Source organism: Myxine glutinosa, chromosome 1 (genome assembly GCF_964187855.1).
Source record: "Myxine glutinosa chromosome 1, kmMyxGlut1.1, whole genome shotgun sequence".
NCBI lineage: Eukaryota > Metazoa > Chordata > Myxini > Myxiniformes > Myxinidae > Myxine > Myxine glutinosa.
The window spans coordinates 49916731-49986941 of NC_136261.1; the positions used below are offsets into that span (position 1 = coordinate 49916731).

General features: G+C 43.3%; 1 protein-coding gene and 1 long non-coding RNA gene across 3 annotated transcripts; both read right to left on the reverse strand.

Annotated features, from left to right (window-relative positions):
- Nucleotides 1–10381: 10381 nt before the first annotated feature.
- Nucleotides 10382–60427, reverse strand: LOC137423625 (uncharacterized). The gene is made up of 5 exons (XM_078771465.1): nt 60304–60427; nt 56284–56716; nt 55577–55714; nt 12961–13098; nt 10382–12832 (listed from the first exon to the last, which is right to left on the reverse strand). The coding sequence occupies exons 2-5, from the start codon at nt 56702–56704 to the stop codon at nt 11448–11450; spliced, it is 2082 nt and encodes a 693-aa protein (XP_078627591.1). The 5' UTR covers nt 56705–56716; nt 60304–60427; the 3' UTR covers nt 10382–11447.
- Nucleotides 30021–31257, reverse strand: LOC144889719 (uncharacterized). Of its 2 annotated transcripts, XR_013622020.1 has the most exons (4): nt 31147–31257; nt 30904–31056; nt 30452–30575; nt 30021–30231 (listed from the first exon to the last, which is right to left on the reverse strand). It is a non-coding gene; the product is annotated as an uncharacterized LOC144889719 (long non-coding RNA). The 2 variants fall into 2 exon arrangements; XR_013622019.1 differs by having other exon boundaries at nt 30904–31251.
- Nucleotides 60428–70211: the final 9784 nt, after the last annotated feature.

Below are 70211 nucleotides of genomic sequence, written 5' to 3' on the forward strand. Positions count from 1 at the left end.
GTCGCCTGGTGGAAAGGGAAGGTGTGCTCTATCGGTGGATCTACCCTCCAGGGGGCGGTAGAGAAGTGTTCCAAATTATATTACCGAAATGCCTCACAGAAGAAGTGCTCAAGTGTGTGCATGATAGACATGCACACCAGGGTATAGACCGTACTTTACAGCTCGCCCAGGACCGGGGTTATTGGCCAGATATGCCAAAGAATGTGGAAACATGCTGTCGCAATTGTGAAAGGTGCATCCTGGCAAAGGAAGGCCCTAAAGTTCGAGGTTATCGGGGAAGTCTGCAGGCATCGCGACCTAACGAACTCCTGGCAATGGATTTCACTGTGTTAGAACCAGCCAGTGATGGAAGAGAGAATGTTCTAGTGCTTACCGATGTATTTTCCAAGTTTACGCAGGTGATACTGACAAGAGATCAGCGAGCCAGTACAGTGGCAGATGTGTTGGTGAAACGGTGGTTCCACCTGTTTGGCACTCCAAGCCATATCCACTCTGATGAAGGCAGAAATTTTGAAAGCAAGGTGATACAGCAGCTGTGTAAAATGTATGGGGTCAAGAAAAGCCGGACGACTCCGTATCATCTGGAACATAATGGGCAGTGTGAGTGGTTTAACCGCACCCTCCACGACCTCCTTCGTACTCTACCACCAGATAACAAGAGACGCTGGCCCCATTTTTTATCACAGGTAACATGTTCTTATAACACTACTGCTCATCCGTCTACCGGAATGACTCCACACTACATCATGTTTGGCCGTGAACCCCAACTCCCTGTGGATTTCCTCCTGGGTATCAATGGAGCCGATCCCAGTGAGGACACTACAGAAGAATGGGTGCAGAAACATCAGGAATGCCTGAGGGTGGTGTATGATCATGTAAGGCAGCAATTGGAGGCCAAAGCTGAAAAGCGAAATCAAAAGTATAACCAGCAGGTAACTGATTCGGGCCGAGAAGAAGGTCAGTTGGTTTATTTGAAAAATCACCAGGTGCGAGGAAGAAACAAGATCCAAGACGTCTGGGATTCTCATCTTTACAGAGTTGTATGTCGACCTCAAGACCCAGGTGTCGTATACTCTATTGTTCCTGTCAATCAAGATGGCCCAGTTTGCCAAGTACACCGAACGGAGTTGAGGAGTGTGCCTGGGAGAGAGGACTGTAATGCCCATCCAGTTGGTCCATTGTGTGCTGTTGACGACGACGACGTTGTTGTTACTGCTGATACTACAGATGACTCAGAAGAAGAGTCGATGCTTATGGTCCTTGACGAGGACTGGAGAGGAGAGCAAGTGGCGTTGGTACCAGACCTGGAGAACAGTACGGAAGCAAGCGGCAGTCCACTTGATCCTGGGAGCCTTGTGCAGGACCAGGAGAGTAGCTCTAGTGAATCTAGTGAAGGTCCATCTGACCAGCGATCACCAGCTGTCCCCAGCCTACGTCGTAGCACTCGAACTACTGCAGGTTACCATTCGAACCCGCATCGGTTGCCATGCCCTGTGAGAACCCACCAGTCATGAGCAAAAGGGGCTGAGTCAGGTAGTTGCCAATCCTAGAACATGTAGTTTTGACTGTTGAGGGTTCGCTACGTACTTTGCCGTTTTCGGTTGGTTCATCGGCGGGGCGCTGATGCATTTGGGGGGGGGGGGGGGGGGGCGAATGTAGCCTGTGGGACCAATCATGTCACCGTCAGAGATAATTATATTGGTTCCGCCATTTTTGGCTTTATAAGCTACCTGTGCAGGCATATCGGGAGACTACTATTGCTTGAGTCCTCTGCGATAGTACTTCCTGGTTGCCACAGCTAGGGTGCTGTGCTTGGTTGCATCGGTTCAAGAAGTGTATTTCCGAGTTTTGGTACTCTCCAGTGAATTCCTGGCTGTCCGGTGGGTGTGCATGTAACCGGCAGATGAAGAGGTACAGTGGAGTGTTTCCACCGTGTTCTGGGTAACCCCTGATCGCTTGTGAAAAGGATATTTGTTAAGTGCTGTCAGCTGCTGTTCTTTTGATAGTGTTAGGGATATTTTCCTACAGTAGTTTGTAATAGATGAACCAAAAATTCAATGTCCATCAACTTGTCAGAAGAGAGTCACAAATTTTTAATTCCCGAGGAGGATAACACTTTCTGTCTCCAAGAAATACACAGTAAGAAACAATAACCCTTATCAAACCAAGGAGAGCCTGGTACAATTCACAAAACACACAAGGAAGATTTACAACAAATCCTAGATCGAAGTCCAGAGTGAAAATCCTGGTACAGTAGGGATGCACAAGGAAATATCATACCAAACACCAGCATGCACAGTATACAGTAACATACAGAATCAACCAGCCAAGTGAAGTATCCTAAGTACAGCAAACCAACATCTTACAGACCCAGTGCTAATCCGACTAACTGGACATCAGTTTCCGATTCTTATGCAATTTCAAGTGGGAGGAGCAAGTGGAGGGGGGAGGAGAGAAGAGAGGGGAGGAGAGCAATAGGATTGGTTGGGCAAAGTTTTGGGTGGGAGGGGACAAGTGGAGGGGGGAGGAGCGAAGAGAGGGGAGGAGAGCAATAGGATTGGTTGGGCAAAGTTTGGGTGGGAGGGAGTAGGTGTCGAGGATGAGGTTGCCTCCCACTGAGAGCAGGTTTGCATCCCAAATTCTTTCTGCTTTTCCATTGTCTCCTGCAAAACACCTGGAGCCCTGTCTCTCTAATCCCTTCAAGAACATCTGAAGGTCATTCTCAGTGAAGTGGATATATCTTGTACTCATTTTTTTACACGACAAGAACAAAGACCACTTACTTTATTTCAAAGCACATTTTTAAACAATATTATCCTTAGCCACAACCAAATAATTACAGCGCCTCCATTATTATACCATATTACGAATTAACACACTAGCAACATGGGTTTTTTGACAAGTCATGTTAAAACTTCAAAATAAAACAGTCACTTCAATAGCTATGGCAATCCCCATCCTTTTTCAATCTGCAAAGTCATCTTTTCCTTTACAAGTCAAATCCTACTGCAATCCCACAAAATATTTTACTGAGAGGCCGAGAGCCAGAGCTAGCCTCCATGGATTTTTCATATTTCAGACTAACCCTTATCAAATACGAATAAGCTATTTTGATTCAGTGTTTAATTATCGTTCTTGTTGAGAGATTTTCCTGAGAACACTGGCAATTTCATTAAAACTATTTATTAAATAAACTCCTAAGTAAGAAAGAAAAAAGTGTCCGCTGACTGTCGTCAGCGCAGAGCGACTTATCTGCCTTCATTGTTCAACTCTGAAACTAGATAAATGAAATGTAAAGTACTTGGTAATTATTTCAGACTTCGTGCCGAGTCGATTACTCACGGTCACAATGAAAGCTTGCTCACCGAGCACATTGGTAAACAACCTAGATGATCCAGCGATTACCTAGTTAGACATTATGGTATCAGTTGTATTATTTAATTATTTACAAAGAAAACAATATCTTTTCTCCAACTGGCTTATATAATTCAATGACACTCGATCCAACCTTACATTATTTGGAAAAAACACATCCCATCTGTATTACATATTCCCCTATTTGTAATAATGTTTCATCAGTCATTGATGGCAATATGTGCTCCGCCATTGCCTCCACTAAGAATTTTTTCTCTCCTCGAGCCACGATCTTGGGCAGTGCCGGAGATAACTTGCCAATTGCAGGGGGATCCTAAATTTGCATGGAAACCACAAAAAGACACCTGCAGACTAGGAATGGAGGGTTGAGGCTCATAGAAATTGCTTGCTTCATAAATTTACACTTCCACAATAGGTTTTATTACTTGGCTGCCATTTGTCTTTTGGGATATTCTCAAGTTTAATAAAGTGTTGTATTGTGCTCTCCTACCAAACTTTCAAATAAATTCTATTAATTTGAAATCTCTGTTTGTTCAGTTAATTGAACACTTACCTTTGGGGAATTGCCGTCAAATTACTTATTTAGGGTCTCCCACCCCATATTGGGGAAGTGGTGTAGTCTGTAAACAAACTACCAGGAGCCCTGGACTCCCCTGGGTGTCACACTTGACACACCTGGGCTCCTCACCACATACAAGGCTTTCCTCCACAGCTCAAAAGAACACTGCTCTCCCCTCTGGGCTGGTGCTCCTGCCTCGCACCGAGCTCAGCTTCACGCTGTTCAAACAAAAGCTTTCAGAATCATTGGAATCTCACGTGATGAAGCTAACTCCGAGGGCCTTTCACTCACTCACCGCAGGCATGTTGGTGGTCTTTCTGTCTTATACCGACTCCTCTCCAGCCTTGCTCCCGCAGCTCTGTTTGTGCTCTGTCCCCCAAATATTCCTGCAGGTCGCCCACAATCTGCCTGCAACCCTCTTATGGTTAAACTGACAAAATCAAGACTCTCTATTCACCTACTCTTTCGTTCCTCTTTTCTCCTGCCTCTGGATCATTCTCTTCAATCCCACTCCTTCCTGCAGGTCTTTAAAACAGTTGTTCACCACCATCTCTTATCATCCCCCATCCAAAATCTTGATCTTTTGTACCCCCGTTAATTCACACCAGATCACTTTTTTGAAATACCGAATTCTTTCCTGGAAGTCCGAGCAGTGTCCATGTGTTTTATACCTCTCCCATCCCCCACCCTCTTCCCATTCCTCCTCCCCCCAAGCCCTCTCCCTCCCACAGATCTCCCGATGTCCCTGATCTCACATGTTGTACTTCTTTGCTTCCCTCTCTCTCCCTATCTTGTCTCCTGCTCCCTTTATCTTATGTTTTATGTGTCCGTTTGTCTTGTTGTGATTAGTGTGCTCTTTCACGAGCCTCGATCTTATATACAAAAAAGAATAAATCTTTAAGGAGACTTACCTTGGGAGCTCCTGTATACTTCTGACGACGTGCTGATAGCCGATAATGTGGAAGAGGTAATGTGTAAATATACAGTATGGAAGCCAGATGATTGAAAGTGAATAAAGCAAAAAATAAAAGCACTGATTAGTGGGGTGGGAGAAGGAACTGTGAAAAAAGGGGGAGGTGGGCCCTGTGCTGTGTGTTAGAATCGGTGCAGGTTGCAAATCGATATTGTGTAAATACTGCAGCTACTGGGTGCACAACAGGTGTAGTGGCATCAGGGGTGGACTGCAGGTGCTTCCTGACTTTAAATGTGCTTTGTGTGCAGGTAAAGAAGTAGCACCAGTCAGAGTGGAAAGATTAGTTTAAGGGGACATATCCCTGGAATGTGGAGATAAATATTGATTTGAGATGAAAAGATGAACATGAGGTGAGTACAGAAGGTCAGCTTTTATTTCTCGGTTTTCTTCACAGCTCTGATCTTCACAGCTTCACAGCTCAACACGAACGCCCCTCAGCACGACCGGATTGTACTTTGTTTTCCCCCCGTGTTGATTCATTATGCAGGATCAACAGTTTCCTTGTGAGACGAGAACATCATTATTCACGAGCAGGTACCCGTGTAATTCCGTCTGATGTAAGATGCGACTTCAACAACATTGTATACAACAGTTAAATATATCATGTGAATTTAATACTGTCCAGCTGTGGCTCCCAACGATGTTGCGAGATTAAATCAACACCTCCCACCCAACGCCCAACCCGCCCCCTCCCCTCTCAACACCAAGGCCGCAACTCCCACTCCCAACCACAAATTCTCACCCCCTCCTTCTCAAGTCCTCAACTGTCCACCCCAACCACCAACCACAAGTAATGAACTTCCCACCACCAAGCCCAACGTCCTCCCCAACATACAACCCCACAATACCCAACCCCAAGTCTCCAACAAGCCCTCAACTAGAAACTCTATCTGAAAACCACAACTTCTCTGCCCCCCCCCCCCATTCTCAAACCACAAGTCCTCAACTCTCCCCCTCCCTCCCCTGACCTCGACCCCACAACTGGCCATCATCAGCTCTCCTCCACCACAAGTCCTCAACCCACCACTGACCCCCAACCCCAGGTCCTCAACCCACCACCACCGCTCGCCCCAACCACAAGTCCTCCACCCACCACCACAGGTCCTCAACCCACCAGCACCCCCTCCCCACCCCCACGTGGTTCACATCACCAAGGTTTCCTTTCGACCAAGACCCGCTAAACTTCACAGATAGAGGCTACCCAGACAGAGGTTGTAAAACTAGCACTTTGTCCAGAGGCCTAAAATTACCAGCTGTTGCATTTTGGTCAAAACGTTCCATCATTACTTGCTGAGATACTTCCAGATGTTCTTTGGTGACAATTCAGACTCTGGCAAGTCTTTCCCTGGGAGTACATACGAAGTCCAGAATGTTACGGTTCTGTTTCTTTGAGGAATCTCTCTTGTACTACTTTAAGAGGACCCGGAAGATCAAGGCCATACACCTACTCAGATGGGCGGTGGGAGGCCGAGGATTTTACCTGCCCGATTCCGAGCTGGTGCGTGACTTCTCAAAATAGACCAGACATAAAATTCGAACCTTGGTCAGAGGACTGCACCTTCTTTGGCACAGGATGGGAGGTCTACAGGATGGGAGGGTGGGGCAGGAGTTGCTCCCCAAAATAGGTATTTTTTTGTTTGTTTAAAGTTTTATGATTATGTTAGTATAATTCTACATGCTGCCCTGTCTTCGAGAAACCATTCAAATTCGTTTAAAATACCTTCAGTCATTGTAGTATACTGTTGAATCTACCAGGTGAGCTCCAGGGGTATTGCCCCGATGTTCATGAAAGCAACAGCTTCAGGGAATCCAATTAACATGTCCATAATGGTTCATAAATACCGATGACTGGTTTAGATCTTGGTCATGGACCAACACAATCGATCAGTACTCTCCTGAAAGGCTCATCAAACACAGGCGTGGGTATGAGGGGAGCCGGTTTAATCGATGGCTGTGGCTTCCCTATCATTTGACAGGTATGACAGGTCTTCCAGTGCGCCACTATATGTTGTGCAACTTCGGCCAATAAAGATGCACCATTAACCCAGAACGAGTTTTCCCGATTCCACCATGTACTGCCATTGGACTTTCATGGGCGAGCCATAAAATTTCAGGATTATAACTGGTTGGTACCACAACCTGGTGCAAAACAGAGCAATCGTCACTGGCTGAAGCACAGGTGGGTCTCCACTTTCTCATTCAGACATCAGATTTCACATTCGGGGAGCTCATTACCTTCCAACTCAGACACACCTGTTTGGCTTTGGTCTCTTTCGTGCAGGGTCTGCCTGCTGGTCCTTAACTCGTGAAGAACGATTCAACACAAGCAAACGAGAGACCCCATTCCCCATCTCAACATGACACACCAGAATATGATACATTTTCCATCTCTGTGTCAATCTGATTCATTGTCTGTGTCTGTAATCTCGTCACTGCACAAGTCGGGAAAATACTGGGGAACTCCTCTTGCAAATCCTCAGGTTCTTGCTGAAATAAGGGATGCATTGAAACCACAGGGGAAACACAAACCCTATCCCCAGCCAAATCATTCCCCAATAGGAAACTAACACCCTCTATGGGGACGATCATCATCACTGGACCTGTGACCAAATCAGACTTCAAGTTCACCCTTTGTAAGGGGACAGGGGACAGAAGTACCTGCAATGCCCTGGATTAATGGACTCTCCTTCACCAAACTACTCAAAGTCAATGGTAGGATATCAGACAACATCACCGACTGTGCTGCCACATGATCTCTCAGAATAACAACTGACTTGAAGTCACCGTCACAGGACACCTAGCCCTTTGGTACAAAGGTTTTATAACTGTCCAGTACAGGGTTCGTGAGGTCAGAATTAACTCCAGCCTTAACTGACATGGCACGTTCATTGAGGCTGACCACTTTGTTTCAACCAATGCGTGAGGTATATTGGAGTCTCCCTGCTTATCCTCTCTTTGCAATTTCCAACAATTCCACTTCAGATGTCCCCTCTGGTTACAGTAATAACATGTTAGCGCTTTATGTCTGCAAGATGCATTTTTCGACCAATCAAACTGTCTACCCGAAGATGTCTGCACCAACGGACCCTTATGGTCGTCCCACTCCTCCTCCAACCGGTCGTCACAAAGCCTATTTTTGTTATACCACGTCGTACCATAACCAGGAAGACCAACACTTTTCTTGTAGGTAAGCTCATAATGATCTGCACGAACTGCAGCGCTTTTCAAATCACCAACTTTATGAACATGAAGGTGTGTCCCAATGTCGAAGGGGAAACTGTTCTGAAATTCTTCCATCAAGATAACCTCCCTTAGATTACCATAGTCCCCATCCACTTTCAGAGAATGATAACACCGATCAAAAATAATTTACTTCTCCTGAGCAAATTCAACAAACGTCTGCACACCTGTATTTTTAAGGTTCGGAACTTCTGTCTGTCGGCTTCCGGCACTTGCTCATCGGCCGACAACACAGCCCTTTTCACTGTCTCAGACTCTTCAGACTGTTCCTCTGATAGAGATGAATAAACTTCCTGTGCTCTTCCTGCAAACACACTTTGAAATAGCAGGGTCCAGTATTGTTCTGGCCATTGAAGACATCCTGCTGTTTTCTCAAAACACAGGAAAAAAATCTCCATTTCCTCCTCACTAGGGCATGCCCGTACTATATATACTAGGGCATGCCCGTACTATATCTATATCTAAAATTATATCCCCCCCCTCTATTTACATGAAATGGTTTGGTCCAAAGCGAACGGCTTGCGAGTGGTGACAATCCCCCCCCCTCTATTTACATGCAATGGTTTGGTCCAAAGCGAACGGCTTCCGGAGTTTGGTAAAGAAATCGCCATCGCGTGCACAAACGCGCAGGAAAGCGAATGAATCGCAAATTCGTTTTTATTAGTTGTAAAACATAGTTTAACGCCAACATAGTTTGCAAACGTGAAATAAATGAATACGCTCTCAAATGTGCCATCCGAGGCAGAGTGTGCCCGCCATGTTCGGCACACGCGATAGTTCGCTGCTCTCTGATTGGTTGAATCGTTTTTTGGACATAGCTCGGTAAGTAATTGTCCGATTAATATGAAAACTTGAAAAGGCACATCCTCGGGTCCCCAGCAATATACCTGGCAAGTTAAAAGTATATCGGACCCGTGGTTGTCGAGAAACAGCGGTCACAGACAAACGTACAAACGTACAGACAGAGATTACTGGAATTATAGATAGATATCTAAAATTATATCCCCCCCCTCTATTTACATGAAATGGTTTGGTTCATGAAATGTTTTGGTCCATTCGCAACGCCAAAGCGAACGGCGAATGCTTTACATGAAATGGTTTGGTCCATGAAATGTTTTGGTTCATTCGCAACGCCAAAGCGAACGGCGAACGGCTTGCGAGTACAGAACTGCTACCATCATCAAGTTGAAAGAGAAGAGAAAAAAAATGAAAAGGAAAAACATTCCAAACCGCGAGGGAAAACAACACGGCACGTCGACACAACAACGTGTCCTGTGATTGGCCGTACGTGGCTGCCAGTAGCTGCCCCCAAAAAAAAGCTTTCACCGTCCGGCGACTGAATTTAAGGGGAAAAATAAAACGCTCTTCGCTTAAAACAACGCCCTTCGCTCTGACTGAATTGGGACAATGTTTTTATGTTTTTAATTGAATTACTATCCGTAATGGCGCACGCTCTCACGGGAGCTCCGGAAGGTCGTATATCGCAGTTACGATGAATCGCAAATTAGTTTTTATTAGTTTTATTAGTTTTAAAACATAGTTTAATGCCAACATAGCGCCAACATAGTTTGCAAACGTGAAATAAATGAATACGCTCTCAAATGTGCCGTCCGAGGCAGAGTGTGTTCGCCACGTTCGGCACACGCGATAGCTCGCTGCTCTCTGATTGGTTGAATCGTTTTTTGGACATAGCTCGGTAAGTAATTGTCCGATTAATATGAAACCTTGAAAAGGCACATCCTCGGGTCCCCAGCAATATACCTGGCAAGTTTAAAGTATATCGGACCCGTGGTTGTCGAGAAACAGCGGTCACAGACAAACAAACACACAGAGATTACTGGAATTATAGATAGATTAAACTTGTAAACAAGCCCAATATTCTGGGCCACGTCAAAAACGGGACCCCCAACCCGAAGTCAAGAACAGGTCTGGTCTGTCATTCTCAGTGAATTTACAGTTCTAATTTTTTTTTAAACTCAAATTCTTTGCTTTTTTTTTGTCTCTCTTTCAAACTCATTCATTTTCGTTGTATTTTAACTTTAACCTGAGCTGTCTTTTTCCGATTCTATCCTGCTTCGTTCCACTCCATCATTCCTCAACTTTCCCCACAGTTCTCAACCCATGTGACTCACAATAACCAAGACAATCTCCGACTTTCTCATACTGGGTTTCACACGAACCCCAATATGATCAGTTACAGCTCGGAAATCCACCTCACATAACAGTTCAACATCTTGCATTGAAAGCTCTTTTTTTTTTATACAGAAGTAAATACAGCAGCAACAGCAACACACAAAACATGATAAAAATTTTTTTCTCATTGATAAAAATTTTTAAAATCAAAAACAGGTAGCAGCATAACTGACACCAGAAGAGAGCTCCCGATTTGTTACGGCATGCAAAACACAAAGCAAAGCATGGGGGTCAAACACTGCTTTAATTATCGGTTAAAACGAGAACTAAAGAAACCCAATCCAAGAAACCCAAGAAGAAAAAACCCAATCAGGCCAACGGGCCTACTCTATCCATGAACGAGAAACCTGTGTTGTCATTGATCCTCACTCAACGTCACCACCTTCATTCCAGGGGTGACGCATCAAGACACCCAGTCCAAGGGGCTGGTTTGAGGGTGATGGAGGACGGGACAATCCACCATGAGATGGCCAGATGTGAACTCGTCACCTGGGTCACGTCACTACGGTAAATGAGGCCTTCAATGTCTGCCCGTCCGTTGCTGCTCCGTTCTCCAGAGCAGTCAATCATTCCTTCTCTCTCGCCCAACAGCCAGTCACCGGATTTCAACGCATGGGTTGAACCACGCAAGTCAAACTCGGGGGAGGAGTGAATAGGAAGAAGAGGCATCAGAGAGGATAAAGAGGGCACAACCACAACAAGTCAAACTCGAGGGGGGATGGGGAGTGAAGGCAAAGAGGTCACAGACCGAAACAGTTTCTCTTTTGTGTTTTATTTACAAATGTGCTACTTGAGCTGAGTTAGTAACTTCGAGTTGTTCTTCCTCTGGAGGTGTTGCCACAGCATTTGCTATCGTCAATATTTGATGTCCTTGTGGAGTTTTCTGATTGACTTCGCCAATCTGATGCCCAATCTCTGTCTCTGTTATGGTAATCAAACTTTAAATCCCAATCAAACTGTTCTACTTCCTGCTTAACGCCAGGAAGTTCTGCCGGTTGCTCCTTTTCTTTGGGAGTTTGGACTCTGTGAATCTCATCCCATATGATGTACCCTCACTCCATTTTGGCGTTGGTGATGGTCAGTGGTCACCTTTAGATGGTGCATTAATTATTTACTGTGCATGTGGTCTCCTGCATGGAAAATCATGTGCTTTTTCAAACTGCCTTTTTGAGAGAAATCTTTATCACATATCGAGCATTTGTACGGACGCTCTACTGTATGGATCCTCATGTGCCTTTTCAAAATGTTGTTTTGAGGGAAATCTTTATCACATATTGAGCATTTGTAAAGACGCTCTCCTGTATGGATCATCTTCATATGTCTTTTAAAATTGCTGTTATAAGTGAAATCTTTATCACATATTGAGCATTTGTAAGGATGCTCTCCTGTATGGATCCTCATATGTAATTTCAAACTGCTGTTTTGAGTGAAATATTTATCACATATCGAGCATTTGTAAGGACGCTCTCCTGTATGGATCCTCATGTGCATTTTCAAATGGATGTTTTGAGTGAAATCTTTATCACATATTGAGCATTTGTAAAGACGCTCTCCTTTATGGATCTTCATGTGCGTTTTCAAATGGGTGTTACAAGTGAAATCTTTATCACATATTGAGCATATGTGAAGACGCTCTCCTGTATGGATCCTCATATGCCTTTTCAAAGTGGTGTTACAAGTACAATCTTTATCACAAATTGAGCATTTGTAAGGACGCTCTCCTGTATGGATCCTCATGTGCATTTTCAACTGTCTGTTATCAGTGAAATCTTTATCACATATCGAGCATTTGTAAGGACGCTCTCCTGTATGGATCCTCATGTGCCTTTTCAAAGTGTTGTTACAAATATAATCTTTATCACAAATTGAGCATTTGTAAAGACGCTCTCCTTTATGGATCCTCATGTGCATTTTCAAATGGCTGTTACAAGTGAAATGTTTATCACATATCGAGCATTTGTAAGGACGCTCTCCTGCATGGATCCTCCTCATATGCCTTTTCAAAGTGTTGTTACAAGTACAATCTTTATCACAAATTGAGCATTTGTAAAGACGCTCTCCTGTATGGATCCTCATGTGCCTTTTCAAAGTGTTGTTACAAATATAATCTTTATCACATATCGAGCATTTGTAAGGACGCTCTCCTGCATGGATCCTCATGTGCCTTTTCAATTCGCTGTTATAACGGAAATCTTTATCACATGTCGAGCACTTGTGCGGGCGCTCTCCAGTGTGGGTCCTCATGTGCATTTTGACATGACTCGGTGAAGCAAAATCTACACTGCATACATCATACTTGTGATGTATTTGACTTTCGAGAACAGTTTTGTGTTTATTTAATTCCACATTGATCTTTGAGTTGCGAGCAACAGACATGCACATGTATGTTGAAGGTCGTGAGTCTTCTTCTCGGGATAGTTTCTTCAAAAAAAACTTATTCGCAGTCAAGCTGCACCTGGATCTTGTTTGTGCAACATGACTTCTACGTTGTTCTACAAAAATGAAGAATAAAAATCATTTTTCATTTTTTTGGCCAACTCTAAATGCAAAATATTGAAAGATTTCGAAAAAAAATTCATGTTCTGAATTCAAAATATTCATTTTGTCGGTTTCTGCTCACCACTTGCAGAACAGGTAGCACTGCCATTTGTCAAATGAACATGTGGATCTCCCTTTGCAGAAGCAAATATTGAAGCTTCTGAGACAGATGAATTGTTGTTGTGTTGTCTGCACTCCACATTTACAGGAGGGACATCACCTGCACAGAATTCAATGTCAGGCTTTTGCAGGACATTAACATTAAAACTGCCAAATACAAATCAGGCCAACAGGTAGCAAAATAGATGTCACTTCTGTAATTCTGCCACCATTAAGGGTGTCGAGCCGAGGTGTTTACAACGAGAATTACATATGAGCTGGTGTGTGTAGCAACTATTTTATCAGAGGTAATTATTTCCAAATGCTAGACTCAGCATTACCATAAATTGGGGTATAAGCTGCACCCTAATTTTGCAACACTTCACATTAACTTCCTGTCCGGGGATTGTTCCACATGTTATCATGTACTGTATGTCGACGCCGGTTGCACCTCATCAAAGCCAAGTTATCCTCACCAGATTTGTCGTGTATTTTTCTGTTATACATTTGTCCCTGTGTTGCTGTTATACTCCACGAAATGTTTCATGTTATATTGGACCTTGTTACCTCCGCCACCAAATATGGTCTTATCTTTATTGGAAACCTTTATGAATTCCTTTCAAAGGGCCAAGAACTAATTTGCTCTTAAATTTCTTTAATTTTTCAATGTTAAATTTGTGAATAATTATTTAACCATGCCCTCATATTATTTCAAAGTTATTGTATGAACAAAAACAAAACAAAAAATCAGAAATGTGAAAAGAAATCATGTAGAATGATAAGAAAAACACCCAAGAAAACACATTTTCAAACTGTTCAGACTAAGCGTTGTCCCTGTTGAATTATGACGTCGTTGGAGTTGCGGACAACGAGAGGGCGAGACACTTTTTGGCTTGTTCAAAGCTCCTTTATTTCAACAGAAGTAAAACCCGACCGGAACTCATGCATCTTTATATATCAAATCACTTCCGCCCCAGCCTCTTAAGGGGGCGTGGCTCCAACAACCGAGCGCACGCCACGCCCATACCATCAATAGACCCCCTGGTCCTGTGCCTGTGGATTATGCCTCAATGGGGTAACCCCCACATGCGCCCCCACAGAATTCACTCGCACGGGCAGTGTCAGTTTTCGGGGGGCCTTAACCACGCGGCCGAAACGATCCCTGATGACCCGAGCAGGGTCTGTTAGTGGCATGGCGGTAGGCGGGCCAACCCGGGACGGCCCCGCCATGGGGGTTGAGCCAACCGAGGGGGCTGGTCTCGGTCCAAGTGAGCCGGCTTGAGGTGGTCCACCGAAAGGTGGTCCGGTTTGCTGCCGATGTCGACCACGAAGGACTTGTCCCCAGCCTCCAGAACGAGGAAAGGCCCGTCGTAAGGCGGTCGAAGCGGCCCCCGGTGTGCGTCATGGCGAATAAAGACGTACTCCGCTGTACGTAGATCCGGCGGAACGTGGGCCTGAGACAAACCATGTTGAGATGTGGGCACTGGTGCAAACATCTTGGCATTCTCCTGGAGAACCAACCGCTGACTAGCAGCGGACCAGGGGCTTGTGGCGTCAGACATGAACTCCCCGGGAACCCGCAGCGGCTGGCCATAGACGAGGTCAGCGGATGAGGACTAGAGGTCTTCCTTAGGGGCTGTCCTGAGGCCCAACATGACCCATGGGAGCCTGTCGGCCCAACTGTCATCCCGGAGGCTGGCCCTAAGAGCAGCTTTCATAGAGCGATGGAACCTCTCACACAATCCGTTAGCCTGGGGATGATATGCACTGGTGCGATGGAGCTTTACCCCCTAACCCCTGGGCAACAGCACCCCAGAGCTCTGAAGTGAACTGGGGCCCCCTGTCTGAAGAGATGTCCGAGGGGGCGTCAAAACGGGAAACCCAAGTGCCGATGAACGCCCGGGCCACATCGGCGGACGTTGTAGATGTGAACGGGATGGCCTCTGGCCACCTGGTGGTCCTATCGACCATCGTGAGGAGGTGGGTGAATCCCCGCAAGGGGAGGAGGGGCCCTACCAGGTCCATGTTAACATGGTCAAACCATCGCTCGGGCACTGTGAATGGCGCCAAATGGGGCCTGGGTATGGCGATGCACCTTCAAGCGTTGGCACTCGACACAGGTGTTGGCCCAGTCGCGCACATCTTTCCTGATCCCGTGCCAAACGAACTTCGCCACCACCAACTTTCACCTGCCAGGGTGAGAAAGACCGTGGACGGCATCGAACACCAGCCATCTCCAGCTGGTGGGTACGTCGGGGCGAGGCTGTCCCAAAGATACGTCGCACAAATTAGCGTGGTGCCCATGTCCTTGAACGGCACGTCAGACAGTCGAAGCCCCGTGACCGCCGCCTTGCAGGCCTGGACATCCGGGTCGGCGATCTGATCGGCCGCCATGCGGGCTTAGTCGATGCCAAGGTGAAGCGCGCCAGCTATGGACCGGAAGAGACAATCGGCAACCGTAGTATCCTTCCCAGCAACATCTTGGATGTCCGTCGTGAACTCAGAAACGAAGGAGAGTTGGCGTTGTTGACAGGCAGACCACGGCTCCGAGACCTTGACCATGGCAAAAACCAGGGGCTTGTGGTCAGTAGTGTAATAATGTTGCTTCTGGGACACCTCCGTTTAACATGGGAAATCCCTATCTAATGTCATTTACCCCCTTGTCTTTTTCAAAAATCATAAACACCTCTATTTCTCCCACCCTCATCTTTATGAACCTTTTGTCTGTAGTACCTATCCTTAATGTTGTTCATTAGACCACTCAAACACTACAAATATTTGTTTTCTCTTATAGACCTATCATCCTTCTTCTACATATCATCTGGCAGATTAATCTTTGACCCATTCACTTCCATATTAATTCTTTCCCTCCCTCATTGACCCTAAACACCTATATTTCTCTCACCCTTTTCTTTACGAACCTTCTAACCTTTTGACATGCTATCCTTATTCATTAGACCACTTAAACACCTGTGATCCTTCTGACCTTATGGACCTTTTAACCTTTTACTCTTAATATCATCTGGTGAATATAACCCACTCAAACATCGACCCTACAAATATTTGTTTATGTGTGGGAAATAATTTAATTCTCCTACAACTCTCCTCACCGTCTAATACATTAACAAAAAATATGTTTGAGTTTGGTTCTTTATTAAGATATTTTAACTGAGCTAAGATAAAATGGTAAACCTCCCTCAATGTTCTTATTTGAGCGCCTCCAGTGCCACATACCATTTTTAAATTAAAGTATATATTTTCCTGACAACCATCAAAGTTTTCCGTCCACTCAAAAATATTTCCATCTTTTTTACCCAATTCACCGGTATTTAAATTAATTCTCTTATTTGTTTTGTGAACTTTTTTACCAGTTGCCTTTTCAATTATACCTATTTGATATTTTTCACATTCATTATGTTTTCCATTTATATACCAAGGTTGATTACACCTCCACTCTTTAGTCTGGTTGATACTTGGTTCTATCATTTATATAATAGTAAAAAAGGCGGCGGTAGCCCGTTAAAATCCCCAACCCCCCCCCCCCCCCTTTTTAACTTATCACTTATATATATCTTATCACTTATATATATCTTATCACTTATGTATATCTTATCACTTATATATATCTTATCACTTATATATATATCTTATCACTTATATACTTATATAACCATAAGGGAGACTATCAATTCCATTTTCTAAAATAAACCTCTTATCATCAAAAGCCCCCAATGCTTTCTTATTTATCTCTTCTGAATATAATTGATGTTTATAACTTCTTATTCCATTAATCTTTCTAAACTCTTCTTTCTTTGTTGTTAAACAGTTATAATAATCCTTAAAGTTTATTGTTTCTTTAATAACATTTTTCTTTACACCTTTTAACTTCTTATCAGTCTTTTCAACGTTATTCACAATGTATTTATAAGCATAAGCCTTTGACCTCAATCCCACAAATTCACTCATAACATTTCCTCCTAATTCATCCTTGAACTTTCCAATCACCTTTTTATTTTTAGAAGAGAACAACTCACTCTCTGGACTGTAATTACTCGTGTCATAGATATTAATGTCTCTTTTCATGTCTGAATAAACATCGTTGGTATTAATTTTCAAAATAAAACTATCTGTATCCATATAAAGTAGATTAACATCATTTTGATATTTCTTCCTCAAGTTATTATAAAAGTAATCATACATTAATGACTTTGATAAATCAAGAATTGTTGTTCCAATATAAATAGGTTTGTTCATTTCAATACTCTCTTTAATCAAATGGATCGCACAAAAGTTCTCAGTAAAGACCTCAGCTCGAGTAAAACTCGGTCTATTAATTAATTTTGATGCTTGTTCCCAAGATGTTGATAGTCTGATATTTTGTCTTTTCCTCACATTCTCCATAGTCTTACCAAAGACCGCATTATTCATCAATTTATAAAAGTCTTTCTCAAAATCTGTTTTTGACTCTGTTCTTCTTTGTGTATTAAAATCAATGTACCCCTTTAACCAATGACTTTGATTGAACTTTAGAACCCTATGGATCTTCTCTACTCTTAGACCTTTTGATAAATATTGTCGCAAATTTCTTTGGTGTAGAACATAATTTTTCTTGTTATATAATGTAGTAAGTAATTTTTCTGTTGATTCACCTATATCAAACGATCGTTGATAATCACTCAACCATTCTTTCTTTGGACTTTCTTTCTCACAAGCAAATGGGAGATCTTTGTGTAGGTTATGGAGTTCCTCTGGATATTTTAAATCAATTTCAAAATAATAACCAACTTTTTCTTCATCCAATTCTTTTTGTGTAGAGATACATACATCTTGTAAAACGTTTTTGTAGTCTTTTTCCTTTACCCATCTAAGTTTTCCATAAGGAAGAGCCTGAGACATTGCCCAGCCATACAGGTTGTTCGCGTCATAGTACATCAAGTAAGAACTCTCTTTCGTTGGATCATAATTTGGAAGATATTTGTTATTTGCTTTTGCGTATCTACTCGAGCAGACTTGTGAAATTCCACCTCTTTTTGCCTTTTCAATCATCAAAAGCATATCAACATCGGTTATCAAATCCAAATCTTGTTTTGTCATTTTCAACATCGCACTCCAGGCCAATCCAGGTGCTGTGTAGTAGTGAGCAGGATCCAATCCATATCCAGTGCGACAAACAGATCTAAAGGCTTCAAATACATCGGCCAATAAAAGCACATCAGTTTTGAGATACAAATCGTGATACTCGCCAAGATTCTTGATGTTATATTTTTCCCAAACATTTTGTGCGTGTACATAATCTTTATCAGATATATGACTATTATTTAATTTGTTATAGAAATTTTCTTTTGAAGGAAGTTGTGTTTCATTGAATCTCTCAAATGAGTCCATATAGTCATAGGGGTAAATTCCCTTTTGTGTTAGAAAATCTTTATCTAAAAAATACTCTGAAAGACATGGAAACTCTTTTAGATTTTGAACCAAGTTAACCAATGGACTTGCCATGAATTTAAATGTATCAAGAAATCTGATATGAGTAATAGGAGATGTGTGAATTGTTTTTGTGAATGAAATGTATTTCTGATCCGTGTTTGGAATTGCTGAGATACTTCCAGAAGTCTTTGAGAGTTCCTTGATAAATAGATGTGTATCATAATGAGCGTTGTTATGAAGAAAGACAGGAATGAAAGAGGGGAGTTGATAATTAATATTACAACTTTGATGAGCCGGACCTCTATATTTACCAGTGAGATGACAATGGTCTCTAACCTTTAGACCTTTACCAATTTTCTCCTCACAAATATGACAGACATTGTTTTTTATAAATTCCCTTTTTTCTTTACTTGTTAAGGACATTGGTTTATTGGTTTCTCTCATTATCTTGGTTAATCGAACACAGTCTTTTTCTAGTCGTTTCACAAACTCCTCTGGGGTATTTGAGCCTCTATACATCTCTAACTTGTTATATTTATCACCAACGGATGATTTGATATAATAACAAAAACCACAAGGAGTATGTTTTTGATATTTATTTGTGTATGATTCTTTTGGATCTTGAGAAGCAGTATCAATTTTTTCTAAAATACTTTCAAAATCAGCATATATAACAAATGGATGTTTGATCTTTTTATTTTCATCTTTGAATGTGATCTTTGAGCCTTCTTTAGGCATATTGATTACCGTTGATTTATGTTCGCCACAATAATTTGAATGTTTATCTAATCTTTCTTGTGAATTGAAGAAGTTAAGACAACGCAAACAAATATATATTTTATTTGTTCTCTTACAGACTTGTGGTTTTATTAATTTAGCAATATCTTTGATGTATGTATAATGTGAATTTTCGTCTGAATTAAAATATAGAAGATTAATATGAGTTTGTTTACAATTGTCAGAAAGCTTTAAAACCTGAATGTTGTTTGTTTCTGTTAGACCATAAACATTAACTGATAAATTATTCATCTTTTCAAATTTAGGAATATCATTTAAAGTCATCGGAAACTTTAGATCTTTCGTATTTAATGTATTCTCATATTTTTTATAATGAGATACTCTTTCATCATGAAAATGTGGAGGATGTAAGTGTGCTAAAATAGACCAGAGAAAACATTTATTGTCTTTATTTTTGATATTGATAACTGCTTTTCTATTTTTGATAACACTGGGTAAATCAATGTAAGAAGAAGCTTTTAGAGGATCTGATTTAAGAATATGAATGTCTATGTAAATAATTTTTCCTATATTGAATCCACTTCCTACGATTGAATTATCCACATCTTGCTCTTGTTTAATAAGTTCATCATAGACTCCTGATGTTTTAAAATCTTGATATGAAGATATAAAGTGTGGCTCAGTTCTCATGTATGGTGCATCTATAACTCCTTCATCCTTTGTCATTTCTAATTTTACTCCCATATAAAATTTAAGTGGTTTCATTTCCTTTAGTGTTTTTTCAATCAACGTTTGAACAGCAGGTTTAACTATTTCTACAGCATCAACTATAGACTCTGGTTCAGGAGGTTTGAAGTTAAAGACTCTTATTTTAATATGTCCTTTGAATGCTCCATCAGAGTTTTTAGTTGTGATAAAATTTGATAAATGTAGATTTGTTTTAAGATGTATTTTGAAGCCTTTCTTGAGGATATTTTTATTACATGTAGAACAGTGTTTTGTTTCAGGTGGAAGAGGGGAAAGTTTGTTTAAAATGTTGTATGTATGTTTTGCGGTGAGAATATGTTGTTTATAATATTTTACTTCCTTCTCGCAAGTATCACAATAAACCATATTTATAGCGTGAGAAAACGTGGTGTTTTATATATATCACTGTGCTTAAAATAAAACACTTTTGAGCTTTACAGCTCCGTTTTATATATATCACTGTGCTTAAACTAAAACACTTTTTCACTCAGAATCATCTAAGTCATAACTATCACATGAATACTCAGAATCATACTCAGAGTCATCAATAAAGCTACTCTCATAACTATCATTTGAGCACAAACTATTAGTATCATAACTATCATCTGTGTTCAATGAAATACTATCATCACCATCATCCAAGTTCAATGAAATACTATCATCACTATCGTCCGAGTTCAATGAAATAGTAAAATCTTCACTGCTGTATTGACTCATATTTAATTAGCAAGAAAAATATTCCCATCAATATCTATATACTTTCTTTCATTAACAGATTCAATCTCTACAATTTTTATATCAAAAGTTATCTTTAAATAATCTCTAACTATCATAGAACGAAATGACATTTCACCAGAAATATTAACATCATTCATTTTACTTAGATCTACACCCTTTGGATTATTAAAGAAAATACAAATGTCTCCTCTAGAATTATTAATGGTCTTATCATTCTTTTTCAAAGTATCGTGGTCAATCACTTTTTCAAGCTTTGAATAAATTGCCAGGAGTAGAGGAGAAACTTTTGTTAGATTTACTTTAATGGATGTCTTTCCAGGTATAGTTAGAGCTCTTCCTTTAAATGAAATAGAGGGGCTCATGTTATTTTCCATAACTGGTTTTACCCAAAAATTTCCATATTTATCTTTGTTCAATTTAACATCTTTGACATATTTTTCTATATCTTCCACCGAAGTAGAGATTGATTGAAATTTGTCTTTTGTGCTTTGAAACATTGTATTTATTAATGAATAAACTTGCGTTTAGTTTAAGTAAAAATTTACCACATAAATATGATAAGTTCTGAAGGATATTTAGAATTTCCAGACTCTCCATATGATAAATTAGAGAATTGTCCGGCTTGTGATAGAGTGGGGCTTAATGATGAGGATTCATATAAACAATGTTTATTCTGTGATTATATTCTAATTAATGATAATAAGAAATATAAAAAAACATATAACTCTTTTAAATTAGAACCAAAAATGAATTACTTTACAAGATTAATAAGAGAGATGAATGTTAAGCATTATGGTGATAATACACCATTTCTTACAAGGAAAGAGACTCTTTGTATTGAGGAAATGTATAATTATTCAAATTTTTCAATTCAATTTCAATTTCAAAATTTTCAAAAATTTCAAATTCAAATATTCAAAATAATTTTAATGGAAATGTTAATACAAGATACTACATAAATAAAATAATGAATTATTTTGAAATTAAACCAGAACTCAGGATAAAATATAGAGTTTCTAAAATAGCTCAAAAAAAGTTGGATGACTTGTTTTCCAAATATATAAATGAATGATTTTTTACCCGTTTGGGAAAATAAGATAAAATTTAATAACCATAAAAACATTCCAAATTCATTGAGATGTCTAATAGTTGGTTCAAGCGGATGTGGGAAAACCTGTTTACTTTTAAAGATGCTCCTTGGTCCTAATTTTTTAGATTATGATAATTTAATAATTTTTACAAAGTCAAGTTTTCAACCCGAGTATCAACTACTCTCACAGGGTTTTAATGCAGGTCTTAAAAAGGAAGACATTATCGGTTTATTTAAACTTCAAAACAAACTGAATGATTATAATATTGAAGATATAATACAATTATTTTGTGATACACAGAAATCAAAATCGAAACCCATAACTTGTATTCTCAGTGATAATACGGATGATATACCTTCACCTCAAGATTTAGATAAATCAAAAAAGAACCTCGTCATCTTTGATGATTGTGTTAATGAGAGAAACCAAACAGTAATGGATAGCTACTATACAAGAGGGAGACATTCTTCTTGTAATTGTATATATCTTAGTCAATCATATTTTCAACTCCCTCGACGCTCAATAAGAAACAATGCCAATACTTTTATTTTATTTAAGTTAAATTCAATAGATGTAAATAATTTTTGGAGAGATAATTGCTCTACGTTATGTAGTAAAAAAGAATTTGAAAATTATATGAAACACACGATTGGAAAATATAAATATATTGTTGTGAAACAAGATGAGATACTAAATGATATTTTTCAATAAATAAATACAGAAAATGAATACTGAAGAAAGAGAAAGAAAGTTTAAGGAACATCAACAATTAGTTTCAAAAGTTGTTAAACAACAGGAAGAGATAAAGAAGAAACGGAGACAGAAACTAACTGGTGAAGAAGCCTTTGAAAGAAAACAAGAGAAATTCTTTAAACCACTTTTGAAAACTCAACACTCACCTACAGTTCCCACAGTAGAATTTACTCCGAAAAAACTTCAAATGCTCAAAGATTTTAGTCAGATAACAAAACAAGAACTTGGTGAATTAGAATATGATGACGAGGGATTATTTCGGAAACTTGAGGAGGTAAATCAACCCCCTAATTATGTTGTGGAAGCTCTTCAAAACAATGAATATTCGGTGGGTTCAAAAACCAGAGCAGGTCTCATTCCAACAGAAGAACCAGCAGTGTTTCATCTTGTGGAAGAAAAGGTATTGATATTTAATGATGAATTGATGTTCTTGAGTTCTACTCAACCAAATGTTAAATTAACTCCAAGATTAATGTTTCTTCTAACAAACCCCGGATTCAGCGGTTCAAAATATTTTGAGGAACCACTTGATATGGAAAGAGAGGAAGATAGGGTATATATTGAGTTGCTAAATGCACTTGATTATGGAGTTTCTGTTGCTGGTAAAAGTAAGAAGAATGAGAAGGAGAAACATATTATTGATGCTTTAAGTAAGCTTGGTTCGGGTGTTAGTTTTCTTCCAAATGACCCATCACAATTAGTTAATAGGCTATTATTGTTGTTAGGTAGTAAGAAGGCTGGAAACAACAATTGTTTTAATGAATCCTCAGCCATTTTAGATCAGTTGATGAACATGAAAATAATTAATAAATGTCAATACAAAGATATTTTATTAGATATTAAATAAGATGAGAAGCACAATTCTTAGTTTTAATTTCACAACGAGCGATTACACAGCTTCATTCCCTTACCCACTACAACTTGACCCCCTTACCTCATATGAGGCATCTTTATTGTCAATGGAAACTTATAATACCTTGTTTAATATCACAGAGAAAAACAACAAGTTTAGTTATAATCCAGGAAGTGGATATAAAACTATAACCGTTTCACCTGGAGCTTACGAGATTTCTCAAATATCTTCAGAAGTCTCTCGCCTTATGAAAGAAAAAGGTGATGAACCAAAAAATATTGTAATAGATATTCAAAAACACACTTCAAAATCAACTATTAAACTTAAAAATAATTATAAAGTTGATTTCACGATTGAAAATTCGTTTAGAGAGCTATTGGGTTTCTCTTCAAAAAAGATTGAAAATAACGGGACGTTTTACAGTGATAATGTTATCCAAATATCCTCCGGTATAAATTCAGTATTAATTCATTGTGATTTGATTGATGGTGCTTATAACGATGGAATAAGAACAAATACAATATTTTCATTCAGTGCATACTCAACCCCGATTGGTTATAAATTTAATATGGAACCAAAAAATCTTGTCTATTTACCTGTGTCAGGAAAAACCATATACAGAGTAAATTTTAGGATAACCGACCAAGATAATCGTATGATATCCTTTAATGATGAAATTATATCCATCAGAATTCACCTACGTGAAGTTTTTCAATAAATAAATAATGGTTATTGTGAGAAAACACGAGTTGGGAAAATATAAAATAATTACAGGGGAGGGCATGTTCCTTTCACCAGACTATACAAGGTATGTGGGTAGAGGATACTATAAACCTAAGAGACAACGAGGTGTAGGTCATCAATTTCGAAATAAAGGAGATGGGATAATTGATACTCTAATGGGTATTGGTTCAACCATCCTTAAACATAAAGACCTAATTGGTTCAACTGCTTCTGCCGTGGGCTCCGTTGCGGGTGCTATAAAGAGTATAAAAGATGCTCAAAAGGAGTCTCATAAATTACAAGCAATCAAAGAAATTAAAAAAGGTAAAACTCAACTATCTTCACAAGAACGACAAAAAATCATTAAAATACTTGGGTCAGGGTTTCAACGATTTTAATGCTATATAAATACAAGTATGGAAGCGATTGATAGTATCTATGATTTGGATGATACGATTATCATTTCAAACTCTACTAAAAAGGAAGACTATTTTAAGGTAAATGCTATAACAGGAACAGACTGGAATTCAAACGGAACAAAAAGTTTTGAAATAAATAATCAACAAACTTACTTGAATATAGCTGATAGTTTCTTGCTGTGTAAATTTAAATTCACTAAGGCTGCGAATAATACTAATGCTACACTCGTAAATGATTTCTTCTGGAAAATGTTTGATAGTGTCCGCCTGTATATTGGAACACAAGAGGTTGAAGCGGTTGATTATGTCTCTGCTACATCTGAAATGATGAAATTTACACTATATTCGTTTAGTGATAGAATGGGTAAGGGAGCTGTTGAAGGTTTTATTCCTGATATGTCAACGGGTACAAACGCAGACCCTGGTTATAGTCAAAGGAAGTCAATGTATAATGATGAAACAAAAGCAGTGAATAGTTTTACCGTAGCAGTACCTCTTAAAGGTATATTTGGATTTTGCGATTATGATAAAGTTTTGTATGGGCTTAAAATTAGATTTCAACTACAAAGGAATGATAATGTAAATAGGTTGCTTTTTGGGGATGAAAATGCTTTTGGAGAAAATAATAAATTTGTTATTAATGATTTGTGTTGGTATATCAGTGAATATACTCCTAATCTTAAAACGGAAGAGATGTTAAATAGAAGACTTAACTCAAAGAAACCGCTAAATGTATCATACCTTAAAAGAAGATGTCAACACGTTAAACTGGAACACACTACCTACACTTGGAATTTAGGTGTTCTTCAAGGAAAGCCACGATACCTCTGGCTCATTTTTAAAAAACCAGATGGAGAGGACGGTACTAATAAGAATAATGCCCTGAGTGATAATGCAAAGGTGAAACAACTTCGGGTTTCTCTTGATGGCACATTTTATCCGCGAGATAGATTGGAAATTGATTGGGAAAAAAATGATTATGCGGAAGCCTACAAGTCCTACCAAAAGGTGTGTGAAAGTAATGGTAATAATGATCCTATTTTGGATATGGTTGCGTTTCAAAAACTTTATACAATCTACGCAATTGACCTGAGTTCTCAAAAGGAAACTATAAAGTCTAATCGAGTGGATACTTCTCTATACATTGAAAGAGGGGAGAGTGAAGAGGTTAATGCATATTGTTTGCTTTTGGAGGAAACAGAATTACAGATTAATACAGATAATGGTGTTATGATTAATATCACATAGGTTTTTTCTCATAAATAAATGGTTGGGGTATATGTTAATCAAATCAATCTTAATAAATTAACATCTTGTATTCAAAATCAAAAGCCTTGTATTATTAATGTTAATACAATTCAAAGAAAAGGAGCTGTAAGAATTGATGTTTTACTCACACACACACAAGTAAAAACACTAAATGATGTTGGATCACTTAAAATTAAAATGACGAAACCTATGTTAAAGAAATATTCAATAGACGAGTCAAGAGGAGGATTTCTCCCGTTTCTAATTCCTTTATTTGCTGGTTTAAGTGCGGCGGGAGCATTGACTGGTGGTATTTCAGCAGCGGTAAAAACTGCTAACGAAAGGAAGGCACAACTAAAAGCTCAAAAAGAATTGGAAAGACATAACAAGGAGTTGGAGAAACAAATTAGTGGAAGTGGTGTAATTGTAGATTTTGCTCAAAAACTTGAAAGTCTACCTGATAAAGCTAGATTGTTGGTTGGAGATATGCTTTCCTCTATCGCTCAAGCGGGTGTTAAACTAACTAAACGGGGTAATGGATTGTATCTTTCTCATAAATAAATGGATAAATGGTTTAAACAATTTGGAAAGAATACAACGTCAAATATAGAACTAGCTAAGTATTGTAAAACACTAAAAATTGATAATGTGGTTATTTGTATGAGAGATGAATTAACACATATAAATAAGAATACAAAGAATATTATTATGAATTTAGACACACAGAATGGTTCTCATTGGGTTTGTATTCATAATAGTCAGGATAAATATTATTTTGATAGTTATGGTATGCCACCACCTGTTGAAGTAATACAATTCTTACAGAATGGTGTTTATCAAACATTCCAAGTTCAAGAAATTAATTCTAAATGTTGTGGCCAATTATGTTTATATGTATTATTTCAACTCAACAATAATGAAAAATTTTATGATATCATTTTTTATCTAATATAAATGACCTATGTTGGAAAAGATGGTTCTATCTTTGGAAAATCCTCTCAGGATATTGATTTATCAAATTATTATACAAAGGCACAGGCTGAACGACAAAAATATAGTGTAAGTAAAAATATTAATATGAAGAATACTTATAAATTAATCAATTATCCAAACCCTACAGATGCGAATGACTTGATTAGATTCAGTGATTTATCACAATATATATCTTTAAAGAAAACAGCACGTTTTGTGAAACAAGTAAAATTTACAACCACAACACCTGGTTATACTGACCATACACCTTTCCTCATTGAATTTAACTACCTGCTTACAATTAAATTTTATAAAGAAGGACATTTAGTTAATATGCGAATTAATAAATGGGGGTATGATATGCCTGATTTAGGGTATAATTGGTCTTTTTCAATAAACATAGAAGACCTACATGATTTAAATCAGTCTCGTAAAGAAGAATATTATCCACTTGGTGAAGATAAGGATTTATGTGGAAGTACAATTAGTAAACAACAAATACGTGATTTTAAGAAAATAAAAATATATGATAGTATAGCGATGGTTCGCATGACAAAGAAGGAAGGTAATGAGATAAGGATAGAAAGCCGAGGAATACAAACCGATTTGGTAGTGGGAAGATGGGGTGGTATTACCTGTCATAATATTAATCTCACATATATTTCTGATACATAAATGGCAGGAAGAAGACTACAAGAGAATTATAATTTTTGTATTCAAGGATACCTACAAGAAAAGGGTGCTCGGTATTACATACCTTATGATTTGGAGCATATACATGGGAATTTTGTCATAAAAAACTGGCCTTATACTGATATTGTTAAACCCACAAATAGAGACTTGTTTAAAATATTAAATAAAAATGAACTTCTCAAAGTTATGAAATATAAAACTCTTTTAGAAATCGTCAACAAATCTTATTGGTATCCTATTATGAGAAAAATAATTATAGATACAAGAATATCTCAAAATCCAGATGAGTATATGTATAATATTCTTTGGGGTTCAAACTCAAGGGTAGCAAGGGATGAGGAAGGAGTTGAAGAAGAGAAGGAGGAAAGAGAGAAAAAGGAGAAGGAGGAAAGGGAGAGGGAGGAGAAGGAGGAGAGGGAGAAAAAGGAGGAGAAGGAGGAGAGGGAGAAAAAGGAGAAGGAGGAGAGGGAGAAAAAGGAGAAGGAGGAAAGGGAGAAAAAGGAGAAGGAGGAAAGGGAGAAAAGGGAGAAGGAGGAAAGGGAGAAAAGGGAGAAAAAGGAGAAGGAGGAGAGGGAGAAAATGGAGGAGGAGGAGAGGGAGCAAAGAGAGAGGGAGGAAAAATATAAAAAGATGGAAATCACTGAGATTCATAAAAGATTGAGTGTATTAAAGCAAATAAATCAATCTCAACGCACCGAAGAGGAAATTAAAGAATTAACAACTCTTATGAAGATAATGGTTTCAAAAATAAGAACGTCAATGTCTTCAATTTCAGAGATTTAAACGAGAAAGTGGTGAAGAAGAAGAAGAAGAAGAAGGAAAAGATTATGTGATTGATGATGTTGGTGTCATTGACTTTAGTTAGTTTTTATTTGTAAATAAATGGAGGAGAGAGTGAAGGCATTCCTTAGGATTCTTTATGTTTTAAAAATAAAGATTGAAATGTATATGTTGAAAACCAAAAAGGTTTTGATACTCTGTCGGAATTTTTCTGATAAATAAATATGAGTTATTGTCTCAAATGTAAAAAGAAAACTAAATCTAAAAATATCTCTTATGTTAAAGCTAAAAATAATAGAGTTTATCAAAAAGGAATATGTCAAGTATGTGGCTCTAAAAAGTGCCAATTCATCTCTCCTAAAAGAGGAGGAGACATACAAAAGTTTCTGTCAGGAAGTAAATTTACAACAACTGGAATTCCAGGGGAATTACACCTTCCAGGGTATTCTTTCTGTGGTCCAGGAACAAACTTGGATAAAAGATTAGATGAGGCTGACAATCCTAAACCTTGGTCTAAACCTACAAATAGGGTTGACGAAGTGTGTATGAAGCATGATATTGCTTATGGGAAAACCACTACGTTGACTGAAAAACATAAAGCCGACAGCGAAATGTTGTATAATTTGTCTTTGATACAAAATCCAACGTTGAGAGAGAAAGTTGATAGGTTTATTGTGAGAAATTTGATAAATGCTAAATTGAAACTTGGTCTTGGTTATTCCTCAAAAAACTATTAGGCTCTAATGATGCCATCAAGACTGAGGAGCTTTTGGCTGAAGAATTACACAAACCTATAATCACAAAGTTTAAAAGAAGGAAGGTTTATTCTAAATACACTGACCACATATGGTCCGCTGATTTAATTGAATTGAATAATGACAGGGGATACAGGTATGCTTTAACCGTTATTGATTTGAGGAGTAGATTTGCCTGGGTTGTCCCTTTAAAAAATAAAAGGGGTGATACTTTAATGTTAGCCTTTAAGCTAATATTTGATCGGGATAAAAGGAAACCAAAGAAGTTATGGACTGATGAGGGAACAGAGTTCTATAACAAAATATTCATGAAATTTCTTAAGGGGAAGGGTATTAAATTATACAGCACCTTTAATGAAGGAAAGGCAGTTGTTATTGAGCGTTTTAATCGTACTTTAAAAGAGAAATTATATAAAAAATTCACACAACTCGGTTCTCAAAAATGGGTGTATTTAATTCAGGATATTGTAGATAATTACAATAATACAGTTCATTCATCAACACAATCAAAACCATCAGAAACATTTACAAAATTAGAATATGAAAAGGAGATTAATTTGAGAAAGCCCAAGTTTAAAGTTGGTGATATTGTAAGGATATACAAATGGAAAAGCCATTTTGAGAAAGGTTATACACAAAAATGGACTAATGAATTATTTATAATCGTTGATGTAATGGCTACAAACCCTTGGACTTACAAATTAAATGATATAAATCGAGAAGAAATCTTGGGTTCATTTTACTCGCAAGAATTACAAAAAACAAAGCTAATAATTCATTAAACAACATTTCTATTCACCCCACCCATATTAGCTAATTTAATTCGTGGTAATAATAAAAAAAAATTAAATAAATAAAAAATCATAAGCCACGCCCACACCGACCCCGCCCACACAGACCCCGCCCACACAGACCCCGCCCACACAGACCCCGCCCACACAGACCCCGCCCACACAGACCACACCCATCATCCCCCACCCTCCGTGCACCCCCACCCTTGACCCTTCACCCCCCTCATCCCACCCCCACCTTCCCCACACACACAAGGGGAGGGGAGGGGTGGGATGAGGGGGGTGAAGGGTCTTTGGCAGGGGTGCACCTCCCCGTTCCCTCCTTTATTCTCTTTTTGTAATTAAGAATTAAATAATTGTAAACAAAACAAATATATATAAATATTGAAAACATTAAAATCTTTATATTATTAAAACATTTTTCTTGAGGTATACATTCAACTTCTCCCCAGCATAAGTCATCAATTTCTTCCCAGCACAAGTCAAAGGTTGGTTCAGCAGATGTCTTCAGGTTTTGAATCTCTTTCTATTAAAGACAAGAGGGGAGAGATATTTATTTCATATTTATGTTCCATGTCAAAGCGTCTTGAAAAGCGCTATACAAAATAAATGTATTATTATTATTATTATTAATATAGGGTCGGATGCCCTTCCTGACACCAACCCTGAATCACCTCTTACGATGCGCAGGGATATGGTGTACCTATTATAAACGGTGAACCACACACACGTACACACATGCTTACCTCGAAAAAATCCAGCTTAGCGTCCAGATCGTCGAGATGAAAATTAAGGATATCACAGGATGACAGGAAATAACCATTCCTATGGAGTCCAAAATCGTCCCACTCCAAGCTTTGGTCTTCGAGGCTGCAAACAAAATAAGGAGAAATTACTATGCTGAAGTAAGCTTGACAAAACATCACACACACGCACACACACACACATTCACAGATACATACACACACACATACACACACACACACATGCATAGATACATACACACAAGAACACACACATACACACACACACACATACACACACACACACACACACACAATCTCATTTTTTCATTTCTGTTCCTCACAATTCGATCTCTCTATTTTAATCACAGACACACATGCACACACATACACATACACACACACACATGCACACACACATGCACACACCTCTCGTTTTTTATTTTCTATCATACCTTTCACGTGAATTTTCTAAGAACGGTGAAACATTGAATTCATTCTGAGCCCACCATCTCGGAGGTAGGTTATTCAAACCCGTATTCAGTTCGTTGTGGAACTCTTGAGAAACAACTTGAAATTCTGCCAGGATATTTACAATATTTGAATTGCTGCAATGAATAGGAAAAATAAATTATTAGTTGTATAATTAATCACATACAAAGCTCTCATTAACAGTGTTTAATACCAAATGAACTTACCAATGTCCTGGCGAGTATTCTTCATCAGAGGAAAGACTGGAATAAGACAAGCTCATCTTCGTTCACAATGTTTAAATGTCCCATTCGGAGACCTCTCTTTTTATAATGAACAAAATGTATTTCGGGGAACTGAAGTGCTTGTCAGCTTTTGGAAACTGAGGGCGTGTGTTTGTGAAAAACAGGAAACAAGACAAAGAGAATTCCTTGGAAGTTATCCAAGTGAAACAACGTCATTTCTCAACAGTGAGCTATTAATTAGAAAAGGTTCGAGTGGTATATAAATGGAAAACAAAATGAATGTAAAAAATATCAAATAAGTATAATTGAAAAGGCAACTGGTAAAAAAGTTCACAAAACAAATAAGAGAATTAATTTAAATACCGGTGAGTTGGATGAGACGGTGAGGAGAGTTGTAGGAGAATTAAATTATTTCCCACGCATAAACAAATATTTGTAGGGTCGTTGTTTGAGTGGGTTATATTCACCAGATGATATTAAGAGTAAAAGGTTAAAAGGTCCATAAGGTCAGAAGGATCACAGGTGTTTAAGTGGTCTAATGAATAAGGATAGCATGTCAAAAGGTTAGAAGGTTCGTAAAGAAAAGGGTGAGAGAAATATAGGTGTTTAGGGTCAATGAGGGAGGGAAAGAATTAATATGGAAGTGAATGGGTCAAAGATTAATCTGCCAGATGATATGTAGAAGAAGGATGATAGGTCTATAAGAGAAAACAAATATTTGTAGTGTTTGAGTGGTCTAATGAACAACATTAAGGATAGGTACTACAGACAAAAGGTTCATAAAGATGAGGGTGGGAGAAATAGAGGTGTTTATGATTTTTGAAAAAGACAAGGGGGTAAATGACATTAGATAGGGATTTCCCATGTTAAACGGAGGTGTCCCAGAAGCAACATTATTACACTACTGTGGTCCATAAACGCCGTGAACGGGTGGGCTTCCAACAGGTAACGGAAGTGTCGGGCAGCTAGGTAGAGGCCCAGGAGCTCATGATCGAAGGTACTGTACTTTGGTTCATTAGGGCGGAGCTGCCGGCTAAAAAAAAAGCAAGCCGCTGCCACGCCCCGTTGACCCACTGCTCGTGCACGGCGCCAACCGCGGTGAGAGCAATCGGTATGTCAGGCGACGGATGCACCAGCAAGGTTGCACTGGCGAGGGCCCGTTTAGCATCCGTGAAAACCTTGCCCATCTCCTCGGTTCAGTCAATGGCGCGTTTGGTAGGCTTGCCCATGAGGGCCTCATAAAGGGGCCGCATCAGCTGGGCCGCCCGGGGCACGAAACGATGGTAAAAGTTGACCATGCCCAAAAACTCCTGCAGGGCCTTGACGGTGAGGGGGCGCGGAAAACCCTTCACAGCCTCCACTTTAGACGGCAGTGGGACGGCCCCCTCCCTCGTGATGCGGTGGCCGAGAAAGTCAATTGAGGCCACCCCAAACAAACACTTGGCCGGGTTAATCATCAGGCCGTGCTGACTGAGGCGTTCAAAGAGCGCTCGGAGGTGAAGCATGTGTTCCGTCCTGGAAGCGCTGGCGATGAGGATATCGTCCAGGTAGACGAAAAGAAACGGCAAATCCCGCAACACGCTGTCCATCAGGCGCTGGAAAGCCTGGGCTGCATTTTTGAGCCCAAAAGGCATACGGAGGAATTTGAAAAGCCCGAATGGTGTAATCACCGCGGTCTTAGGAACGTCCTGCGGCCGGACGGGGAACCTGGTGGTAACCACGAATGAGGTCTACCTTTGAAAAAAAAAACTTTACCGGCCAAGCGGGCAGAAAAATCCTGGATGTGCGGGATTGGGTAGCGCTTGTTGGCAGCTTGTCGTTCCCAAAACTCCGCCAGTTTAATCGAAACTGCGCTTGTCGCCATGTTCGTTTGAAGCTCCGAAAACGTTCAAGACCAAGTCGGGGTCACCAATGTAGGAGTTGTGGACAACGAGAGGGCGAGACACTTCTTGGCTTGTACAAAGCTCCTTTACTTCAACAGAACTAAAACCCGACCGGAACTCATGCATCTTTATATATCAAATCACTTCCACCCCAGCCTCTTAAGGGGGCGTGCCTCCAACAACAGAGTGCACGCCACGCCCATACCAACCATCAATACACCCCCTGGTCCCATGCCTGTGGATTATGCCTCAATGGGATAACCCCCACAACGTCATAATTACGGCACAAATGACGTCATCATTAACAACACCTATTCCCCATGCGGAGTTCTTTACAATGAAGCATGTTTCAATTTTTTTTCCATGGAATTGGTTTGGAGATATAGAGGTGCATCGTTTTTCGTTTTTTCCAAGATGGCACCTGTACCACGTGACCTATGACGTCATAATTATTTAAAATGATGCCGGTACAGGCTTTGACGTCATGACGCCTGCACCGGCGAACAGGAGGAGACTCTCCTATGGTAAATTGGGAGTGCAGGAGCAATTTTATTTTCTAAAAGCTAGTTTAGCACTCCGATCTTCATCAAATTCACTTTCTGATGAGTCTGAAAAGAGTTGTGTGGCCATTATCCATTGTGTTGAGACAACCATGAGTAGGGGGGAAATGTTGGTCTGGGACACATTCAATTTAACATTGAAGTCAATGGGGAAAAAGGGAAAAACTTATTGACTCACACCCCTCTGTCATAAAATAACACCCCCTTTTCTCTCAAAAAATTGCATCCACTTTTTACTAAGCTAATTTACCAACTACTAAAACACAGAATTTAAGATTTAAGTCAATGGGGAAAGAGCTAAAAAAAAAGCGTTACGCCTCGGTCCCCCGTCGGTGAAGTGATGTGCGTTGACAAAGTGGAAGACACAAGGCGGCCATCTTGGATTTTGACGTGGCGACCCAATTTTCAATAGCTTTCTTCCTTATGCGTAGATACACCCATACACCAGATTAGAAGTTAGTAGTTCGTTTATTTTTCAAGATATTTCGCTCACAAGTTTCAGACATATATATGGTGGCGGCCATCTTGGATTTTGACGTGGCGACTTATTTTTCAATAGGGTTCTTCCATATGCCTAGATGCACCCACACACCAAATTAGAATTCGGTCCTTTGCTTACGCACGCACGCACTGACATATTTCGCTCACAAGGTTCAGACATATATATGGTGGTGGCCATCTTGGATTTTGATGTAGCGACCCAATTTTCAATAGCGTTCTTCCTTATGCCTAGATACACCCACACACCAGATTAGAAGTTAGTCGTTCATTTATTTTTCAAGATATTCCGCTCACATGGTTCAGACATACATGGCGGTGGCCATCTTGGATTTTGACGTGGCGACCTAATTTTCAATAGGGTTCTTCCATATGCCTAGTTGCAACCACACACCAAATTAGAATTCGGTCCTTTACTTACGCACGCACGGACATATTTCGCTCACAAGGTTCAGACATATATATGGTGGTGGCCATCTTGCATTTTGACGTGGCGACCCAATTTTCAATAGCGTTCTTCCTTATGCCTAGATACACCCACACACCAGATTCGAAGTTAGTAGTTTATTTATTTTTCAAGATATTCCGGCCACAAGGTTCAGACATACATGGCGGTGGCCATCTTGGATTTTGACGTGGCGACCTAATTTTCAATAGGGTTCTTCCATATGCCTAGTTGCAACCACACACCAAATTATAATTCGGTCCTTCGCCTATGCACGCACGCACGGATGGACGGAGGGGAAAACCATAGTCACCCTTTTGCTCTGCAGTGCGACGGGGGACAAAAACTTAATAACTCACTGGATTTTCAACCAGATTTCACCCTCTTTTGGGACAACCTATTTCCAAATATTAAATCCTCAATCGACCAAACTACTACTCATAGGTTCGAGCTCACCTCAAATTTAACATTGAAGTCAATGGGGAAAATTAAGCTATTGACTCACACCTGCATTAAACTTATTAACTCCCCCCATTTTTCATCATACTCATGCAGAGACCCAACGAATATTTGTGTTTCATTTTTAGGTAATAACTTAATTCTCTTAGAAGAACAATCACCATCTAGAATATTGACAAATGTGATGTTAGAATTTAACTCTCGGTTTAGGTATCGCCCTTGAGCTGATATGAAATGATAAACTTCTCTTAATGTTCTTGTTTGAACACCTCCAGAAACCACATACCATTTTGAGATTATAGTAAATTATTTTCCCCTCAATCTCTTGGCAATCACTTTTTTGTCTAATAAATACAATGTTTCAAAACACAAAAGACAAATTTCAATCAATCTCATTTAAAAAGGATACTGAAATATATTGCACTGATGTAAAATTGAACAAATATGATTTCAATAACTTTTGGATTAAACCAATTTCAATAACTTTTGGATTAAAACTGGCCTCCAGTCCGTTTTCTTCCAAAGTCTTGTCAGGGAAGGGAATTTAATTAATGCGTGCACTAAAGGGCCGAACTAAGTGTCTACAGGTGTGCATTGCCATAAGGGACAAAGGTTTGATGACCAGGTTTGACACACAGGGGCGTTATTCTTAATCCCGAACTATCTAACACTCGAACATCCTGGTATGTTCACAGGTATACTCTTACCCGACAAACCGCCAAAACACACAGAACTTATTACAGGTAGATTTCCTATCACGACAGTCGGATACCTACCTACACAAATCTATCTGGCTCGAGATATTGCGCTACCCTACCGACATAACAGTGTTTCTTGGTAGAGGATACTATAAACCAAAGAGACAACGGGGTGTAGGGCATCAATTTAGAAATAAAGGAGATGGGATAATTGATATGATTTGGATGATACGATTATCATTTCAAACTCTATTAAAAAGTAAGACTATTATAAGGTAAATGCTATAACAGGAACAGACTGGAATTCAAACGGAACAAAAAGTTTTGAAATAAATAATTAACAAACTTACCTGAATCTAGCTGATAGTTTCTTGTTGTGTAAATTTCAATTCACTAAGGCTGCGAATAACACTAATGCTACACTCGTAAATGATTTCTTCTGGAAAATGTTTGATAGTGTCCGTTTGTATATTGAAACACAAGAGGTTGAAGCGGTTGATTATGTCTCTGCTACATCTGAAATGATGAAATTCACACTATATTCGTTTGGTGATAGAATGGGTAAGGGAGCTGTTGAAGGTTTTATATCTGATATGTCAACGGGAACAAACACAGACCCTGGTTATAGTCAAAGAAAGTTAATGTATAACGATGATACGAAAGCAGTCAATAGTTTTACAGTAGCAGTTCCCCTCAAGGGTATATTTGGATTTTGTGATTATAATAAAGTTTTATATGGTCTTAAAATTCGATTTCAACTACAAAGGAATGATAATGTAAATAGATTGCTTTTTGGGGATGCTAATGCTTTTGGTGATAATAATAAATTTAAAATTAATGACTTGTGTTGGTATATTAGTGAATATACTCCTAATCTTAAAACAGAAGAGATGTTAAATAGAAGACTTAACTCAAAGAAACCGCTAAATGTATCATACCTTAAAATAAGACGTCAACATGTTAAACTGGAACACACTAGCTACACTTGGAATCTAGGTGTTCTGGAAGGAAAGCCACGATACGTATGGCTCATTTTTAAGAAACCAGATGGAGATGAAGGTACTGATAAAAATAATGTGCTGAGTGATAATGCCAAGGTGAAACAACTTCGGGTTTCTCTAGATGGTACATTTTCCCCGCGAGATAGATTGGAAATTGATTGGGAAAAAAATGATTATGCGGAAGCCTACAAGTCTTACAAAAAGGCGTGTGAAAGCAATGGTAATAAAGATCCAATTTTGGATATGGTTGCGGTTCAAAAACTTTGTACAATATACGCAATTGGCCCTGAGTTCTCAAAAGGAAACTATAAAGTCTAATAGAGTGGATACTTCTCGATACATTGAAAGAGGGGAGAATGAAGAGGTTGAAACATATTGTTTGCTTTTGGAAGAAACAAAATTGCAGATTAACACAGATAATGGTGTTATGATTAATATCACATAGATTTTTCTAATAAATAAATGAGTGCTAAAGAACCAACTGGGGTATATATTAATCAAATCAATCTTGATAAACTATCGTCTTGTATTCAAAATCAAAAGCCTTGCATTATTAATGTTAATAAAATTCAAAGAAAAGCAGCAGTAAGAATTGATGTTTTGCTCACAAAAGAGCGGGTGAAAACACTAAATGATACTGGCTCACTTAAATTTAAAATATCAAAACCTATGTCAAAGAAATATTCAATAACAGAGACAAGAGGAGGATTTCTCCCATTTTAATGCCTTTATTTGCTGGTTTAAGTGCGGTGGGAGCATTGATGGGTGGTATTTCAGCAGCGGTAAAAACTGCTAACGAAAGGAAGGCACAACTAAAAGCTCAAAAAGAATTGGAAAGACATAACAAGGAGTTGGAGAAACAAAGTAGTGGAAGTGGTGTAATTGTAGATTTTGCTGAAAAGCTTGAAAGCCTACCTCATAAAGCAAGATTGTTAGTTGGAGATATGGTTTCTTCTATCGCACAGGTAGGTGTAAACTAACTAATAGGGGTAATGGATCATATCTTTCTCATAAATAAATGGATAAATGGTTTCAACAATTTGGAAAGAATACAACGTCAAATATAGAACTTACTAAATATTGTAAAAAACTAAAAATTGATAATGGGGTTATTTGTATGAGAGATGAATTAACAAAGTTGTCCAAGAATACAAAGAATATTATTATGAATTTAGATACACAGAATGGTTCTCACTGAGTTTGTATTCATAATAGTCAGGATATATATTATTTTGATAGTTATGGTATACCACCACCTGTTGAAGTAATAAAATTCTTACAGAATGGTGTTTATCAAACATTTCAAGTTCAAGACATTAATTGTAAATGTTGTGGTCAATTATGATTATATGTATTATTTCAACTCAACAATAATGAAAATTTTTTATGATGTCATTTTTAATCTAATATAAATGACTTATGTTGGAAAAGATGGTTCTATCTTTGGAGTATCCCCTCAGAATATTGATTTATCAAATTATTATACAAAGGCACAGGCTGAACGACAAAAATATAATATAGCAAAAAATATTAATGCGAAAAATACTTATAAATTAATCAATTATCTAAGCCCCACCGATGCTCATGACTTAATTAGATTTAATGATTTATCACAATGTCTCTCTTTAAATAAAACAGCACGTTTTGTTAAACAAGTTAAATTTACAACCACAACACCTGGTTATACAGACCATACACCTTTCCTCATTCAATTTAACTATCTGCTTACAAATGAATTTCACAAAGAAGGACATATAGTTAATATGCGAACAGATAAATGGGAGTATGATATGCCTGATTTAGGGTATAATTGGTCTTTTTCAATAAACTTAGAAGACCTACATGATTTTAATCAGTCTCGTAAAGAAGAATATTATCCGCTTGGTGAGGATAAGGAGTTATGTGGAAGTACAATTAGCAAACAACAAATACATGATTTCAATTTTAGAAAATTATGTGACAGCAAAACAATCGTTTATATGACAAAGAAGGAAGGTAATGAGATAAATATAGAAGGACCGAGGAATACAAACCGATTTGGTAGTGGGAAGATGGGGTGGTATTACCTGTCATAATATTAATCTCACATATATTTGATACATAAATGGCAGGAAGAAGAATACAAGAGAATTATAATTTTTGTATTCAGGGATACCTACAAGAAAAGGGTGATCGGTTTTACATACTTTATGAATCGGAACATATTGTTACGGAACCGGAGTACGGCACTCCCCTTAGGGGGGGGGGGGGGTTAATCCCCCCTTCTATTTTCACTGGCCGTCTCCGCTCCTGACGCTACACAGCTACCTCCGGAAAGGCAGGTGTGCAGCCCCGTTCATACCGCGGACAGATGTTAATTGCCGAGCGGTTTTAGCAACCGCGGCACGAACTATTAACAAGGACTAGACCCGATCCTGAACGTTGGCCAAATCGTGCCACAGGTGTCCAATGAGGGAAATCACAAAGACGACCGAATGTGAAGAAGAAGCACGAAGGTAGGAAATACAAATATGATTTATTTACTAATTACTATTTACACAATCAAACGAAACCAAGGAGAATGGAAAGATAAGAAAATAAAGGCAGAAAGAGGGATGGACCAGAAGGACACAGTGCAACGCTAGCTTACCTATTGCAGTCTTTCTTGAAAACCCAGGACAGAACAAACAAAGACAGACTCACACGAATGGGGAAATGCAGGTTGGATTGGCTGGAGGGAGAAGAAAGTGGGACCACAGGGCTGGAGGGATGACGATCGATCCCGTATAGGACGGCAGGGTTGATGCGAGCGGCTGACTCTCCGCGCTCGGGTCCACACAGCAAGGTTTGCTTGAAGCAGCACGTCAGAGCTGCACGCGGCTGGGGGCTGTTTAAATCAGCATCCCTCCTCTCGCTCGTACCTCTCGCAAGCGCCTTCCTCCTCAGAACCCAACTCGGTCAATGCCCCTCCTTCACTGAACTGCTCCGTGCGCCCTCCTCACTCATCTCTCGTGTCAAGGCTTGCGCGTCCGCTTATATTGCGCCTAGGGCGATCAAGCCGCCGGCCTCAAGAACACGCCCATCGGTCCGCTCGCCTTGGCTGGCCTTGATTGGTGGGCACGGGCTCTTCCTGACTCCGCCCATGATGACGAGGGGTGGGCCACGCCTTTCTTCCCCAGCTTGACCACGTGCGTAATGGAGTCTTGCGGCGAAAACCGCAACCCCAAAGCAGCAGCGGCGAACGCAGTTGGAAATAGCTGACAAAAGGGGAATTGGAAAGGAATCTACCTTCTTTGAATTCGGTGCAATGGAGTGGCAATTAATGGGAAACACAGCCTTAAACTACATAGAATAAGGAGATAACTACTGAAAAAGGAAATCTATGATTTGCTACGTGATTGTATATGGAATAACTAAGGGGACGACCTTGACCTCCATACACAAACTGGAGGGTGATATTTCCACAAGCTTCATTACACTTACAACGATAATAAAAAAAACACAACACAATTCTCAAATCCACAACACTGCACCCTCCTCCTCTTAGGCACATCCCGGGCCTATTAAACTTTTACCTTTAGTGTGGCACGTAGGTGTAGTTCCCTCTACATTTAACCTGACCCTGCGTGTGACAGTTTTAAAACACAAATAAATATGTCCTGCTGCTGCATTGCACCCTGCCTAACAGATTTACGCCCACAGCTAACCGAATTGCGGAATGGTTTTCAAACTACAACATGAACAACGGGGAAGCATTATTTGCAGTTGACGCTACTTGTATTTACAAAACCAACCCAGGACCTGTGATTGTTCTTTTGGGGGGGAGACAGCCTGCCCTGCATCGACACACCATAAAGCACCAAAAAAACGCACCAAAACACCATAAAGCACCAGAGGCACCAACCAGTGCACAGTCATTGCAGTTCACAATAAAAAATTAACCAAACAAACCCCTGGTGCTGGTCTTCCTCTTCGGCTCCCTCTGCTGGCTGTTGTCGTTCTTGATGTTGTCTTTCTTCATGTGCTTCTTGCTGGCGGCCGATTTGGACATAATAAAACAAGCACAGAACGTGTCAATTTTTTATTTATGGCCCACAGGGGAAATGAGTGGTTCTATGAGTGGTTCTATGAGTGGTTCACCTGTGTGCCACAGGTGCCATGCTACCAAGGTCCGCCAGCAAGATCTCGGGCCATCATGGCCGGTTCCAGCAGAGGGGCCATGCCCCAACCCGTGGGGTCAATGAGTGGTGCTCAGCCACAGACATGTGGTCCATAAGTGGTGCATTGATGCAGGCAGCTGTGGTTGCGAGAGCTCGGGCACACCATGGCGGACTCCCGCACGCTCCCCTCGGTGCCCAGAGAGCACAGTCCTCGGATGGGAGACAGGGGAAAAGAAGACAGGTGAGTGAGGGGTAAGGGCGCAAGGGTACACATCAAACAAGGCAATGCAGGATGAGGTGCGTACGGAGAGCGAAGTGAGAAAGCTCGTCTCTACCGTACGCCCCCCACTTGTGACCTACACTACCCCCCCCCCCTTGCCCGTCCCCGTATTTACAAAAACCTACACATTTACAAATTCGTCAATAATGTCTCGTCTTCCCCATATTTCCCCTGCACCAAATTCGTCACCACAATCCCTCTAATCCAAAATTTGCCATCACCCAAATTCATCATCAATCCTCATAAGGAGGGAGAGATGGACCATCAAAGCACAATGTCTCAACCACGTCATGATGCGTCTCACAATCCAAACATTTGCTCAAAACCAATAAAAACAACATGGTATGGTGTGGAGTCTTGTTACCTCAGGTGAGTGGATGTAGATGGTGCGAGGAGATTCTTAATCCTAACTATCCTCTAAACGACTTTAATACACTTTACACTACCCGGGGTCTTTCCCCTGCCAATCCATTGGCAATCTTACTCTATGCGGTTTTAAGAACCAAATTCCCATTGACCAAACTGTGGTGCTTCCTCAATTTGGGGTCTCACTCCCCCAATTCAACTCCCTGTGCCTTTGCACAATTTCAGGACTGGGACGTGTGGCTCTCCCAGCAGGTCTACCCACCTGCACACCTCCACCACTGTAGTTGCCTCCGAGCTTACCTGCTCCTCACCCTAACCTATCTACCTGGGGAAGGCCCTCTGGCGCTCTCCCCACTCGGTGCCTTCTATGGCACTGGGCTACCCGGGTCCGTCCTCCGGATCCTCGGGCCCCATCCCCAACTCTACCGGCTCCCAGAGCCCACTTGCGGCCTCACCTGGCCGACATCCTAACAGTGGTGGAGTGCTCAACCAACTACACACACTAACAGGCCACACGCCCAGTCATTTCCACGACACTAATGCACCCATCCAAACACCATTCTTCCACCACGCACCACAGATGCCAATATCCAACCACAATTTACCTATACCCTCTACCTAACTCTTAAACTACCCGCCCCGGGTATTCGTGATGGGGTCCATCCTCCCCATACGCACCTTCGCACCATCCACTCCACTCCACAGTTTCCACCATACTCCCTCCACACCATCCATTCCATACTCCATATATTCCATACCAGCTATTCCACACAACCATGCTCACCTGGATTTGCACACCTGTGCCATCATTCGTGCACCTGGTGCTTCCTGCACCCTCCTTCCTCCAGGACCATTCGCTGAACACAACACACAATCACTCACTCACCCATACACTGCTCCATACACCTCCACGCTCAATACAACTCACAATCACCTCACTCTTTTCACAATACACTTCTGAATACACTTTTACACACACACACGGCATCATCTTATCTACCTACTCCCCTCTGAAACTTGCGCTTCCCAGTCGCCCCTTACATTATTGCGCTCCCTCGTGTTATAATCCAACTACCCTCTCTATGTCCCCACTACCTGTCCAATGTCGCTACTTACCTCTACAGTTACCTATGGTCAATCTCTAGGTCCCTACACATTATCCAAACCCTCCCTCGGCTAGTTTTCACTGCCAAACCCCATAACTAGTGCTCCTTTTCCCCCGCTGTGAGGGATAGCAGAGTTGCCATCCCATCACATCGGGTATCTTCCACTATCAATTTGGCCCAACCAATTTCAGCCAATCAAATTTTGCCAATCACTTCTGCTAATCCTATTCACTATTCCCAAAATTTCGAATCCAAAACACTATCATCTTCATCATCACAGTCCACTATATCTGAGCCTCGGTGCATCATGACTTCATTAAAACTCGGCTTCGCAAAGCCGAGCAATGAATTCGGGTGGTTTGGTCGCCTGCAGGTTGAATCCGTCCGGCATTCGGTTCAGGGGAGGCGGTTTGGTCGGGCCGAGATTCCACGCACCATCTCGGCGCGGCACCTTCCGGTCCCCGGCCCGATGGCTCAATCTCGCCCGGTCGGATCCCCGACCCCGCAAGGGGGCACCGTTCCGATCCCTCCTACCTGCTCCTGAACCGGACCGGTCGCCTTGCCCGACAAGGCCCGGACTCGACCGTGCAAGGTGGAGCCAGGCCCGAATCGGCCACGACGCTTCGAAGAGAAGCGACGCAACACCGACCCGCGCCGGGCCTCGCATCCAACAAAGCGCACCGCGCACGCTATCCGTCGCCCTAACCGCTGCCCCGTTCAACGTCGATGCTTCACTCGCATACGCGACCCGTCTCACACTCACAAAACCTGGCGTCTCGGCGCCTCCAGTGCATCCCACACACTCCGTCCATTCCACCACCGCACTCCCTGTTACACACCACACCTCTCGCGCACCCTCCCCGTCCGCACACTTCCTTAACACACCTCGCGCACTGTCTTGCGCACTCTCCCTCGGTGCGTACTCCGTACCACTCACCATGGGCGTGCACTCTCGCATCCACCCACTCACGCGCTTCAATGGGCTCTCACACACCCGCGCCGCAACCAACTCAGGTGTGCTTCCTCGCACACTCTCAACTATTCCAAGCGTGCATTCTCGCATCCGCTCCTCCACCAACTCACTCTCCGGGTCACTCTCACCCTCGCACGTACACTCCGACGTGCATTCAAGCTCGCACTCGGTTTCACACTCGCGCTTCGTAACACGCTCACTCTACGACGCACACTTTTTCCTCGTACGCATGCCATTTCCACTTACACAGCGCCCAACGGACCTTCCACAAACACCCGCGTTACGCTGGGATCCCAAGCGCGCGAAAATCCTTTTCGCGCCAAACATCCGTCTACAAAATCTCCCCGCACAATACACAGCACAACTCATCTGGGGGATCCTCTTCTCCATGCGCACCTGCAAATCTTTATAAGGATTAAGCACAGCATCACAATGCGAATTCAGACTTTGTACATTTTCCATCTTTTCCTTCAATTCCTGGGCTACCTCCATCGTCTTTTCAATTTTAACTATACCCATTTTTTCTTTGTTCACCTCGGCGACCGTTAGCTTTAATAAAATTTTCTCTCCTACCTCAGCGGTCGCCGGCTTTTCCATACCTTGGGTCGCGATCTCTACCCCCGTCATTTTACCCGCACTTTGCTCCGCTTCGCTCAACCAGCGCTTCTCGCCCCGCTTTACCCCGTCGAGCACCCTTGGGACCTTCTCGCTCAACCTGCGGTCAACCTCCCTCTCGGCTTCCCTCATCTCATATGCGGCTTGCCCCCTCGCCAACCCCTCATTAATTTCTTTGGCTTGGCCAATTATGCCCTCCAGTTTATCCCCTAATCTGCTTCCGAATCCCTCAAATTTGCTTCCGAGTCCCTCCAATTTGCTTCCCAAGTTATTGGTGTTGGCCCTTACTTCTTCCCTCATTGGCATTGCATCCATCTTTTCCACCTCCTTACTCAATCCCCCGAATTTGGTTTTCCAATCATTTCCCATTGGCTCTCTATCGGCCTTCATTTCTGCCCGTGATTTGTCCCCCTTTATTCTATTACAACACCCTTCAATTAGATTTCCCATTTTTCAAGACCGCCATTCTCCCGTTTCATTTCCGCCATGATTTGGACCATGAAGGCTTGCATTTGGACTACCCCCATTGGTGCAGCGGGCGCAGCTGCCGCAGCCACGTGCGAGCCGCCATTTTGTGCCTCTGCACCCACGTGCGCGAGGGCGCCATCTTGCGCACCTGACACCTCCGCAACCACCTCACCATTTCTCTCCTCCTCCATTTCTCCCACCTCCTCCATGGGGTCCTGGGTTACCCCTAACCCCTCTTCTACTTCCCCCACCGGTATCCGGTCGCCTTGACCATCCATGGCGCGATTTTTAATTTAGATGTTATAAATTTAATTTTGGCCGCTCTAAATTTTGAGCGCGCTAATCGCGCTTCAGGTCCGACTCCGACACTCCTGACACCAATTGTTGCAGAACCGGAGTACGGCACTCCCCTTGGGGGGGGGGGGGGTTAATCCCCCCTTCTATTTTCACTGGCCGTCTCCGCTCCTGACGCTACACAGCTACCTCCGGAAAGGCAGGTGTGCAACCCCGTTCATACCGCGGACAGATGTTAATTGCCGAGCGGTTTTAGCAACCGCGGCACGAACTATTAACAAGGACTAGACCCGATCCTGAAAGTTGGCCAAATCGTGCCACAGGTGTCCAATGAGGGAAATCACAAAGACGACCGAATGTGAAGAAGAAGCACGAAGGTAGGAAATACAAATATGATTTATTTACTAATTAATATTTACACAATCAAACGAAACCAAGGAGAATGGAAAGATAAGAAAATAAAGGCAGAAAGAGGGACGGACCAGAAGGACACAGTGCAACGCTAGCTTACCTATTGCAGTCTTTCTTGAAAACCCAGGACAGAACAAACAAAGACAGACTCACACGAATGGGGAAATGCAGGTTGGATTGGCTGAAGGGAGAAGAAAGTGGGACCACAGGGCTGGAGGGATGACGATCGATCCCGTACAGGACGGCAGGGTTGATGCGAGTGGCCGACTCTCCGCGCTCGGGTCCACACAGCAAGGTTTGCTTGAAGCAGCACGTCAGAGCTGCACACGGCTGGGGGCTGTTTAAATCAGCGTCCCTCCTCTCGCTCGTACCTCTCGCAAGCGCCTTCCTCCTCAGAACCCAACTCGGTCAATGCCCCTACTTCACTGAACTGCTCCGTGCGCCCTCCTCACTCATCTCTCGTGTCAAGGCTTGCGCGTCCGCTTATATTGCGCCTGGGGCGATCAAGCCACCGGCCTCCAGAACACGCCCATCGGTCCGCTCGCCTCGGCCTTGATTGGTGGGCACGGGCTCTTCCTGACTCCGCCCATGATGACGAGGGGCGGGCCACGCCTTTCTTCCCCAGCTTGACCGCGTGCGTAATGGAGTCTTGCGGCGAAAACCGCAACCCCAAAGCAGCAGTGGCGAACGCAGTTGGAAATAGCTGACAAAAGGGGAATTGGAAAGGAATCTACCTTCTTTGAATTCGGTGCAATGGAGTGGCAATTAATGGGAAACACAGCCTTAAACTACATAGAATAAGGAGATAACTACTGAAAAAGGAAATCTATGATTTGCTACGTGATTGTATATGGAATAACTAAGGGGACGACCTTGACCTCCATACACAAACTGGAGGGTGATATTTACACAAGCTTCATTACACTTACAACGATAATAAAAAAAAACACAACACAATTCTCAAATCCACAACAATATATATGGGAATTTTGTAATTAAGAACTGGTCTTGTACTGATATTGCTAAACTCACAAATGGAGACCTGATTAAAATATAAAATAAAAATGAACTTCTGAAAGTTATGAAACATAAAACTCTTTTAGAAATCATCAACAAATCTTATTGGTATCCTATTATGAGAAAAATAATTACAAATGCAAGGATATCTCAAAATCCAGATGAATATATTGCTGCGGTTTTGAGATTGGCACATTGAAGTCATTAAAAGTTAAAGGTTTGCCCCACATAGTTAGTCACACGAGCAACATATAGGCCCATTTGTAGTATAGTTATGTCTTAGTATGTGTAAGAATAGGCCATTTCCCCTCTTAGTACCTGCGTTGTGTAAAGACAGGAGAATAGGCCCCTAATCATTTTGCTCCAACCTCCATTCTACCTCAATGGGCGCAATCCATCCCGCGTCCCACTTGGCTGTCCCCGAGTCGAGTTAACATGAGGTAGGCCTCGGAAAGTGAAGGAGGGGAGCGGGGTCGGGGTGAGCGGACGGTAAGAGCCGCCAGCCAATCAGAGCTCGAGCGGCATGGTGTGAGAGGGCGTGGTGAAGAGAGTCTGGTGAGTTCCAGAAGGTTCGCGGGGCGGGTCTATATAAGTCCATACGAAAAGCCCTCGAAAGGACTTGCAGAGAGGGAGCTTGAGGACTTACAAGCAGGACTTGAACAGGACTTGCAGAGGACTTGGAGAGGGTAAGCGCGTTGTAAAGGAGGACTTACAAGCAGGACATGACTTGCAACAATGGCGCGAGAGGACTGTGCCAGAGAATTTGCATCACTCGCCATTGTTGAACTTTGACCCTCGCAAAAGAACGTGCGCACCAGGGGATAGAGGAAGAGGCGTTGGCCGTACATGTATGCGGGCGCAGCCAGACATGCCGGTAACTCAGATAGCGCATTTCGGCCACACCTAGTGAACGCGGCCATAATCGCGAGTGAATAACCGCCAGTCGCACCAAAGTCCACCCTCTACCGTGCGCCCCGAGATAACCTGATTGTTCACACGACATGCTACGAGCTCCTGCCTTCTCCTGCCTCCATCTCCACGGGACGTGCTGGGGACCGGAGAGAGCTGCACGAGAGCCATCCCTGGACGCGGAGCTGGTGAACATCATCCTGCTCATCTGCAATCCCCGTGTGAGTGTGTGTGTGTGAGACGGGCCCGTTTGTCCAGGGGTATGAAGTATAAGACTGTTTAAGGATTTCCCTGTGTCTCTTCGTCCTGGCTGTAAATACGTGCAATATTAATTAAACATCTTTGTTCTTCCTTTCCTTTCCAATTCGATCACCTTTGTGATTTCTCCATTGGCTAAGTGTGGTACGAATAGAACCGCTTGAATCGGGTTCCACCATCTATAACGGCGCGGATCACGTGTGCGCAACCGCTCGGCGTATCACCAACACACGTGGTTCGTGCGAGGCTTATTTCCTCGCTTCAGGGCAGCGCTAGTACTTAGGTAACAGCGAATTTGGTCCTGAAACCCTATTTAGCGCTGTCCGGAAGGGATGTAATAGGTCTCGGGTCGCGCCAGGTCAGTCAAGACAAGGGGACTAATCCCCCCTTGGTAAGGGGAGAAGGCTGGCGGCAGATCCGCAACAATATTATGTACTAGCTTGGTTCGGCTCGCTACGCTCGCCTCACCACGCGTTGTTACAGAGTTGCGCACTTATTTTAGCTGCGGATAATGACTGTACCTGAGTTGCTGTGTTATCACATGATTTACACCAATCATAATACAAACAATTTTTTGGCACAAATGTATTTGTAGTGTTTGTGATATTACATTTTTATAAGCAATTGAGGTTGAAAAAATATATAAAAAATAAAAACAAGAACCCCTCAGCACATACATACATGAGGGGTAGGTGCAGACTGGAAGTTTGGGACGAATACACCTCACCACCACGTAATTCAAAACACCTCACCACCACGTAATTCAAAACACCTCACCACCACTTAATTCAAAACACCTCACCACAATGTAATTCAAAACACCTCACCACCACATAATTTAAAACACACCACCACCAAGTAATTCAAAACACCTCACCACCACATAATTCAAAACACCTCACCACCACATAATTTAAAACACCTCACCACCATGTAATTCAAAACACCTCACCACCACATAATTCAAAACACCTCACCACCACGTAATTTAAAACACCTCACCTTCACCACCAAGTAATTTAAAACACCTCACCACCACGTAATTCAAAACATCTCACCACCACATGATTCAAAACACCTCACCAACAACATTATTAAAAACACTTCACAACCACAGAAACAAAAGTTAGAGGGAGTAGTTCAGTGACAACACAGACACTGTCCACACATGTAGATATATAGATGGATGACTGTACCTGAGTTGCTGTTTTGTCATGGTTTACACCAATCATAATACAATTATTTTGCACAATGTATTTGTAATACACTTGATATTACATTTTATAAACAATTGAAGTTTAAAAAAAAAAAATCAAAAAATATTTCAAAAAAAACAAAAAACTTTTTCAAACATTTTCTTTGGAAAATACCCTTCGGACATACCCACAGGAGAGGTAGGTGCATACCAAAAGTTTGGTAGGATTTCACAAAAGTTTGAGGGAGTAGTTCAGTGACAAGACAAGACAGACTGCACAGATATATATATATATATATATATATATAGATAATATTCTATGGGGTTCAAACTCAAGGGTAGCAGGGGATGAGGAAGGAGTTGAAGAAGAGAGAGAGAAAAGATAGGAGGAAAGAGAGAAGGAAGAGAGTGTGAAAAAGGAGAGGGAAAAAAGAGAGGAGAGGGAGAAAAGGGTGAAGGAGTAGTGGAAGAAAATATTGAGGGTATTACTGCAAATAAATCAAGCTCAACGCACTGACGAGGAAAATAAAGAAGTGAAAAGTCTGGTGGACAAAATATTAGCTTCAGGGGGGGGAGATTTAAACGAGAAAGTGGGGATGAAGAAGAAGGAAAAGATTATGCGGTTGATGATGTTGGAGTTATTGACTTTAGTTAGTTTTTATTTGTAAATAAATGGAGGAGAGAGTGAAGGCATTCCTAAGGATTCTTTATGTTTTAAAAACAAAGATAGAAATGTATATGTTGAAAACCAAAAAGGTTTTCATTCTCTGTAGGAATTTGATACAAAATCCAACGTTGAGAGAGAAAGTTGATAGGTTTATTGTGAAAAAATTGATAAGTGCTAAATTGAAGCTTGCTCTTGGTTATTCGCCCTCAAAAAACTATTAAGCTCCAATGATGTCATCAAGACTGAGGAGCTTAAGGCTAATGAATTACATAAACCTATAATCACAAAGTTTAAAAGAAGGAAGGTTTATTCTAAAGGCACCGACCACATCTGGTCCGCTGATTTAATTGAATTAAATAATGATAAGGGATACTGTTATTTGCTAAATAATGCTTTAAATAAATAAATAATGTATAAATAATACATTATTTATATAATAAATAATAATAATAAATAAATAAATAAATAAAATAAATAATGCTTTAACCGTTATTGATTTGAGGAGTAGATATGCCTGGGTTGTTCCTTTAAAAAACAAAAGGGGTGATACTCTTATGTTAGCTTTCAGTGGAATATTTAGTAAAAGCAAAAGGAAACCAAAGAAGTTTATGGACTGATGAGGGAACAGAGTTCCATAACAAAATATTTATAAAATTTCTCAAAGATAATGGCATTAAATTATACAGCACCTTTAATGAAGGAAAGGCAGTTGTTATTGAGCGTTTTAATCGTACTTTGAAAGAGAGATTATATAAAAAATTCACACAACTCCGTTCTCAACAATGGGTACCTATAATTCACGACATTATAGATAACTAGGGCATGCCCGTACTATATATATATATCTAAAATTATATCCCCCCCCTCTATTTACATGAAATGGTTTGGTCCAAAGCGAACGGCTTGCGAGTGGTGACAATCCCCCCCCTCTATTTACATGAAATGGTTCGGTCCAAAGCGAACGGCTTCCGGAGTTTGGTAAAGAAATCGCCATCGCGTACACAAACGCGCAGGAAAGCGAATGAATCGCAAATTCGTTTTTATTAGTTTTAAAACATCGTTTAACGCCAACATAGCGCCAACATAGTTTGCAAACGTGAAATAAATGAATACGCTCTCAAATGTGCCATCCGAGGCAGAGTGTGTCCGCCACGTTCGGCACACGCGATCGTTCGCTGCTCTCTGATTGGTTGAATCGTTTTTTGGACATAGCTCGGTAAGTAATTGTCCGATTAATATGAAACCTTGAAAAGGCACATCCTCGGGTCCCCAGCAATATACCTGGCAAGTTAAAAGTATATCGGACCCGTGGTTGTCGAGAAACAGCGGTCACAGACAAACGTACAAACGTACAGACAGAGATTACTGGAATTATAGATAGATTACAATATTACAGTTCATTCATCAACAAAATCAAAACCATCGGAAACATTTACAAAATTAGAATATGAAAAGGAGATTAATTTGAGAAAGCCCAAGTTCAAAGTTGGTGATATTGTAAGAATATACAGATGGAAAAGCCATTTTGAGAAAGGTTATGCAAAGAGATGGACTAATGAATTATTTAAAATCGTTGATGTAATGGATAGTCCCTTGGACTTACAAATTATATGATTTAAATGGAGAAGAAATCTTGGGATCATTTCATTCACAGGAATTACAAAAGAAAAAGATAATGAAGAATTAAAAAAAATTTGGAAAAACATTTCGGGGGGGGGGGGGGGGGGAATTGGAAAAAAAAAATTCAAAAAGATTTTCAACATAATTTTTGGAAAAAAAATTGGGAAATAAATTTTTGGAAAAAAAAGGTTCAAATACTTAATATCCCTCAAGGATCAATATGAATTTGGATCTGTGCCATGAACTGATTATTATTTTAAGCGAAAAAGTATCTAAATTACGACGAGATTTTTAGTTTAAATAAAATTTTACCATATAAATATTGTGAATACAACGTATTGCTATTGTGAATACTCTATACTCTATTAAAATAAAAAAACTCTGATTAAGCATTTAAGGGACACAAAACCCTAAATAAGGGTTTTTGAGTTTGGAACTCCAGGACCAAAATCAATAGCTGAGGTGGTTGAGATGGTTAAACCTCTTGTTGAAACACTTGTAAAAGACACATTGACTGAGATGACTACTTTAAAGTTTCACATGGGAGTAAAAATGGGTATGGCAAAAGATGGTGTCGAAGAAACTCCCTGCATGAGAACAGACCCTCACTTCATCACATCATTCCAAGATTTCTTATCATCAGGTGTTTGTGGTAAACTTGTAAAACAGGAGCAGGATGTAGATAATACTGTGGTGGGTAGTGGATATAGTATTAGCAAAATCATTTTCTTAGATATACACATACTGAAATCAGACCCTCTCAAAGCTTCTTCTTACATTGATTTACGGAGGGTTATAAAACTTTAATAAGTGGTTGTTAATATTCAAAACAAAGATAATAAATGTTTCCTATGGTCTGTTCTCGCTCACCTACATCCCCCACATTCAAAACCAGAGTATCACATTATAATAAATATGAGAATACGTTAAATGCTAAAGGTTTAAAGCTTCCTCTGTCATTGATTGATATTCTAAAATTTGAGAAAATGAATAATCTATCTGTTAATGTTTATGGACTAACAAAAACAAACAAAGTTCAGACTTTAAAAATTTCTGATAACTATAAAAATGATGAAACTCATATTGACCTTCTTTGTTTTAGTTTAGAAGAAAATTCACATTATGCTTACATCAAAAATTTGTCTCGATTGACTACTTCTCAAACGTGTAATCCAGCTAATAAAACATACCCCTGTAGGCGTTGTCTTAACTTCTTTCATACGAAAGAAAGATTAAACCAACATTCAAAATACTGCAGTGATCATAAATCCACTGTAATTAATATGCCAAAAGTAGGTTCAAACATATAATTTAAAGATTTCAACAAGACTATAAAACATCCATTCGTGATATATGCTGACTTTGAAAGTATCCTTGAAAAAATAGACACTGCTTCTCCAGACCCGAAAGGGTCTTACACAAATAAATATCAAAAACATACTCCTTGTGGTTTCTGTTATCTATCTATAATTCCAGTAATCTCTGTACGTTTGTACGTTTGTACGTCTGTTTGTCTGTGACCGCTGTTTCTCGACAACCACGGGTCCGATATACTTTTAACTTGCCAGGTATATTGCTGGGGACCCGAGGATGTGCCTTTTCAAGGTTTCATATTAATCGGACAATTACTTACCGAGCTATGTCCAAAAAACGATTCAACCAATCAGAGAGCAGCGAACGATCGCGTGTGCCGAACGTGGAGGACACACTCTGCCTCGGATGGCACATTTGAGAGCGTATTCATTTATTTCACGTTTGCAAACTATGTTGGCGTTAAACTACGTTTTAAAACTAATAAAACCGAATTTGCGATTCATTCGCTTTCCTGCGCGTTTGTGCACGCGATGGCGATTTCTTTACCAAACTCCGGAAGCCGTTCGCTTTGGACCAAACCATTGCATGTAAATAGAGGGGGGGGATTGTCACCGTACTCGCAAGCCGTTCGCTTTGGACCAAACCATTTCATGTAAATAGAGGGGGGGGATATAATTTTAGATATAGATATAGTACGGGCAATGCCCTAGTTATATCAAATCATCCGTTGGTGATGAATACAACAAGTTTGAGGAGTATAGAGGAGGAGATGCCCCAGAGGAGTTTGTGAAACGACTAGAAAAAGACTGTGTTCGATTAACCAAGATAATGAGAGAAACCAATAATCCAATGTCCTCAACAAAAGAAGAAGAGACATTTAATGAATTTTTTATTAATGAATATTATTAATAACAATGAATATTATTAATGAATGAAAATTAATGGAATCTATTTATTAATGAATTTTCAAAGACATCTGGAGACATTTCAGCAATCCCTAACACGGATCAGAAATACATTTAATTCACAAAAACAATACATACATCTCCGATAACTCATATCAGGTTTCTTGATACATTTAAATTTATGGCAAGTCCATGATCTAACTTGGTATCAAATATTAAAAACTTTCCGAGTCTTTCAGAGTATTTCATAAATCAAGAAGAGATTGAACTCTCATCACAAAAGGGTATATATCCTCATGATTATATGGATTCATTTGAGAGATTTGAACAAACACAGCTTCCCTCAAAATAAAATTTCTACAACGAGTTAAATAAAAGTCATATATCTGATGAAGATTATACTCGAGCACAAAATGTTTGGAAAAAGTTTAATATAAAGAACCTTGGAGAGTATCACGATTTGTATCTTAAAACTGATGTCTTTCTATTGGCTGATGTATTTGAAACTTTTAGAACCGTTAAAAATTCTTATGGATTAGACCCTGCTCACTATTACACTGCTACTGGTTTAGCTTGGAGTGACACTACTGGTTTAGCTTAAAAATGACAAAACAGGCTTTGGATTTAATCAGTGATGTGGATATGCTTTTGATGATAGAAAAGGCGAAAAGAGGAGGAATATCACAAGTCTGTTCGAGTAGATATGCTAAAGCCAACAACAAATATCTTTCTAATTATGATGCTACAAAAGATAGCTCTTATTTGATGTATTATGATGCTAACAATTTGTATGGATGGGCTATGTCTCAAGCCCTACCTTATGGAGAACTTAGGTGGGTTAAAGAGAAAGTTTATGAAAAGGTTTTACAGGATATCGTTATCTCTACACAAAAATAATTGGATAAAGCTAAAATTAGATATTATTTTGAGGTTGATTTGAAATATCCTGAAGAACTTCATAAGAAACATTAAAATCTGCCTTATGCTCCTGATAAAGAAAGACCAAGAAAAGAATGGTAAAGCGATTATCAACAATCATTTAATACAAAAGGTAAATCAACAGAAAAATTACGTACTACATTATATAAAAGGAAATTACAGACTTGGCATTTAATATGGAATATTTTTTTTTTCTTGACTTGGATTTACTTTCTGAACTCGGTATATCAATCTGGTGAGTTTCTTTTACGCTTCGGTGATTTCTTTGTTAAAAGAACCATGTCACTGATTGTCTGTCGCAGCAAGAAGTCAATAACAGGATTATATCACAGGTGGCGTGACAAAATGTACGGACAGGTACATTTGACGATTGGCTTCACAGTCGGGTATACAATGGTTGTTGCGTTCTGTATTAGTGGAAAACAACTGCTGCACGTCTACAAAAGTTATTGCCGCTTCCCCTGGAGATGGTCCGTCAACTCGACAATGCTGTTTGTCATTTAGTGGTGGCTTTACGAAATTCCAGCATGAAACAGCGTGCTGTTGCTCGGCAGTATGGCATCACTCAAGGTCAGGTGTCAAAGATCCTGAAACGAAATGCTCAGAGGGGTGTCCCTACTCCAATACCGAGGTCAGGACGTCCCCGCAGAACCACAAGGAGGGGTGATCACCAGCTGCACCGGTTAGTCCGCAATGGCCGTACCAAGTCAGCTAATCGGCTTAGGGCTGAGTGGCAGCAATTGACAAATGTGCCTGTATCCAGAAGGCCAGTCCTCAGAAAGTAATTTTAGTAAGTAAAGTAAAAAACTAGAGGAAAGTCCTCACCTGCAATTTTAAATATTCGTACAAATATAATCTGTGGCACCAGGTGTGGGTTAGGTTTTATTGATTTTCTTGCATACAAGTTGAATTCTCCCTTCTCTCTACTCATGTCTGATGATTTTGCTTGGACTGTTCCAAACTGTTCATGTCATCCATGTTTGCCCCCATATTCATGACAAATAAACCTTTAAAAAGGTAAGAAACGTCTTCCAGGTATCTGCCTCCCATGCACGTGCCACCAATTTCAGCCCATTTGGGTGAACGTGGGAATGAATAGGGTACTTGGGCAAATGGGAAGGTGGTTAGTGGATTTCGGGAAGGGTGGAAATAGATTTGAGGATATACGATCAAATAAAAGGGAGAGGAGGATGTACGAGGAATCTTTACTGCAACGCAAACCAAACTTTATAACACAGAGTAACAAACTTTCCAGCTGGAGTGAAAATGGAATAGTTTTCCCCCACAAACTGGAAACAACTTTCCTGTCACCATAAAAAATGTGACTGAAAGAAAATTAATCAAGTGACATTTCGAAGCATAATACAGCACTTCCTGTTAAGTTACACAAACCTGGATCAACAAGAGGAGAAGTGCTGCTGGATTCTTGTGTTGATGCGTCGTTTGACTCTTCAATCGGAACAGAAGATTTCCAAACGTTTTGAGGCACATCCTTTGGGAAATTAGCAGCTTCTTCCAGATCACCTTTACCTGCACACAACTCGACATTTAACCAAATGCTGCACAAAGAAGGTAGAAATGCAAACTACACTTACTCAAGTTTAGTTTACAACTCAGAGCTTGATTTAGGTTTAAATAAAATTTAAGAATTGAATATTCCCTTTTGAATACAGAAGTTGTTGAAAGAAAAGAACAATTTTCACATTTTGCAAGTTTATCGAGCAATGGGTTGTTGTTTGTTTTTGAATGAAAATTTGACAAAGAAATCGTTCAGATTGGTCAATCAAGGATTTCCATGATATGACTAATTATAGATTTTCTATGATATAAAGCATGGGAATTTTTGGGTTTTTTTGTATACAAGATCGAGGCTCATGTAAGAGCTAACATCAATCACAAAAAATCAAATGGACACACAAAACATCCAATAAAGGGAGTGGGAGACGGGATGGGGAGAGAGAGGGAAGCACACAAGTACAACAGCAGAGAACAAGGACGTCGGAACAGGGATAACTTAAATGTGCCGTTAAACACAGAACACTTTGGGAAACTTTCAAAGTATTTCTTGGCAAGCAGAGATGTATAAAAAAGCAACATACGAGACTTGGGTCTTGATCCATCATCCTGACAGCGGAGGCTGCAGACATCACTGAACCCGATTCCACAGAACCCAGAAACGTTTTCCAGCTGCACATTTTGGGATCTGACAAACTTTTGGGAGAAACTTGAAAGTTCCCGAATAACATTCTCCAAGTTGACGAACAGACTTCCCAACAGAGAAGAACCTGCAATCTGGACATCTTGTGGCTTTAAAAAAGAATTCATAAACTTACATAAGTCAGCATACATTGCAAATTGAAGTTTCTCTTTGGCGAGAGAGAGGAGCTCGGTTCGCAATGCATCTGACTCTGTACAAGCTCGAATAACCTTCTGATTCTCAATTCCAAGCTTATCGACCACTGCTTGGGCTGTTTCTGCTCTCAGGCCTTGTGACTGGAGCCATTCCAAGAAGTGGTCCATTTCACCGATGAACTGCCAGGGATACAATTCTCATGTTCATAGAGTCAAAACATACATGCCATTTCATTAATTACTTCATTCATTCATTTCAAGCACGCCATTTCACTTTGTTAAAAGTGACATTTTCCTCAATCAGTTTTAAAAAAACATAATTTGTGAGCTATAATTTTATCCAATCAATCATACCAGCAGTTTCCAAGTAAGGGAGTGGAAGGGATAGGGGGGTGGAGGGGATAAGGGAGTGGAGGGGAAAAGGGGAGAGAAAGGGAGAAGGGAGAAGAGAGGGAGAAGGGATGAGAGTAGAGAGAGAGAAGAGAGGGAGAAGAGAGGGAGTAGAGAGGGAGAAGAGAGGGAGAAGAGAGGGAGAAGAGAGGGAGAAGAGAGGGAGAAGAGAGGGAGAAGAGACAGGGAAGAGAGGGAAGAAAGGAGGGAAGAAAGGAGGGAAGAAAGGAGGGAAGAAAGGAGGGAAGAAAGGAGGGAAGAAAGGAGGGAAGAAAGGAGGGAAGAAAGGAGGGAAGAAAGGAGGGAAGAAAGGAGGGAAGAAAGGAGGGAAGAAAGGAGGGAAGAAAGAAGGGAAGATAGGGGAGGGGTGAGGGGGAGGGAAGAGAGAAGTGAAGGAAGGGGAAAGGGGTGGGGGAGAAGAGAAAGGAGGGGAAGGGGCGGGGAGAGAGAGAGGGGTAGGCGAGAGGGTGGGGAGGGAGTGGAGAGAAGGCATGGGTTGAGGGGGGAGGGGAAGGGAAGGCAGCATGAGGGGCGGGGGAGCAAGGGGAGAGTGGGGGAAGAGAAGGGAAGGGGGAGAATGAGGGAAAATGAAGGGGAGAATGAGGGGTGGGGAGAATGAGGGGTGGGGAGAATGGGGGGAGGTGGTGCAGTTTGAGTTTTAATTTATCCTTTCAAAACACTCAAACTTTTTTTGTAAAATAATTAATGATTGAATGGGGTCAGGAACCGCACTCAAGTCCTTACAAAGCCGCAGGTTGCAAATCCTTGCCATCGTTGATGGCTCATCAGCCAATTGACGTCAGATGAAGAAATGAAGCCACAGATCGGCCATTTTCCACGACCATGCAAGGTGCATGAGAATAATTACCTTTCGTTCACTTGTTGTTCAATTGTCGACTTGGCACGAAGGTTGGAGTTCACACAACCCCTTCTATTGACCAATAAGTGAAGGGGTGAACACCAGAACCCTTTCCAGCATATCGCGCTCTTCGGAGTGCAACTCGCCTTTCACACCGTCCCTCTCTTCTGATCCTGCGATGGATCGGGACCGAGAGAGGCGAGGAAATAACCACCGGAAGAGCATGCACACAAAACCAAGAGCCAAGTAGAGTTGGTTACAAGAGAAGGTGTATTGAACAGTGCACCGGAAGAGGAAGTACCGTAAGTCACGAGTACAATAAAGTCAACAAAAGCACAAAATTATATCAGTAAAAAATATACGAGTTATTGTTTCACAGAATTATTGGTGACAGCAAAGTCCCATTAATAATTCAGCGGTTGATGTCCCCTTTCTTCTAAAAAGAAGCATGATGGTAATTACAAACTGGATTAACACTTCTACATCACGACGTAAACCGATATGCCTCTGCCCACATTGTATCATCATAAAACTTGTACTAAGTTCGCTTGAAATCCCTTCAGCTGTTCACAAGTTATCACATTTTTACCTGACATGACCTCTGAACTTTGACCTCGGGACCCCAAAATCTCATCAGTTAATCTTTACATCATTATCCATATGTGCAGCAAGTTTGAATTGGATCACTTCAGCCATTCTCAAGTTATAGACATGTTACAGAATTTGACCTTTAACCTCTTGACGCCAATATATAATCACTTCATTTCACACAAGAGAACCAAATTTGGTCAGAATCCCATCAATAGTTCAAAAGTTATCGTGGTGACAGCATTTTTACCAAACATGACCTCAGACCGTTGGCCTTTGACCTCGTAACCCCAAAACCCAATCAGTTAATCTTTACCTCATTATACACACCTGCACCAAGTTTGACAAAGATCCCTTCAGCCGTTCTCAAGTAATCGCGGAAACGAAAACCTATATTTGTATCGACATTGTCGATGGAGGCATCATAAAAAGGACAGCGATCTACCAATGCCCCATACATACTACACATCATAGCGGGGTGGTGGCTTGGCAAAAACGGCCAGAATGTGAACGCTGACCAGTGGAAATGTTATTGTTTGGAGAGTCAGTCATAAAATCCAGTGGTGGAAGGTTGTGGCTCGCTGACTTATCTGGCGCGATCAACCGTAAACATTGAGGTGACCCCAGTGGAAGAGTTGTTTGGGCAATTCAGTGGTTGTCATCAGGCGATGGCTTCAGATGACGGGGGTTCCGGTGTAGCATTGTTTCCAACTCGGTAGTTACATTGCATGAGCGGGGTTCCGGGCACATATACGTCACAGTTACTGGTAACCATTGTGCAGTGTTGCTGTCCTAGACATGGACAGTAGGTTGGTCCATATTTTTTCACTTTTATAAGTTTAAGGTCTGATGGAACACACACATGGGACACACACACATGGGACACACACACATGGGACACACACACATGGGACACACACACACATGGGACACACACACACCATTCAGACTTGTACTTGTGATCCGTTTTTAAAATCACGTTTTAATCATCACACGTTATCGGATGACGAGGCAAAACAGCACACCAAGATACTAAAGACAAGACACCAGGACTAACGGGCTGCGCATGCGCAATAGCGATGATGCATGCCTACAACACATACCAACAACAGTAACGAAATTAACTATATAATGCCATCTTACTCTAATTCACCAAATGTCCGTCCGTTCAAAGGTACAGCAAAAACGACTCAACCGATCGCAACGATATTTTGGGTGGGTATTCCTGGGACCCCTGGGAGTAAAATAGGCTATATTGTTTTTCCAGATTTTCCAATTTTCCAGTTTTTCCAAACATGATGGAAAAATATTTATCGATGTGAACAGCGATGTGGCTTTTGTTGAAATTCTACAAATACTGTTTATTCTACGTACCAGGAGAGAGTATATCGACTCCTGACGAACTCTTCCTCTATAAACGTACGGCTCCAAAGTAACATGGCAACGTGTGCAAAGCGACTGAGAAAGACATGTGGCGGCCGCTTCCGTTTTGCAGATTTCAATCTTTTTTTCAAAGTGGGCGCTAGGTCCTGTTTATATTTTGATGATTTGCATTTGATATGATTCAACGGATGTTTATATGAATCGTTTAAAAGGGCGGGCACTGTTGCTCGAACATCGTAATTCGAAGGAGATCTCGGACATACATGTTTGGGATGAATGAAAAGCTCCACGTGTGCACATCCCACAAATTGTCCATGTGGAGGCCTTGCTGTTCCACCCACAGGAGGATGTACGTTACTTGCTCCTCTGGGCTCATCCCAGCGAGAGGTTCCCCGAGTACGAGTTCAGCATTCTGATTAAAGCAGCAAATGCAGAGAACACGTTTGGGGCCCGAAAGTCCATTCCAGGTGGTTCAATGTCTCCTTTCCCCAAATCAGACCCGAAGCACGCAGGGGTTGAGGGATCGTCCATGAAAATGTGCTCTCACCTGGTCGGGATGGTTTAAAAGTTGAACACCGCAACCTCCATGTGATAGATCAGGACCGAGCGAGATGAAGCAACAACCACGGGAAGAGCACGAACACAAACACCCACGAGTCACGTGCAGTTGGTTGAAAAAGGAAGTGCATCGAACAATACACCAGAAGAGAAATTACCACAAGTCATGACAACAATAAACTCACCAAAAGCACCAATAATATGAGTAAATAATATACGAGTTATCGTGACACTGAAGGAGCTGGGGCTCCCACGTCGATCGGAAGAATGGACGCGACAAAAAGCTGGAATTCATCCGAGTTGCTTTAATCGAACCAAACACTCAGGCACTCTGAAAAGCCCGTTTATCGGGCAGCAATATATATACATATTATCCAGGAGCGTTTGCCCAGGAAAGGCGAGAGGGGGCGTGGCCCAGCGTCCTGGCTGCGGCCTGGCAAGTTGAGGGCGGGCCTGCCCGGGCGTCCTGGACGAGCCCGGCATGGTGATCGCTCCGCGTCCTTGATAGGTGCAAGGCGATTGTGAAAACCCAGCGGTAGCCGCTACACACGTCCCCCCAGAATCGACTTGCACTGGCAGGGTCAATTTGAGGGGGGTCCTGATGACCCGGCCGAAGCGACCCCTGGCGGGTCGTGGGAGGGGGTCCGGTGTGGTGGTGGGCGGTCGAGTGGGGGGCACCGTGGACGGGGGGCGGCCTCGCCGCGGCGGAAGGGCCACCCGTGGTGGGTGGTCGACGTCCACGTGCGCCGGCTTGAGGCGGTCCACCGCAATCCGGTCCGACCTGCCGCCGATGTCGATGACGAACGACTTGTCGTCCCGTCGCAGCACCCGGAAGGGCCCGTCGTACGGCGGCCGGAGTGGCCCCCGATGTGCGTCGTGACGCACAAAAACATACTCCGCTGTGCGAAGTGCTGGGGGGACGTAGGACTGGGGGTCACCATGGTGGGATGTTGGCACGGGGGCAAACCGTCGGGCGGCCTCCTGGAGGTCCGAGCCCTGGTGAGCTGCGGACCAGGGACTGGTAGCGTCGGGCACGAATTCGCCCGGGACGCGTAGCACCTGGCCATAGACAAGTTCGGCGGTGGATGCCTGGAGGTCCTCCTTGGGGGCCGTGCGGAGGCCCAAAAGGACCCACGGCAGCCGGTCGGCCCAACCGCCGTCTTGAAGGCCGGCCATGAGCGCGGCCTTCATGGAGCGGTGGAATCGCTCGCACAACCCGTTTGCTTGGGGGTGGTAGGCCGTAGTACGGTGGAGCTTGACCCCCAGGTTGCGGGCGACCGCGCCCCACAGCTCGGAGGTGAACTGTGGTCCGCGGTCTGACGAGATGTCCGCCGGTGCGCCGAAGCGGGCGACCCAGGTGGCGATGAAAGCCTGCGCCACGTCGGCGGTGGTGGTGGAGACGAGGGGAACGGCCTCCGGCCACCTGTTGGTCCTGTCCACCATGGTGAGCAGGTGTGTGAACTCCCGTGACGGGGGGAGGGGGCCCACCAGATCCACGTTGACGTGGTCGAAACGTCGTTCGGGCACGGTGAAAGGTGCCAGCGGGGCCTGGGTGTGTCGGTGGACCTTGGCCCGTTGGCAGGCCGTGCAAGTGCTGGTCCAATCGCGGACGTCCCGACGAAGGCCGTGCCAGACGAATCGCGCCGACACCAGCTTCTGGGAAGCTTTCCGGCTCGGGTGGGAAAGGCCATGGAGGGAGGCGAAGATGCGGCGTTGCCAGGTGACGGGCACGATGGGGCGAGGCTGGCCTTGGGAGACGTCGCAGAGCAAGACAGTGTCCGCGAAGGGGATGTCGGCCAGGCGGAGGCCCGTGTCCGCCGCCCGGAGGGCTTGCACAGTGGTGTCGGTGGTTTGGTCCGCCGCCATAAGCGCAAAGTCCACGCCCAGGTGGACCGCGTTCGCGCTGGCCCGGGAAAGACAGTCGGCCACGGCGTTGTTTTTGCCGGCGACGTGCCGGATGTCCGTGGTAAACTCCGACACGGTGGAGAGGTGGCGCTGTTGGCGGGCCGACCACGGCTCCGTGACCTTGGCCATGGCGTAAACCAACGGCTTGTGGTCGACGAACGCCGTGAAAGGTCGGCCCTCCAGGAGGTGGCGGAAATGGCGGACGGCCAGGTGTAGACCGAGGAGCTCCCGGTCAAACGTGCTGTATTTGAGCTCGTTCGGCCGGAGCTGCCGGCTGAAAAAAGCGAGTGGCTGCCAAACCCCGTTCACCCATTGCTCATGTACGGCGCCCACCGCGTAGTCGGAGGCATCCGTGGTGAGGGCGATGGGAGCGTTGAGCACCGGGTGAGCGAGCAGTGTTGCGTCGGCGAGGGCCCGCTTTGAGCTTTGGAAGGCCGCATCCATTGCTGCGGACCAGGCGATGTCGTGCTTGGCCGGCTTGCCCCGGAGGGCTTCGTAGAGGGGCCGCATGAGTTGAGCAGCACGGGGCACGAAGCGGTGATAAAAATTCACCATTCCCAGGAATTCCTGCAGGGCCTTTATGGTGCGGGGACGCGGGAACGTGGTGATGGCCTCGACCTTGGTTGGCAGCGGCACGGCCCCGTTCTTGGTGATGTGGTGGCCCAAAAAATCAACGGCCATCGTGCCGAAGTGGCATTTGGCCGGGTTGACGATGAGGCCGTGCTCGCTGAGGCGCCCGAACAGTGTTCGGAGGTGGAGGAGGTGCTCAGCCCGGGACGTGCTGGCGACGAGGATGTCGTCCAGGTAAACGAAAAGGAACGGCAGGTCACGCAGCACGCCGTCCATCAAGCGCTGGAACGCCTGAGCCGCGTTCTTGAGACCAAACGGCATCCGCAAGAATTCGAATAAGCCGAACGGCGTGATGACTGCCGTTTTAGGGACGTCGGCCGCCCTGACAGGTACCTGGTGATATCCCCGTATGATCAATTTTCGAAAAAATGACCCGTCCCGCCAGACGGGCGGAGAAGTCTTGGATATGCGGGTTCGGGTACCTGTCGGGGGTGGTAGCGTCATTGAGACGGCGGTAGTCGCCACATGGGCGCCATCCACCCCCCGGCTTTGGCACGATGTGCAGTGGCGAGGCCCACGCGCTATCGGAGCGCCGCACGATGCCGAGGTGCTCCAACGCGTCGAATTCGGCCTTCGCCACGGCGAGCTTGGCTGGGTCGAGGCGGCGGGCCCTGGCGTAGACCGGCGGGCCCGTGGTTGGTATGTGGTGCTCGATCCCATGCCGTACTGCGACGGCCGAAAACATCGGCCGCGTGAGGGCCGGGAACTCCGTGAGCAGGCGAGCAAACTCGTTCGCCGCCGGGACGGCGCATGCCAGCTCGGTCGGCGCGGAGCTGCTCAATGTGCATACCAGGGAGCTGAAGGTTTCGGCGTTGATTAAACGACGCCGTTGGACGTCCACCAGCAGTCCGTGTGCGCAGAGGAAGTCGGCGCCTAGCAGAGCCATGGGCACGTTTGCGGTTACAAACGTCCAAGCAAAGCGTTGGCCGCCGAAGCAGAGGGTGACGTTGCGCGGGCCGAAGGTGCGGATGGTCGATCCGTTGGCCGCAACCAAGGAGGGGCCGCAAACCGCGGATTGCCTGTCCTGGTCAGAGGCGGGTATGACGCTCAGTTGGGCGCCGGTGTCGCACAGGAAGCGCCGTCCGGACGCTTTATCCGTGATGAACAGTAAGTTGCCCGTGTGGCCAGCGCTCATGGCTGGTAATGAACGCCGGCCCGGCCGTTTCCCGGCCTGCCGAAGGTGCACGGGGGTCGGCATGTCCGGGCCTTCTGTCCGAACCTGGCATGATAGTAACACCACGCTTGGTCAGGTGGAGGTCCCGGTCGTCGTGCTGGAGGTGGTCGGCTCGGTGTAGCGGCCGCCAATTGCGTCGGCAGTTCGGTCGTCGACCGTGCCGGGTGCTCGGGCGCCATGGGTGTTGCGTCGGACGGCGGTGGGTCCCATGTCGCCGCTGCGATGCGCTGTCCTGCGGCGGAGATCTTGTCGGCTTCTCTGGCAAGGGCCTGGGGATCTGTGATTGTCGTGCTTGCCAGGGCGCGGCGTACCGGGTTAGGCAGCTGACGGAGGAACAGCTCCCGGAACAGGAATGCCGGAGAGTGCTCGCCGAGCAGTGAAAGCATGTAGTCCATTCGCTCGGAAGGGCGCGTGTCGCCGAGCTCGGGCAGGTCGAGCAGGCGCCGTGCGCGTTCCGCCGATGGGAGGGCGAAAGCGTCGAGGAGAAGCTTCTTAATCGCGCCGTATTTGTCAGCGGCTGGCGGGCTCTCGAGGAGGCTCAGGGCGCGGGCCGCGGTGGCCGAACCGAGCGCTGCTACCACATGGTGGAAGCGGGTGTCGTCGGCCGTGATGCCTCGCAGGGCGAACAGGGAATCCGCCTGTGCGAACCAAACCGCCGCGTGAGCCTCCCAGAAGGTAGGCAGTTTAAGGGCGACTGCCGTGTCCATGTCGGTAGGTCACCAATGAAGGAGCTGGGGCTCCCACGTCGATCGGAAGAATGGACGCGACAAAAAGCTGGAATTCATCCGAGTTGCTTTAATCAAACCAAACACTCAGGCACTCTGAAAAGCCCGTTTATCGGGCAGCAATATATATACATATTATCCCGGAGCGTTTGCCCAGGAAAGGCGAGAGGGGGCGTGGCCCAGCGTCCTGGCTGCGGCCTGTCAAGTTGAGGGCGAGCCTGCCCGGGCGTCCTGGACGAGCCCGGCATGGTGATCGCTCCGCGTCCTTGATAGGTGCAAGGCGATTGTGAAAACCCAGCGGTAGCCGCTACAACACAGAATTATTGGTAATACGATGGGAGGGCGAAAGCGTCAAGGAGAAGCTTCTTAATCGCGCCGTATTTGTCAGCGGCTGGCGGGCTCTCGAGGAGGCTCAGGGCGCGGGCCGCGGTGGCCGAACCGAGCGCTGCTCGCTGACCGAGCGCTGATATTAATAATTCAGTTGTTTGAAATTCGACCGTTCTTGGAACCCAAAACAAATTGAGGTGTTGAGTTACCAAGCAGCTTGCTAGAGCTTTCCAAGCAGCTCGTTCCTCATTAACGGTTTCGAATGGAGCGCTTGCTCTGAAACCCATCACAACTTGGCGAGCGATGCACCACAAGAAACCTGGTCACTGCCCACATCCTGGTTACAGAAATTAAAGAAATACTTTTTCACGATAATTTCATTAAAAGTAATTAGAATGGCATTGTTTTTATAGATGTGCGATATTTTCGAAATGAATTAGAATTGTAAAAGTGACAAACTTAATTTAATCCGATGAAGTGATGAAGGGGAGAAATCGTCAGTCAAGCTAAGCAATGTCAGTGTACACCCTTAATCGATACCCACATAGAAACAGGAATTTCCGAGCCATCCTCAAATGAGGCCTTTGCCGTTTGGGAAATGAAATATCTTAAATAACAAATCAATGCACAATTTTAACCAAAGTTTGGTATTTTAATGACAAACAAACTCATGACTGCACAAACTGCAGGGCAGGTTGTAACTGCCCAGGGAAAATCGGGAGAGGCCCACAGAGCCTCATTGCATTGGCCAGAATAGCTTTCAATTTGTCAAAAGTATTTTCACAGAATTCAGACCACACAACGTTTCATTTTTATGCCTCTGCTGACGAAGTCGCCGGGGCCATTATGTTTTCAGGTTGTCCGTCCTTCTGTCCGCACCGGCTGAACCCCGTTTTTTCAGCAACCATTGTCCGATTGAGGCGAAACTTTCAGGGTAGGAGTGACACCCATGGAGCATGTTTTTATGATAATTGTGACGTCATAGGTCACGTGGTTTGGCAGTCATATTGGATTGAAGGAAAATATTAAATAATTATATCTCTGAAACCGCTCACCCTGTTGATGCGAAATGTTGCAAATATCATCCAACAGCACTGTTGGATATAGCTTGAAAATGATGATGTTGTACGTCACGTGATGTGGCAGCCATCTTGGATAGAAAAACGAACCTTATCCGATCAACACTAAACTTCACAAACGTGATCCCCTACCCATACATATGCAGAGAGTACATTTTTTAAGGTCATATGTCATGTGGTATGGCAGCCATATTAGCTTGAAAGCGGATATTTTAAAAAATCCCTTCTCTGAAACTGCTTCACCGATCGATGTGAAACCTGTCATCTCTCGCAAAAAAAATGTGATACTTGAGAACAGCTGAAGGGATTCAAATCAAACTTGATAATTTTAGGACAGTGAACAATGAAATGGCATCTACCCGTTGTGGGACTATGCGAGGGCATATTGGCGACACAGTCGCATTGTTCTCGTTCCTCAACAAATTGATTCAGACTGAGGGGTACTACGAGTAATAATAATAATAATAATACATTTATTTTATATAGCGCTTTTCAAGAAGCCCAAAGGCGCTTTGACAGAGTACAAAAAACAAGTGCAAAAAGACAAAAATCAATAGGTAAATAATCAAAGCAAAAGGAAGGAGAAGGAGAAGAGATAGTCAGGGTTTAAATGCTGTGGGTTAAATGTTGAATGCAGTGTTGAACAGGTGGGTCTTGAGTGATGTTTTGAATGTGGTGAGTGAGGAGGAGTCTCTGATGGTGTGAGGTAGTGAGTTCCAGAGAGTGGGAGCAGCGATGGAGAAGGCCCTGTCCCCCCAGGATCTGAATTTGGTCCGCATGGGGGGGGGGGGGCGGTCAGGAGGTTGGTACCAGCAGAGCGGAGGTTGCGGGTGGGAGTGTGTCTGGAGAGGAGGTCAGTCAGGTAGGATGGGGCCAGGTTATGGAGGGCTTTGTAGGTCAAGAGTAGGATTTTGTACTGGATTCTCTGGGGGGTGGGGAGCCAGTGAAGCTTATAAAGGATGGGGGTGATGTGGTCACGGGTCCGGGAATGGGTGAGTAGACGGGCAGTGGAGTTCTGAATGTATTGGAGTTTATTGGTGATTATTGAGGGTGAACCAAAAAGGAGGCTGTTGCAGTAGTCCAGACGGGAGGTGATGAAGGCGTGGATGAGGGTTTCTGCAGCCGTGGAGGCGAGGGATGGACGGAGACGGGCGATGTTTTTCAGGTGAAAGAAGGCTGACTTTGTGATCTGTTTTGTGTATTTGTCGACGGAGAGGGTTTGGTCAAAGATGATGCCAAGATTCCGGATGTGAGGGGAGGTGGATAATGGGAAACCGTCGATGTTGAGGGCAAAGTTATGGGTGGATTTGGTAAGCGTTTTTGGGCCAATGATGGTTATTTCAGATTTATCATAGTTAAGTTTGAGGAAGTTGATTTGAAGCCAGGATTTTATTTCAGTGATGCAGTTTGTCAGGATAGAGTGGGTGGCGGTGGAGATGGACTTGGTGGAGATGAAAAGCTGGATGTCATCGGCGAAGCAGTGGAATTGGAGACCATGACGGTGGATTAAGCGACCAAGGGGGGACAGGTACAGGATGAAGAGGAGGGGGCCAAGAACTGAACCTTGGGGGACACCTTGGGGGAGGGGAGCAGTGGGGGATTTGCAGTTATTGATGGAGATGAACTGGCGTCTGTCGGAGAGGTATGATTTGATCCAAGAGAGGGCAGTGCCGGTAATGTTAAAGGTGGTTTCAAGTCGGGTGAGGAGGATGGTGTGATTGATGGTGTCAAAGGCAGTGCTGAGGTCGAGGAGGATGAGAATGTTGAGGTTGCCAGCATCAGAGGAGAGGAGAAGGTCGTTGGTGATTTTGAGGAGAGCAGTTTCAGTACTGTGGTTGGAGCGGAATCCGGATTGGAATGTTTCATACAGGTTATTGGCAGAGAGGTGATGTTTAAGTTGAGTGGCTACAGCACGTTCCAAAACTTTTGACAGAAAGGGTAGGTTGGAGATGGGTCTGAAGTTGTTTAGGGTGTCAGGGTTGAGTCCAGGTTTTTTCAGAATGGGGGTAACAGCAGCAATTTTGAGGGATGGTGGGACGATGCCTGTAGACAGGGAGGAGTTTATTGTTGCAGTGATAAGTGGAGAGAGAGCAGGAAGGGAGGCCTTGACAGAGCTGGAGGGGATGGGGTCAAGGGTGCAGGTGGCAGTTTCATTCCTATGAGGAGTTCAGAGAGGTCAGTAGGGGAGACTGGGGAGACTGACTGAGACAGGTGTTGGCAGGATAAGGGGGGGACAGGTGGTTTGTGGGGGAGCAGGTGCGGTGGTGGTTAAGCTGCTGTAGATGTTGTCAATTTTGCTTTGGAAGAATGAAAGGAAGGAGATGCAGTTGTCTACTGTGAATGACTGGGTGGTGGGATCCAGGGGGCTGAGGAGTTTGTTTATTGTAGAGAAAAGTGCTTTTGTGTTTCCAGAGCCAGAGTGGATAATTTGAGAGTAGTAGGCAGAGCGGGCGTGGGAGAGGGCATCTTTGTAGTGTTGTAGGTGGTCCTTGTAGGCTTGGGAGTGAATTGTGAGACCTGTTTTATTGCGGAGTCTTTCAAGTTGGCGAGCACGAGTTTTCATCAGGCGGAGTTCAGGGGTAAACCAGGGAGCAGAATGGGTGAAAGAAACTGTTTTGGTTTTTATAGGCACAAGCTGGTCAAGGCAGGAGGAGAGAGTGTGGTTGTAGTAGTCAGTGAGGTCAGAAGGGGTGTGGAGGTCAACGAAGGGAGAAGTGGACATTTTTTCAGAAAAAACACACACACAGACGCGGGGGGGACACACCGACGCGGGGGGGACACACCGACGCGGGGGGGACACACAGACGCGGGGGGGACACACAGACGCGGGGGGGACACACAGACGCGGGGGGGACACACAGACGCGGGGGGGACACACAGACGCGGGGGGGACACACAGACGCGGGGGGGACACACAGACGCGGGGGGGACACACAGACGCGGGGGGGACACACAGACGCGGGGGGGACACACAGACGCGGGGGGGACACACAGACGCGGGGGGGGGACACACAGACGCGGGGGGGACACAGACGCGGGGCGGACACACAGACGCGGGGGGGACACACAGACGCGGGGGGGACACACAGACGCGGGGGGGACACACAGACGCGGGGGGGACACACAGACGCGGGGGGGACACACAGACGCGGGGGGGACACACAGACGCGGGGGGGACACACAGACGCGGGGGGGACACACAGACGCGGGGGGGACACACAGACGCGGGGGGGGCACACAGACGCGGGGGGGGCACACAGACGCGGGGGGGACACACAGACGCGGGGGGGACACACAGACGCGGGGGGGACACACAGACGCGGGGGGGACACACAGACGCGGGGGGGACACACAGACGCGGGGGGGACACACAGACGCGGGGGGGACACACAGACGCGGGGGGGACACACAGACGCGGGGGGGACACACAGACGCGGGGGGGACACACAGACGCGGGGGGGACACACAGACGCGGGGGGGACACACAGACGCGGGGGGGACACACAGACGCGGGGGGGACACACAGACGCGGGGGGGACACACAGACGCGGGGGGGACACACAGACGCGGGGGGGACACACAGACGCGGGGGGGACACACAGACGCGGGGGGGACACACAGACGCGGGGGGGACACACAGACGCGGGGGGGACACACAGACGCGGGGGGGACACACAGACGCGGGGGGGACACACAGACGCGGGGGGGACACACAGACGCGGGGGGGACACACAGACGCGGGGGGGACACACAGACGCGGGGGGGACACACAGACGCGGGGGGGACACACAGACGCGGGGGGGACACACAGACGCGGGGGGGACACACAGACGCGGGGGGGACACACAGACGCGGGGGGGACACACAGACGCGGGGGGGACACACAGACGCGGGGGGGACACACAGACGCGGGGGGGACACACAGACGCGGGGGGGACACACAGACGCGGGGGGGACACACAGACGCGGGGGGGACACACAGACGCGGGGGGGACACACAGACGCGGGGGGGACACACAGACGCGGGGGGGACACACAGACGCGGGGGGGACACACA

Excerpts from the sequence above, each read along its gene's own strand:
- LOC137423625 (XM_078771465.1), bottom strand. The coding sequence starts at position 56,704 with ATGGACCACTTCTTGGAATGGCTCCAGTCACAAGGCCTGAGAGCAGAA. Across the intron at positions 55,715-56,283 it reads TGGATCAAGACCCAAGTCTC|GTAAAGGTGATCTGGAAGAA; the intron begins GTATGTTGCTTT and ends AGTTGTGTGCAG. Across the intron at positions 12,833-12,960 it reads TGCTACCTGTTCTGCAAGTG|AACAACGTAGAAGTCATGTT; the intron begins GTGAGCAGAAAC and ends TCATTTTTGTAG.